This window comes from Aquarana catesbeiana, linkage group LG01 (genome assembly GCF_042186555.1).
Source record: "Aquarana catesbeiana isolate 2022-GZ linkage group LG01, ASM4218655v1, whole genome shotgun sequence".
In the NCBI taxonomy this organism is placed as follows: Eukaryota; Metazoa; Chordata; class Amphibia; order Anura; family Ranidae; genus Aquarana; species Aquarana catesbeiana.
The window spans coordinates 962,891,757-962,963,845 of record NC_133324.1 but is presented as its reverse complement, the minus strand read 5'-3'; the positions used below and the strand labels follow the sequence as shown (position 1 = coordinate 962,963,845).

At 40.3% G+C, this 72,089-nt stretch overlaps 4 protein-coding genes across 4 annotated transcripts; all 4 read left to right on the top strand.

The window, feature by feature from the left end:
• The first annotated feature begins 23,774 nt into the window (after positions 1–23,774).
• LOC141128782 (serine/threonine-protein kinase SBK1-like) lies at positions 23,775–25,578 on the top strand. Its single transcript, XM_073616276.1, has 3 exons — positions 23,775–23,949; positions 24,391–24,593; positions 25,021–25,578. Exons 1-3 carry the CDS (start codon positions 23,775–23,777, stop codon positions 25,576–25,578), a joined length of 936 nt encoding a protein of 311 aa, XP_073472377.1.
• Positions 25,579–47,287: 21,709 nt separating this feature from the next.
• LOC141128775 (serine/threonine-protein kinase SBK1-like) lies at positions 47,288–49,084 on the top strand. Its single transcript, XM_073616266.1, has 3 exons — positions 47,288–47,462; positions 47,904–48,106; positions 48,527–49,084. The coding sequence occupies exons 1-3, from the start codon at positions 47,288–47,290 to the stop codon at positions 49,082–49,084; spliced, it is 936 nt and encodes a 311-aa protein (XP_073472367.1).
• Positions 49,085–59,223: 10,139 nt separating this feature from the next.
• LOC141128767 (serine/threonine-protein kinase SBK1-like) lies at positions 59,224–61,010 on the top strand. The gene is made up of 3 exons (XM_073616253.1): positions 59,224–59,398; positions 59,830–60,032; positions 60,453–61,010. The coding sequence occupies exons 1-3, from the start codon at positions 59,224–59,226 to the stop codon at positions 61,008–61,010; spliced, it is 936 nt and encodes a 311-aa protein (XP_073472354.1).
• Positions 61,011–68,058: 7,048 nt separating this feature from the next.
• Positions 68,059–69,882, top strand: LOC141128762 (serine/threonine-protein kinase SBK1-like). Its single transcript, XM_073616240.1, has 3 exons — positions 68,059–68,233; positions 68,666–68,868; positions 69,289–69,882. The coding sequence occupies exons 1-3, from the start codon at positions 68,059–68,061 to the stop codon at positions 69,880–69,882; spliced, it is 972 nt and encodes a 323-aa protein (XP_073472341.1).
• The last annotated feature ends 2,207 nt before the right edge of the window (positions 69,883–72,089 follow it).

The window sequence follows — 72,089 nt, the reverse complement described above, 5'->3', positions numbered from 1 at the left end:
CTGTATGTTTGCAATCATATCAATATGTGCTGATACCATACCACTACGCTAGAATATGAGGGATGAGAATATGTCTTGGTATGTCGCCTGGCCTCGGCATTGTACCGCCTGAGTCCAGGCTTAAATTTTTTAATAATCGTTTCACTCGCCGGATACCGGCAGTCATATACCTGTTAACTCATGATGTATCCATCACCGTTTTGTACTTATTTGTTGATGTATATTTTTTCAATAAAACCTTTTTGTACAAGAAAATTTAAGATGGCCCTGGAAATTATATGGAACAAAAAAATCAGTGTGGACAAAACTCTACATCATAGGTATTATAGAGCCAAATGTTAGGTCCGAGCATAAGTTCAAACTGTAAACACTGTTTGACTGTTTAGAGATCTGAACTTTAGGGATGTTTCGTTGGAACTCCTCCCATTAAATGTCCAATGCATTGCTTGAGCCATCGTTGGCTCAAGCAATATTCATATATTTGACCTCTAGTCAGGTGTGAAATGTTGGGTCACAGTAAAGTTTCAGCCCACACACTATAAAAGACTGACTTCACAGCACCCTTTTGTCAGTGTTGGTGAATTTAGTGTGAGTGAAAGACAACTGACATTTGTTAAAGGGAAAGACGAGTTAGTGTAGTTTGCTTTCAGTATGGTGCTATAAACAGTATTCAGTGTTATATGCATTACTATATTGTATGCTGTATATATTTTTCTAATGATACTTTTGCAGTGTATTGCAGTATCCCTGGCTATGGAGAGTGGAGTATAAGCCTGGTTGTATTCACTGCAACATAAACAGGCCCCACAGTTCTTTTTAGTCCTGCTTTTTTTTTAATTTTGGGGTGTTTTTTTCAGCATTTTGTTAATAGTAGGTAGTTAGTTTTTTCTCTTTCATTAAGCCAAAAAAAGTTTTATTTTGGTTTAGTGTTTTTGGGTTGGGCGTTATATTTTTAGTATTTGACTTTCTTCTAGTTTTTAGCTTTATTTTATTTTCTTAGGGTCATTTATTTATATAAAACATTTTCTTTGGGGGCAACAGTGGCATTAAGGATGAGTTAAACTGCCATGGGTTATGTTCAAGCAGAGTTTGGAGAACTTCAAAGACTGGATGTGAACCTACTGAACCTGTCAAATCAATATTGCCATTTTTTAGGCTAATAGGCAAAGCGTTATAAAAAATAAAACCGCATGAGAGGCACTGTCCTGAGGATTTTTCAGGAGTTAAAGATTTTTAAAAAATATCAATTTGACCAAGAGCAGTCATTTTATATATGTATTTATTTATTTTTTTAGCACTGACATTTACAAAGAAAAATGTTTTTTTTTAAATGATAAAAATGTAATTTCCTTTCTAGATTCTGTTTAAAAAAAGTTTTGCAGACCCCCAAAAGGTCCCCCAAAATATTATCCCCTTCCATCATCTATCCTCTCCTTACTCAATACTCTCCTCCTCCATCTCTATAATAACATCTCCTCCTCCTCCTCCATCTTCACCCCCCACCTTTATCACTCCTCCCTCTTTTCTTCCTCCATATCCATTCTCACTCCTCCATCACCATTCTCACTTTTCCATCGCCATTCTCATTCCACCATCTCCATTCTCACTCCTCCATTCCCTTTCTTACCCCTTTAACTCCATTCTCTTTTCTCCATTCCTCCATCTCCATCTCCATTCACACTTCTCCATCTTTATTCTCACTTCTCCATATACATTCTCACTTCTCCATCCTCTTTCTCATTCCTTGATTTATACTTCTCCATCGACATTCTCATTTACCCATATCCAGTTTCACTTCATCTCCATTCTCATTCCACCATCTCTATTCTCACTCCTCCTTCTCTTCCCCCTCCATCTCCATTCCCATTCCTCCATCTCCATTCTCACTTTTCCATCTCCATTCTCACTCCTCCATCTCCATTCTCATTCTTCCTCTTACCTCCTCACTTATTGTCACCTGTTTCTAATTGATTGTCACAAACACCTGACTGATGACCAAAGACTGAATGGCCTGTGTTTTTTCAGTTTTTTATACTTATGTCACATCTGTAATAAATTGAGACCATTTCAGCATATACATGGTGATTTGTCTGATCTCTTATACTCCAGTATGTGTCTTCCAATTAGGCCTCACTGGCTGACTAGGAAAAATCCAAAGCACTACCCCTCCACCTCTATTATGCCTCATTCTCCATTCAACTTCTCCTCTTCCATTCTACCTTCTCCTCCTCTCAATTCTCATTTCTTATCCTCCTCCATTCTCGCTTTTTTACCTGATTGTAGACTGAATCACTAATACAAGAGGGAGAACCAACCAGATAATGTATCGAGGAAAAAAAACAATGTAACATTGGCTGTAGGTTCTTGAGGGTTTTTATGCCTTCTAGTAATATGTACAGCAATGAATTTAGTTTAAAAAGGACTTTTTGAAAAAAGAAATGAGAATAAAAATATTATCAGCATAAAATAGTTTGCAGGAGGATTAAAATTGCTTGTCAGGATAGGAATAATGGAGCTGCCATGTCTGGGCTTATTTCAAGAGATTCAGCTCCAAACATCATGATCATTTCTTCACTACTCAGTGAACACTCATGTGTATATTAAGTAATGGAAAATATCATACTAATATGATGTTCTGTGAAAATTGCAAACCAAATATTTAGACAAGGATACCAAACCTGTAGTTTGCACCTTCCAAAGCAAATCGCTTTCAAAACTGCTGCTTCTGAATAGGGATGGGCTTTATGTTCGGGTCGAACATGAGTTCGACTTGAACATTGGCTGTTTGCCCGTTTGCCGAATAGCGAACAATTTGGGGTGTTCGCGGCAAATTTGAAAGCCGCAATACACCCTTTAAAAGTATATGGGAGAAATCTAAAGTGCTAATTTTAAAAGCTTATAAAAATGGCGTGGAATTTCCCCAAAGGGAAACCCTGAACCAAAATAATAAGAAAAAATGCGTGGGAGTCTCCCTAAATTCCATACCAGGCCCTTCAGGTCTGGTATGGATATGGATATTAAGAGGAACCCCATGCCAAAATTAAAAAAAAATGGCATGGGTGTCCCCCTCCAAAATCCATACCAGACCTGAGGGTCTAGTATGGATTTTAAGGGGAACCCCGTGGCAATTTTTTTTTTTTTAAATGGCGTGGGGTCCCCCTCAAAATCAATACCAGACCCTTCGGGTCAGGATTTTAAGGGGAACCCCGCGCCAAAATTTGAAAAAAATGGCATGGGGTTCCCCCAAAAATCCATACCAGACCCTTACCTGAGCACGCAACCTGGCAGGCTGCAGGAAAAGAGGGGGGATGAGAGAGCGCCCCCCCTCCTGAACCATACCAGGCCACATGCCCTCAACATGGGGAGGGTGCTTTGGGGTAGCCCCCCAAAGCACCTTTTCCCCATGTTGATGGGGGAAAAGGGCTTCATCCCCACAACCCTTGCCCGGTGGTTGTGGGGGTCTGCAGGAAGGGGGCTTATCAGAATCTGGAAGCCCTCTTTAACAAGGGGACCCCCAGATCCCGGGCGCACCCTGTGTAAATTGGTAATGAGGTACAAATTGTACACCTACCATTTCACAAAAAAAGTGTCAAAAATGTTCAAAAAGACAAGAGACTGTTGTTGACCATTCCTTTATTAATTTCTTCTTCTTTCCCAGTTTCTTCTTCCATCTTTTTTCTTCTGGTCTTCCTTCGGATTTCTTCTTCTTCCTCCATTTTCTTCTTCCCCCTCGTCTTCCTCTGATTCCTTCTCCGGTCTTCTCATCCGGCATCTTCCTCTGGCTTCTCCGCCTTCGTCCTCCACACGAACCGCCTCAGTGGGAGTGTTCCACTTTGAGACGCTTCTGTTGAGGTGACAATTCTTATTTAATTGAGGGCGGGGCCACCCGGTGACCCTGAACCCCTCTGACGCACAAGGATATCCCTATGGCTTTCCCCGTGTTGTCAGAGGGGGTGGGTTCACCCATTTATGTAAACAGGGTGACCCAGCCCCCCTCTGACAACACGGGGAAACCCCTATGGAGATGCTGGACGAGAAGATCGTGGAAGAAAGCGGAGGAAGATGCGGGGGAAGAAGAAGATGGAGAAAGAAGAACAACACCGAAGGAAGACCAGAAGAAAGAAGATGGAAGAAGAAACAGGGAAAGAAGAAGAAATTAATTAAGGTTTTGTCAAAAACAGTCTTTTTGAACATTTTTGACACTTTTTTTGTGAAATGGTAGGGATACATTTGTACCCCATTACCATTTCACACGGGGGGGGGGAGATCTGGGGGCTTCCATATTCCGATAAGCCCCCCCGCCTACAGACCCCCACAACAACCGTAAAAAGGGTTGTGGAGATGAGGCCCTTTTCCCCCATCAACATGGAGACAAGGTGCTTTGGGGGCTACCTCTCTACACTCTCGTCATCCTCTCTTTTCCTGCGGCCTGCCAGGTTGTGTGCTCGGATAAGGGTCTGGTATGGATTTTGAGGGGGACCCAATGCCATTTTTTTTATTTTGGCGTGGGGTTCCCCTTAATATCCATACCAGACCTGAAGGGCCTGGTATGGAATTTAGGGAGACCCCCACATATATATTTTTTTTTTGGTTCGGGGTTCCCCTGTGGGGAAATTCCATGCCGTTTTTATCAGTGAACTTTTATGTGTATTGCCGGACGGACAATTCATTATAGCTGGTGCTAGTGATAGTAGTTTTACATGACTTTTTTTTCCTTTTAGAAATGTCATTTTGCTTTCAGACTTTTCTAAACATGGGAAACATGCGCCACTTTACAGGCATACTATAGACACCCCCCAGGTACGAAATTTAAAGGAATATTACATTGATGATATCAATATTGGAACACACAAAGATGGTAACATTAGTAACCTGTACAAGAGTTGCCATAAAAAATACTAACACCTGACCCTCACCAAGCAAGAATTCCTTCCAATGATACGAACATCTATGACCTCTCCATGTGGTGAAAGCAATATTTGGACAAGAATTAATAGAACCTGTCAGCAAAGGAATATTGGAGCTGCCATGTCTAAACTTATTTCTATAGATTTATCTCCAAACATCCTGATTGTTTCTTCACTACTTGTTGAAACACTGACTTAGAACAATCATGTGTATATCATGTAATGGAAAGTATCACACATATTGTTCTGGGTGAATGACAAACCAAGTATTGAGACAAGGATGTCATATCTGTAGCTTGTGCCTTCAAAAGCAAATACATTTCAAAACTGCTGCTGGTGAATACTGTACAATAAAACTGGGTTAGCTGTCGTACACGCGGTCCAAATGTTGGACGGTTTCTATCAAACTGCCCGATACCGCCGGATTTTTGGCTCGTGTGTACAGGGTTTTGCAGAAGCAGTTAGAGTAGTAATCAACAGAAAAACAGCTGTCCAAAAGTCCTAACGTTTCAGGCAACTCCACCAAGTATGAACCAGGTCGCCTGAGAAACTGCATAATCTCCTGCATTTAGGAGAGTAATTAGGGAAAAAAATAGCAAGCTGCCCTGGGTGTAATGAATCGTTAAATGTATATTTACATACAAATGAATTGCTCTTGTGCTTAAGAGTATGAGCTATAACGCTTTCCATACTAGACATGGCAGCCATTTCTAGCAGATGGTACACACTGTCTTCAAGTATTTACTGTCATACTTTTCAGAGTTACACAATAAATAACACAAAAAAAAAAAAAAAAATTTGATTAAGCCAATTGTCTGAGACTGGAATATTCAGTACAGCCAAGGTGCTGAGGCACATAAATTTACCATAACAATAAGATCTACCTTGAGTGGGTTCAGTCTACACCCAACAAACAATAGACAGAGGGGAAGCTGAGAACAATGGTGACAGGATTCAGTCATTACAGTAAACAATCAAACAATAGTAGAGGAGATCTAGGCAGACTTTTGACAATGACAATGGCTTCCAATCCAACACTTAAACAATAGTAGAGGTGACCACCTAGATAGTCAATAAAAACATTTGACAATGGCTTTCATATCCACCAACCAACAGTGTTTGCAGTATTGTATGCCTGCAAAGACACTGACTACTGATAATATTGTGTGTTAATTGCAATGAATATTTAAACTTTAGGCAAATACCCATGGGTATGCCAGAAGAAACTTAAAATACTCCATACTCTGCTCCATTGACCATACACAGCTTTATGCACTAGAACGTTTTTACATTGCACAGAAAAACAAGTACAACTATAATTTCTCTACAACTAAATTCACTTTAAGTATCTTCTATAAAGTTACATTTTTCAAAAAATAAGGATACTAAAAATGTGTACATTACCAAAAATCTTTACGCTACTTTTAGATTTAGTTTCATGCAAAAAAAAATAAGACTTTTCAAAAAAATGTAAACCTACCAACCCACAAAAACAATATTATCTTACCTTATTAATAAAACAAACAGACAATTAGGAAAATAAAACAAACAAAACACGTTTCCTGTTCAGTCTATCATCCCATGTGGTGCATTCTCCCTAGAGTTATTCTAATAACCCCCCCAAAAAAAGAAAACAAGGTACCCATTTCAAGTAAATAGTATTGCTGTGGCGGCAATCACCGCTTGTAATCTGAATATGATCAGCTTGAACCCCCCCGAACAATAACCTCACTTTCTCTAAGCAGATCGAAGTGGAAGTCCACTCACAGCAACATTTTTGGGTACAGTAAAATGACCTGAATATGAATATGACAATCCAGCAATCTATTATTGTTATACAAGGTCATTATCAGTCATGTGATATTATCCAACCTAATACAGAGTAGCTGGGTATTTCCTGCATTTCCTCCTCATTGGGTCTATAGTTCCCTATACCTTGTAATAAGATCTGGCAGCATGGGGTACACTGGTGAGGCCACCTCCTTACCTTTACCCCCAACAAACTTTGGATTTTACTAATGTGAAGAGATTTATGTTCTCTTCAGTTAAAATAATTTGGCCCCCAATGTGATCTGGGTCTGCCACAATGGCACACTCTCTGTTTTCTATTTTGCGATGTCAAGGTTAACATTTACAGTAATGTAGACAGATTGTGGAAACAAAATACAACAAATACAATGTGAGAGTAAAGATACAAATATCATAATTTCAAGGAAAGTTCCTTCAGATGTCTTCAATAAACACATAAATGTCGGAGCACATGGGGGATTCTTAGCAGTTCCATTCTACTAAAAATTACTAATAATGCAGCACCATAGCAGAAAAGTGTGTTTTCTCCTCAAATTTTATATATAAATCATCTGCTTGTATAAGATTAGTGTACACCCAAGAGTCTGAAAAGCATTTGTGAAGATTTTGGTGATCGGGAATTTTTGTTGTTTAAAGAATAACTTCAGATTCAGGGCCCATTCACAAAGTAGAGTTTAAAACTTTATATCAATTGATATTGGTTTTCCCCTTTTTATAGTTTCTCAGATAAATATAATTCTATGTTACTTTTAAGATTGTATACTGTATTTGTGATCTATATCTGGAAGAATGTATGTGTTTACTTATACAGATGTTTTATACATGATCTTAAAAATATAATGTACATGGTTAAAGTGTGCCTACATATTTGACTTTAGAATATTTGGAATGTAGTGGCTTGATTGTCTTAATTTTTCATTACATAATATTTTTCATTACATAATATTTATTAAAATCTCTCAGATTACTTAGTTTCAGGCTCAGGTTTCATCCCTCCACACACAAAAACAGAATAAACAAACCCCATTGATATGGACTTACCTGCTCCACCCTTCTAGATCTCTTTCCAAAGTCTCCAGTCATATGTTAATGAGCAGCTCCTGTGTTTTGGCCAATCAGATCCTCCCATCAATTAGCAAAAGCCATTCCCTTTCCCACATATATACCTCACATACAGTATATCCAGTCCATACTGATCTTACTTTTACTTGAAGTAAAAGTGAGTTTGTATTTCCATTGACTACTTTATCCGGAAACTATTTCAAGAAGAAGATTTACCACATTGGGAAGTCTACAAAGATTCCACTAGTGAAGACCCAGTGAGATACCACCTGCAGCTTCATTTTCTAAGGTTAGTCTTTAAAAATATTATAGTGTACAATGGAGGGGGAGTTGGGACTTTAAATGAGGCGCACTAGTCGCCTCCATCCCGGTATCAAGTATATATAGAGAAAGGGATTTGGGTCTTTAAAATGAAACAGTTGAAATGCGGAGAATTAAAATTGTAAATTTATTAATCATAGTAAATATAGTAAAAGAATTTCATATATATATATATATATATACACATACACAAATAATTGGCACAAAAATATAGGCATGATCGATGGACAAGTATACACAATTGAATACATGGTTCCACAGAGTAAATGTTGGTCAAGGTGGTATTGGTACAAAATAACATATAGCCTATAGGTGTCAGGGGTGGCATGTCCGGTAACTGACCATAAAGTTACATGGAGAAATACTGTAGTCAAAATATTATTGAAAAAATGATGGCATCAAGGTACAATGGATAAAGCAAGGCATCAAGTATAGCTCAACGCGTTTCGTGGGTGATTTTGTCCACTCATCAGGAGCTGATGCATAATAATCCTGTAAAAAATATATACATATAATAATAAACCTCAATCCATATAGAGAGGAATCGAATAAAAAAATGTTGGAAAAGTTTGGCTAAAAATACACTTACCAACCCTGACACTGAGCGCGGCGCATGGCAGATGGCATGGAGTAGGCCGGGGGCAACAAACCTCGCGGCGGGAGCTGAGGCAGTACTTTTATATACGAGTATCTCTGGGTATACTATCTACATACTACTCAACATAACATAACTTAATTTACCCTATTTTAAATAATATATACTGATATATTACTTTTTAATATCCATTCCCAGATATCCTCTCTTTCTGATAATTTATGTTCCACCATGGTTGCCATATGGAGACCACTTCACTACTTAGATACTGTTACTTCATTACCTGATGCCATTCAGACACCACATGCTGCCTCAGCTCTCGCCCAGAGGTTTGTTGCCCCCGGCCAACTCCATGCCATCTGCCATGCGCCGCGCTCAGTGTCAGGGTTGGTAAGTGTATTTTTGGCCAAACTTTTCCAACATTTTTTATTCAATTCCTCTCTATATGGATTGAGGTTTATTATTATATGTATATATTTTTTACAGGATTATTACGCATCAGCTCCCGATGAGTGAACAAAATCCCCCACGAAACGCGTCGCGCTATACTTGATGCCTTGCTTTATCCATTGTACCTTGATGCCATAATTTTTTCCTTGTCAAAAGAAGTTTATTGAGTATACAATGTTATAAAGATACATAAAGTAAGTTTACAAGGATCTATAAAGTAAGCTCATTGTTTTACAGTAGGGTTTATATAGGTAAATATCATGAAATTTCAAATATTAAACATTGGGTTCACGTAAACCTAAATTAAAGATATATATCATTTCCTTAGTTACTTTTGTAGGTATTTAAATGATTTATACCTACTATACATATTGTTTACAAGTAGAATGTATATAGGTCAAATAAATTCTGATAATGAGCTTTAATCGTAAGGTGGAGAAAAGGAAAGAGAAAGAAGAAAAAGGGTTGAAAGGTAGAGGTATGGTCCACAAGGTTGTCCCGCTCGTCAGTTTATTATTCTTTTTTGTTCTCTTTGAAGCCTTAGAATGGGTGTCTCTGTAAGTCATTTAATCTGTTACCATGGCAACAGGACAGAGTCATTGAAGTTTGACAGGAACTGTTGTTTTATCCAAGGATGCCAAAGTTTTTCAAATTTTGGAATTTGATTTTGATCGATGGCTACTATCTTAGCATGGGACATTGTATTATTCATTCTGTGAATTGTTTCTGCTAGTACCAATGTAGGAGATTTCCATGCCTTGGCCACTGTTTGTTTTGCAGCCGTTATTAGTTGGATCATAAGTTTGAATTGAGAGAGTGTTAACCATTCCGGTTTTAGATTAAGTAAAGTTAAATATGGATCTGGTTGTATTATTTTTTAAAATATTTTAGATGCAATCACGAAGACTTCCTTCCAGAAGGTTTGGATTACTGGGCACGTCCACCATATGTGTAAATATGTGCCTATTTCTGGGCATCCTCGAAAACAAAGAGTTGAGGTATTAGGTGAATATTTTGCCACTCTAGCGGGTACAAGGTACCAGCGAGTTAGGACTTTATAATTTGTCTCCAGTGCTAAGATGTTGGGTGAAGATGACTTAGATGTGAGCCATATGTTAGACCAGTCCGTGTCTTCTAAAGTTCGTCCCAGGTCCTCCTCCCACCTCTGAACGTAAGAGGGTCTATTAAGATTTGCTACTCCATATAATTGATTATAAAGTGATGAAATTGTACCTTTAGCAAATGGATCTTTTGTACAGATTGATTCAAAAATGGATAATTGGAATATTGGTGTATCCCCCTTTAGGAATGGTGTATAGAAATTTTTGATTTGGAGATATCTAAATATCTCAGAGTTTGGTAGATCATATTTTTCTCTAAGCGATGGGAATGAAAGGAATGATTTAGATGCTATGAAGTCATTTAGTGTCTGAATGCCTGCTGTTGTCCAAGCTTTAAAAGAATTTGGGTAGATCCATGCCGGATAAAAGGCCGGATTTCTGATAAAAGAAAGGAGAGGATTGTGTGGAGATTGTAACTGATATTTGGTTTTTAGTTTATCCCAGAGAGATAAGAAGTGTTTAGTTATGGGATTATGAATTTTAAAGCGGTCTTTAGGATCAAGCCATAATAAATTTGATATTAATAGAGGGTCATTTTCTGAAGCCTCTATAAATACCCATAATGGGATTTCCTGTTTCCTGCATGGTATTTGGACAGACTGGCCAAATGTGCTGCTCTGTAGTAGTTAGTAAAATTAGGGTATCCCAGACCTCCTTTATTTTTGGGAAGATGTAGTGTGTGTATAGGTATACGTGGTTTAGAAGAGCCCCATATAAACGAAGTTGCTCTTTTTTGTACTATTCTCAAAAAATAGGAAGGAATTGGAATAGGGAGGACTCTGAATAGATAAAGAAATTTGGGTAGAATAGTCATTTTTGATTGCATTAATCTTATCCAGGATAAAGGAAGTTGCGACCATTGTTTTATTAGATTTGTGATCTGTCTTAATACAGGAGGATAATTGGTTGAGAATAAGTCAGAATGAGATGCTGTTAAATGAATTCCAAGATATGGGATTGATTTTTCTGCCCATGTGAATGGGAGTGCAGCCCTAGCCGGGATCAATTCCATGTTTGTGAGTGAAATATTAAGCACTAGGCATTTCTTAGGATTAATCATAAGGCCGGATAGGGCTGCAAATCCATCAAGAGCTGGTATTAAGTTAGGACCAGAGACCTGTGGTGATGATAGAAAAAGTAATATATCGTCTGCAAATATACATAATTTGTGTGTAATACCTCCTACTTCAATGCCAGTTATAGTTTGGTTTGTTCTGATGTATTGGGCCATGGGTTCGAGTATAAGGGCAAATAATAAGGGAGATAATGGGCAACCCTGTCGGGTACCTCTTTCGATATTAAAGGCTTCAGATTTGTATCCAGCATATTTTATATAGGCTTTGGGTTTATTATATAATGCTTTGATCCATGTTAAAAAGTGGGGTCCAAAACCCCATTTTTGTAATGAATATTGCATATATTGCCAGGATACTGTGTCAAATGCCCTCTTAATATCGAGAGATAGAAAACATAAAGGGATTTTCCGTTTTTTAGCAATATGTGCCAATAACACTGCCCTGCGTATATTATCGCCTGCCTGTCTATTTGGCATGAAGCCTACTTGATCTCTATTAGGGATGAGCCGAACACCCCCCCGGTTCGGTTCGCACCAGAACCTGCGAACGGACCGAAAGTTCGCACGAACGTTAGAACCCCATTGACGTCTATGGGACTCGAACATTCGAAATCAAAAGTGCTCATTTTAAAGGCTAATTTGCATGGTATTGTCCTAAAAAGGGTTTGGGGACCCGGGTCCTACCCCAGGGGACATGTATCAATGCAAAAAAAACTTTTAAAAACGGCCGTTTTTTTGGGAGCAGTGGTTTTAATGATGCTTAAAGTAAAAAAAAAAAAAGTGAAATATTCCTTTAAATATCGTACCTGAGGGGTGTCTATAGTATGCCTGTAAAGTGACGCATGTTTCCCGTGTTTAGAACAGTCCCTGCACCAAATGTCATTTTTAAAGGAAAAAAATCTCATTTAAAACTGCTTGCGGGGTTAATGTAATGTCGAGTCCTGGCAATATGGATGAAAATCAGTGAGACAAACGGCATGGGTACCCCCCAGTCCATTACCAGGCCCTTTGGGTCTTGTATGGATATTAAGGGGAACCCCGCACCCAAATTAAAATAAGGAAAGGTGTGGGGCCACCAGGCCCTATATACTCTGAACAGCAGTATACAGGCTGTAGATTTGTTGTTAAGTAGAATCTCTTTGTAATTTTGAACGGGTACATTTTTAACGTGTTTAGCTCCAGCCAAAAAATCTTTTTTAAGCTTTTTGGAAAACATAGGGAAGGATTATCACCCCTGTGACATTTGTTTTGCTGTCTTTCCTCCTCTTCAGAAGATTTCACCTCACTTTTTGTCCCAGTGGATTGGAAAGCATCAGTGGAAAGGAGAAATGTTTTTCCCATATTAACTCTTACAGGAGAGAATTTCCCTTCCTAGGGGTAGATTTATTCTCACTTCCTGTTGTCTCCTTCCGTTTGCAAGTAGGATTCGTTTGTAAGTTAGTTGTTTGAAAGTAGGGTCCTGCCCTATATACTCAGCAGAAATTTGGGCCTTAGGTGTTGCTGTGGCCACAACACTGTAAGCCCTCACAGGGCTCTGCTGTGAAATATTAGATCAAGAATTGTAATTACATGCCCCTGTTGAACAGGAGCTGAAAAATTAGGCCTTAGGCACTGGTGCTGGTGCCACAACACTGCAACCCCTCACAGACACTCTAGTTGGAATGCAGGAACGAGCCCTGCTGCAAAGTATTGCATCAAAAATTGTAATTACACGCCCCTGTTAAACAAGGGCTGAAAAATTGGGCCTTAGGCACTGGTGCTGGTGCCACAACACTGCAACCCCTCACAGACACTCTAGTTGGAATGCAGGAACGAGCCCTGCTGCAAAGTATTACATCAAAAATTGTAATTACACGCCCCTGTTAAACAGGGGCTGAAAAATTGTGCCTTAGGCACTGGTGATGGCGCCCAGAACCAAAAATGTTCTTACAAGCTATCAGCGTGATGATTGAGGAGGAAGAGGATAATTACTCAGGGATAGTCACTCAGCATCAGCATAGGCAGTCTTTGAAGGGATCTGAGATTTCAAAAAAAATTATTCGGTTACATCAGCATCAGGTGCTTGGTAGCTGGTGGTGATCCAAGACTCATTCATTTTTATGAAGGTCAGTCGATCGACCGAGTCAGTGGACAGACGCACCCTGTGATCGGTTACCACGCCTCCAGCAGCACTGAATGTGCGTTCTGAAAGAATGCTGGATGCAGGACAGGCCAGTAGCTCAATTGCATACTGTGCAAGCTCTGGCCAGTGATCCATCCTCAAGACCCAGTAACCCAGAGGATTTTCGGTGGGAAAGGTGTCCAAGTCTGATCTTGCCCCTAGGTATTCCTGCACCATGTAAAACAGACGCTGGCGATGGTTGCTGGAACCGATCATACCTTGGGGCTGCGGACCAAAAAATGAACGCATCGGTCAGACGGCCACCTTCTCCACCGCTCCTTCTTTGACTGACCGAAGCCTCAGCAACGTGTTGTCCAGAAACAGGAGTTTGTAACCTCCCAGTCTCTGGGAACGCGTTGCACAGACCTTTCTGCAAGGCCTCCCGAAGATGTTTCATCCTCTGCTCCCTCTGCGATGGCAAGATAAGGTCCACAACCTTACCCTTGTAACGTGGATCAAGGAGGGTTGCCAGCCAGTATTGGTCCTTCTCCTTGATACCACGAATACGAGGATCCTTACGCAGGCTTTGCAGGATCAGGGAGGCCATGCAGCGTAGGTTTGCTGAGGCATTCGGTCCGGAGTCCTCTGGGTCACTAAGGACGACATGGTCCGCAGCCACCTCCTCCCAGCCACGTACAAGTCCATGTGTTTCTTGGGACTGATCCCTTAAAGACTGCTGCTGATGCTGAGTGCCAGGCTCCACCTCCATACTGACACAATCTTCCTCCTCCTCCTCCTCCTCTTCCTCCTCGTCCTCTTCCTGTGTGATCGGCGGGCACGCAGGAACACTGTCTGGATAAAGGGGGCCTTGAGAGCTAAGGAAGTCCTCCTCTTCCTGCCTCTTTTCTGCCTCAAGTGCCCTGTCCATTATTCCACGCAGCGTGTGCTCCAACAGGTGGACAAGGGGGACAGTGTCACTGATGCATGCACTGTCACTGCTCTCCATCCTCGTGGCCTCCTCAAATGGTGACAGGACAGTGCATGCATCCCTGATCATGGCCCACTGGCGTGGGGAAAAAAAACCAAGCTCCCCTGACCCTGTCCTGGTGCCATAGTCACACAGGTACTCATTGATGGCCCTCTGCTGCATGTGCAGCCGCTGCAGCATGGCCAACGTTGAGTTCCACCTGGTGGGCATGTCACAGATTAGGCGGTTCTTGGGCAGGTTAAACTCCTTTTGGAGGTCCGTCAGCCGAGCACTGGCATTATATGACCGTCGGAAATGCACACAGACTTTCCTGGCCTGCCTCAGGACATCCTGTAAGCCCGGGTACCTGCCCAAGAACCGCTGCACCACCAAGTTAAGGACGTGAGCCAAACATTGCACATGGGTCATTTGTCCCTGTCGGAGGGCAGAGAGGAGGTTGGTGCCATTGTCGCAAACCACCATTCCTGCCTTAAGTTGGCGTGGCGTCAACCACCTCTGAACCTGCCCCTGCAGAGCTGACAGAACCTCTGCCCCAGTGTGGCTCCTGTCCCCCAAGCACACCAGCTCAAGCACCGCATGGCATCTTTTGGCCTGCGTACTTGCGTAGCCCCTTGAACAACTACGGAGCACCGCTGGTTCCGAGGAAGAGGCCATGGAGGAAGAAGAAGAGGAGGGGGTGGAGGAGAGAGGTGTGTCACAATCATTAGCATTTTGGAGGCGTGGTGGCAGAACAACCTCCAACACTACTGCACCTTGTCCTGCATCCTTCCCAGCTGCCAGCAGAGTCACCCAATGCGCCGTGAAACTTAGGTAATGTCCCTGTCCATGCCTGCTGGACCATGAGTCAGCGGTAATATGCACCTTACCGCTGACCGCCCTGTCCAGCGAGGCATGGACATTGCCTTCCACATGCTGGTAGAGAGCCGGAATCGCCTTCCATGAGAAAAAGTGGCGTTTGGGTACCTGCCACTGAGGAACCGCACATTCCACAAACTCACGGAAGGGGGCAGAGTCTACCAACTGAAAAGGCAGCAGTTGAAGTGCTAGCAATTTTGCCAAGCTAGCATTCAACCGCTGGGCATGTGGATGGCTGGGAGCAAACTTCTTTCGGTGGTGCAGCAGCTGGGGCAGGGAAATTTGCCTGGTACAATCTGACATCGGTGTACCAAAATCAGATTGCCCACAAGTACGTGGCTGTGACACACCTAATTCTACACCTTCATTCCTCTCAGTGCAGGTCTCAGAGAGGACTGAAGGTCTAGTGGGGTTGGAAATCTCAGCTGATGAGGAGCAAGCAGAGGTCCTCTTTGTTCTTTGGTGTGGGTCTTTTAGATACACTTGCCAACGAACTGCATGGCAGGTCAACATATGTCTGGTCAAGCATGTGGTACCCAAGCGGGAGATGTTTTGGCCACGCGAGATACGCTTGAGACATATGTTGCGAAAAGCAGCGGTGCGATCTGATGCACTCGTCTCAAAAAAGGCCCACACCAAAGAACTTTTTGAATAACGCGCAGAGACTGCAGCGCCCTGCACATGTGGAGCTTTGGGGTGTGATGCAGTCAATGTGCTGCCCTTAGGCTGGCCCCTGGAGGGCATCCTGCCTCGTTGGTGATGTGCCGCCTCCTCCTCCTCTCTCCTATCAGGCACCCACGTTGAGTCAGTGACCTCATCATCCCCTCCCTCCTCATCACTGGAGCAAACCTGGCAGTATGCTGCAGCAGGGGGAGCATGACTGCCAGATTGCTGTCCTTCTTGGGCACCCCCTCTGTCCATGCTCGTGTTACTGCCTTCATCGAGCTCAGTATCATCATCAGAGCCTTCCAAACGCTGGGCATCCTCCTGGAGCATGTACCCAACACTGTGGTCAAACAGTTCGAGGGACTCCTCAGGAGGACATGGTGGGGCTAGGGAAGGAGTCACTGATGACATTGAGCCGAGGGAAGAGGCCGCTGCTTTGCCAGACAAAGTACCCTGGGCATGGGTGAGAGAGGATGAGGAGGATGAGGACGGCTTGGTCATCCACTCGACCAAGTCTTCCGCATGTTGCGGCTCAACATGGCCAGCTGCCGAAAAAAAGGCCAAGCGTGTGCCATGGCCACGTGCTGATGAGGATGCACCGTCTCCACGACCAGCACTAGACACAGAGCCTGCTTGCCCTCTCTTATTGGCTTGTGACTGTCTGCCTCTCCTTCTTGGCCTTCCAGACATACTAATGGCCTGTAGCTGCACTAAGCTGGGATATATATATATATATATATATATATATATATATATATATATATATATGTACTGATACTGCAGCTAGCAAAATCAACTGCCTGCCTGTAGTATGAGAACACCACCAACCTTCTACAGGTAGCTTTAGCTGAACACTGTGAGGTGGACGCACCCCACTAACTTGTAGGTTTAGCAGAACACTGTGAGCAGGACGCACTGCACTAACTGTAAATAGTCTAGCTGCCTGACTGTGGTACTAATAGGATCAAAAGAACACCAGCAATTTTCTTCAGGTAGCTGTATTTACTGTAACAAGACAAGCCTGCCTGTCAGTAAGAAGATAACAGAAACGGATCTAGCTGAACACTGTGAGCAGGACGCACCCCACTATCTTGTAGGTTTAGCTGAACACTGTGAGCAGGACGCACCCCACTAACTTGTAGGTTTAGCAGAACACTGTGAGCAGGACGCACTGCACTAACTGTAAATAGTCTAGCTGCCTGACTGTGGTACTAATAGGATCAAAAGAACACCAGCAATTTTCTTCAGGTAGCTGTATTTACTATAACAAGACAAGCCTGCCTGTCAGTAAGAAGATAACAGAAACGGATCTAGCTGAACACTGTGAGCAGGACGCACCCCACTATCTTGTAGGTTTAGCTGAACACTGTGAGCAGGACGCACCCCACTAACTTGTAGGTTTAGCAGAACACTGTGAGCAGGACGCACTGCACTAACTGTAAATAGTCTAGCTGCCTAACTGTGGTACTAATAGGATCAAAAGAACATCAGTAATTTTCTTTAAAATACTGTAACAAGACAAGCCTTCCTGTCAGTAAGAAGATAACAGGAACGGTTCTAGCTGAACACTGTGAGCAGGATGCACCCCACTAGCTTGTAGGTTTAGCTGAACACTGTGAGGTGGACGCACCCCACTAACTTGTAGGTTTAGCAGAACACTGTGAGCAGGACGCACTGCACTAACTGTAAATAGTCTAGCCGCCTGACTGTGGTACTAATAGGATCAAAAGAACACCAGCAATTTTCTTCAGGTAGCTGTATTTACTGTAACAAGACAAGCCTGCCTGTCAGTAAGAAGATAACAGAAACGGATCTAGCTGAACACTGTGAGCAGGACGCACCCCACTAGCTTGTAGGTTTAGCTGAACACTGTGAGGTGGACGCACCCCACTAACTTGTAGGTTTAGCTGAACACTGTGAGCAGGACGCACCCCACTTACTTGAAGGTTTAGCAGAACACTGTGGGCAGGACGCACTGCACTAACTGTAAATAGTCTAGCTGCCTGACTGTGGTACTAATAGGATCAAAAGAACACCAGTAATTTTCTTTAAAATACTGTAACAAGACAAGCCTGCCTGTCAGTAAGAAGATAACAGGAACAGATCTAGCTGAACACTGTGAGCAGGACGCACTGCACTAAATGTAAATAGTCTAGCTGCCTGACTGTGGTACTAATAGGATCAAAAGAACACCAGTAATTTTCTTCAAAATACTGTAACAAGACAAGCCTGCCTGTCAGTAGGAATATAACAGGAACGGATCTAGCTGAACACTGTGAGCAGGACGCACTGCACTAAATGTAAATGGTCTAGAAGATAACAGGAACGGATCTAGCTAAACTGAATACAGTGTATATATATATATATATATATATATATATATATATATATATATATATATACACACACAACACCTGGGATGCATATATATACACAATACACTTTAAGTGCAGCTAACTGACTGACTGTCCTGCCTAATCTAGCTAACTCAAATGAAATGACACTGTCTCTCTCTCTCTCTAAGCACACCGGAACACACTGCACAGGGCCGCCGTGCAGGCGGCCTTATATAGTGTGGGGCGTGTACTAAATCCCCTGAGCCATAATTGGCCAAAGCCTCCTTGGCTTTGGCCAATTATGGCTCTCTGTTAAGGCGGCGCTGTGATTGGCCAAGCATGTGGGTCATAGTGCATGCTTGGCCAATCATCAGCAAGCAATGCACTGTGATGCCGCAGTGAATTATGGGCCGTGACGCGCCACATGAATTTGGCGCGAACGGCCCATATCGTTCGCAATTCGGTGAACGATCGAACAGCCGATGTTCGAGTCGAACATGGGTTCGACTCGAACACGAAGCTCATCCCTAATCTCTATGTATTAATCTTCCTATAATGCTATTGAGGCGTTTTGCTATTATTTTTGCTAATAATTTAATATCGAGGTTTAACAGAGAGATAGGCCGATTCACACAGGAAGTATCATCAGAAAGGGGTTTTGGGATCATACAAACAATTGCCATTAGTGTTTCTTGCCGAAAAGAATGTCCATCTAGAAGTTTGTTAAAAGTTTCAGTGAGAATGGGAGAGAGTATTTCTGAGAATGTTTTATAGTATAAAGCCGAGTAGCCGTCTGGGCCTGGTCTTTTGTTAAGTTTTAGGTCTTTTATGGCGTTAGCAACTTCATCTATAGTTATAGGCTCATCCAAACTGCTTTTTTGATTCTGAGATAACTCAGGTAAGGTTATTTTTGAGAAGAAGGATTCAGCTTCTGTAGGATTAAATTCATTGTTTGTCTTGTATAAAGTTGCGAGATGTGAGTGAAATTTATGGACTATTTTAACTGGATTACAAGTATAAACATTTTTTGATAATTTCAAACGTATTGGTTTGAAAGATTTGTTAGTTGAATTTAATGCCCAAGCCAAATATGTACCTGGTTTGTTTGTATTCATGTAGAAATTGTGTTTGGAGCGTTTGAGGGATTTATCAACTGACTCAGTGAGAAATAGATCGTAATCCAATCTAGATTTTTCCAGATGAGATTTTGTACTCTGAGATGGATTATCTTGAAATGATATGTAGGCTGCATTAAAAATGAGTTCTAGTTTTTTTGCTAGATTTTTGCGTTCCCGTTTAAATAGTGCCATTTGTCTTTGTATTGTACCACGCAAGACAGGCTTATGAGCTTCCCACAGTGTTATTGGGGAGATGTCTGTTGTATTATTAATTGATATGTATTCCTTTAAAGCTTGTTCAATGGCCATCTGATGTAGTGGGTGTTTGAGCATTATGTCCAGTAAGTACCACGTTGGGTCATGCGCTTTTGGTATGGCTGAGGCTATAGTAGTGTATACTGCATTATGGTCAGACCATGGAATCGGAATTATATCTGATGCAATAATTTCTGGTATCATTCCTATTGTTAGAAAAATATGATCTATTCTGGTGAAGGTTTGATGAGGGTGCGAGAAATAAGTGAATTTCTTTTTCATTGGGTTACTTTCTCTCCATGAATCTACCAGATTGTATTTGGAAAGAAGTTGAGAAAAAGGTAATCTAGAGGTTATTTTGGATGGTGTAAAAGGTGATTTATCTAGAAATGGGAGGAGGACCTGGTTCGAATCCCCACACATTATCACTGTTCCTATTTTGTGTGTATTAATCACTTGTAATATATGTGAGAGGAATGGTGTAGGTTGTTTGTTAGGAGCGTAGTAGGAAATCACCGTGATTGCTGTATCCATTATATAACCCATGAGTATCAGGTATCTACCTTCTGGGTCTTTAATTTCTGATGATAAGGTGAATGGTGTGGATCGGTGAAATGCAATTAGAGTTCCCCTTTGCTTGGTACAGGCAGAAGCCGTGTAAATTTGTTGATAAAAAGGAGAAATATATTTTGGAGTAGAATCTTTGGTGAAGTGTGTTTCTTGGAGGCATACTATGTGAGCCTTCTTGTTATGGAAAGTACGGAAGGCTTTGGTCCTTTTTTGAGGGACATTTATTCCCTGAACATTCAGGGAAAGTATATTCAGTGGTGCCATGGCAATAGATCAAATAGTTTTGACTTACTTTTTGTTATGCAGAGCTGACTGCGCAGATCAACCTGTGTGGACTGAAGAGATGAATAGATAGAAAAGAATTTATACAATGTATCATCTAATCTCATATGTTTTTTGTTTACTCTTTACTCCAGAATTCACTGGTTTATTTTTTGCAAGTAATCACAATTTACCCGTGAAAGAGAATAAATATTTCTCTCAGGGGAATAAGTGCCATCGTCACACTCCCACATAATATGGTTGGGAGAATGAGGAGGGCTAATGGGGGTACACGGATCTTCCGCTTACAGGAGAGAAGTGCTATGTCAAAAGACATCAAAATGATGTTTCATTAATTGGAGTGCAGAATATAGTTTTTGTTGAAATTATTTATTCCAGGGTGGTTGTATATGGTTAGTCTTGCCCTAGGCTAAATAATTCAGTTAGAAAGGTACTGTTAATAACTTTGGTATTGATGAAGATAGTTTGAATTATTTTGGGATTTTAACCCTTTTAGAGTAAACAATTACATATTTTATTCATATGTAACTGTTTAGATATGTTAACTCATAAAATTGAGGTTGTATTGCTTCAGATTAGAATAAACGAAAACATAATTCTAGGAACTAGTTAGGTAATAATATATTTGTTTTAAGAAAAGAAAGAAAAAGCTTCCATTACTTCTGGCTTATTGAACATATTTGTCCTAAAAAGTAATAAATCTATTGTTATTACCTGATAATATATAACTGAACAAGAATTTCCTTATTTCACTTATATATTCTAAGGCTATATGAATCAGAAGTAATAAGAAATATAACTGGAATGTAACATGATCCCACACAGTGTGTGACTATCAGAATGCAGTTACATTCAGTTATAAATATAGGTTTTTTATAGAGAACCATCTTTTAGTATAATAAATGAAGAGATATCAGGAATTAGGATGTCAGTCCATTGAATCTTCTTGGTCCATGGATGATGTGGCATAACGGCCTCTTTTGTGAGAATGATGATTCCCATTTTGTTCTGAAATTTTCTGGGTGCTGCCTGAAGGTGAAGATGATGCCATTCTTCTGCATGTGGGAGTGTTGCTGCTTGTGGGTTCTGTCAGATTTAATTTTAAAAGGGTTTGTTGTAGTTCATCTGCTGATCTGCTTCTGTAAATTGTACCTTGGTAGTTAAATCTGACTGAAAAGGGGAAGCCCCATTGATACATAATGTTGTGGCATTGCAGTTCTATTAGTTGGGGTTTCATGGATCGTCTTTTAGTAATAGTAAGTTGGGATAGGTCAGCAAAAATTTGATAATTGTGTTCTTGAAAATTAAGTTCCTTTTTTTTCTCTTGCAGCAATTAGTATTTGTTCTTTCGTTCTGTAATAATGAAATTTTGTGATTATATCACGTGAGGGTCCATCTTTCTTTTTGGCTGTGAGGGCTCTGTGTACTCTGTCCAGTTCTAAACGTTCAATAGGGATATCTGGCTTTAGTTCTTGTAATAGAGCAGTAATAGTAGATTGCAGGTCTGTCACAGTTTCAGGTATTCCCCTTATGCGCAAGTTTGAACATCTGGCTCTATTTTCGTAATCTTCGAGCTTAGTTTGAAGTATTAAATTCTCTTTTTTTAATTGTTCCAATTCTGTTATATTTTCTTGGGTTGTAATTTCAATTTCATCCATTTTTATTTCTAAGGCTGCGGTGCGGTTTCCCAGCTCTCTTATTTCTTTGGTTAGGCTTTTTGTTATTTGGTCTGAGGTTTGTTTTAAAGCCTTATGAAGCATCTTTTCAAATTGTAATAATATTACTGGGGATACTGAGGAGGCTTGTGGAGAAGTTTGTGAGAGGATTTGTTCTGTATCTGACTCAAATGGAGAGTCTTGCTGTGACATTTTCTGTCTGTGAGAGCGCCCTGATGCTGTATATTGTGAGGTGACTGGAGCTGCTTCAGCTGCAGTGAGTGCCTGTGAGCTCTTTGTGAGGTGATTTTTATTTCTGCCACGGTTTCCTCCCAGTACCATATTTCCTGCCCAAACTTTCACAGTTTGTTCCCTGGGGCAAAAAGGTTCAAATGGATACCTTTTGAGCCTTCAGGCTCCACTTTGTCCTTCTCTTCTCTCCTCAGCGGTGTGGAGCTCTAACAATGCATGTCTGCTCCGCCTCCTGCATTTGATGCCATCATTTTTTCAATAATATTATGACTACAGTATTTCTCCATGTAACTTTATTGTCAGTTACCGGACATGCCACCCCTGACACCTATAAGCTATATGTTATTTTGTACCAATACCACCTTGACCACCATTTACTCTGTGGAACCATGTACTCAATTGTGTATACTTGTCCATCGATCATGCCTATATTTTTGTGCCAATTATTTCTGTATGTGTATATATATATATATGAAATTCTTTTACTATATTTACTATGATTAATAAATTTACAATTTTAATCCTCCGCATTTCAACTGCTTCATTTTAAAGTCCCAAATCCCTTTCTCTATATATTAAAAATATTATAGTTTCCTCTAAAATATCAGGATCTTTCTTTTAGAACCTGTTGTCTACTCTTTGTAACAGATAACTTAGCAGTGAGTTAAATAGGTAAACTCTTTAATTTTCTTTAAATTTTGATTTTTTTTCTCCTCCCATTTATGGTCAGAGTAGAGATCCACACATGGATTGGAAATCCATATTATCTTGCAATACTTAATTCTTTTTTAAATATAACCAACCTCATACATGGATATGTTATGTCTTCATATATCTATGAAGTAAATTTGAAGTGTGAAATCTTAGGTTATTTGATCATTTCCATGATCCAACAGTTGGGTGTGAAAGCACAATCCATTTTTTTTGTTTAGTGATTGTTTTAAATAGTAGTTTGGGTTCCAAATTCCACCATTCCAATTTGTTTTTAGTTTTCATGGAAGTGTTTGTTAATTTCTCTTATTCTCTTGTTACAATACCAGTGACATTTGAACCTCTATTAACTAGAATGTTGATAATTTTCACCAGCCACTCTCTACTAGTGCTGCAGTTTAGAGATCAGCTTCAACCAAAACCCATTTCTTGGTTTGTAATCTCTGTCAGCTTTTAACTGTCATATGTATCCATCACTGGAGACGACACAGATTATGATATCTCCCCAACTGGGATACATATGGTTGTAAAAACCTGACCATATATGCTGGGCAATATTCAGAGGGATGTTTAATGCTGTTTGATATCATAATTACAATGTCAAGGGAAACTAATCTGTATTTTCTTTTTTGTCGTGACTTCAGAATGGCTTCTAACATCAAGGAGGTGACCAAGAACACCGCAAGGCAAGTCCTTCAACTCATCACCCAGACCTCCGAAAACCTGAAGATGATGGAGGTATCAGGACACTTTGACCCGATCCAAGAACTTGGGACGGGTTCATATGGAAAGGTCCTCCTGGCCAAACATCGGGGTTCAGGTAAATGTTATAGATTAATTCATGTCAGGAAAATAATTTCTTAGTATTAGTCATGCTTCTGAATCAAATTAAATGAATGGAACTAGAATTGCTCATCTGTAGACAATCAGTAGGTCAACCTTGAAGCCACGTGTACACATAAATTGTTTAACTTTAGCTTGTAAATATTATCCTGAACATTGTGTATATGAAGCATTTACAAAGCATTAACCTTGCTTTGAGCAGCGCTCTTTTAAGTTACTTCCAAGTATCTTTCAAAGTAAGTTCTTAAAGCAGCCATCATTTCCAGTTTTGGAGGGATGATTATGCATCTTAACGAGTCACTGCTGTAGATTTACTCAAGCTTCTGGCACACTTCAATGGGCTTTTAGCAAGCTTCTGCATTTGGTTTATGTTACTAATTCTCTTTTCTCTCTCTCTCTCTCTCTCTCTGTTTGACAGGTCAGTTAGTGGCCGTGAAGCTGCTTAGCAAGGCAAAAGTTTCAATGGACAACTTTCTGGTGGAATATGGGATGTCTATCAGCCTCAGTGGCCATCCCAACATCATTAGGAGCCATGAAGTTGCCTTTCACACAAGTAGAGACTATGCATTTATCCAGGAGGTGGCGACAGCTGGAACTCTTTATTCTCTAATAAAACCAAATGTAAGTTTGTATGAAAACAATAATAATCTTTAAATTAATTTATTTTATTCCCCGTCTTTAATTTCTTTAAAGTATTTAAAGTAGAGGTTTAAGAACTCCCCACTCATTACAGTGAGTTAGTGGGATACTGTATCATTTCATTATTAACCTTGATTTTAGGTATGTAACTTTCTCAGCTGTGAAGCAAGGTGAAGAATGATGGTCCTGGATCTTTCACCAGCAATGGTGAATCTCATATATCTCATATATGTATACCAACAGGTTTCCTTTAAGTATCATTTCAAGTGAATTTAGCTAATATTTTATGTTGCTGTATAATGGATAATATAGTCTTCTTATTTGATTACATTTTTTTCAATGTTGGTGTCTATATTTTGCCATGTTGGTGTCTAGTGGCTAATTTTGTCCTGTATTATTTTTTTCATAGGTTGGTTTAAATGAAGATACAGTAAAGCGATGTGTTCCTCAGATAGCCAGTGCTTTGGAATACATGCACACCAAAGGGATAGTCCACCGTGACATCAAGCCGGACAATATTCTGCTAATGGACTTTGAATGTAATATTATTAAATTGGCAGATTTTGGACTGACACGGTTCCAGGGTACTGAAGTACCAGCTATATCCCGCTTCACACCGTATAGGGCTCCAGAACTGTATAGCCGTAAACAAGGAGATCAGTTGCTTCTACTCCCGAGCATTGATATCTGGGCCTTTGGTGTCATCATTTACTTTACTATGACTGGATCATACCTTTGGAAAGGAGCAGAGAGACATGACCCAATGTACAGAGACTTTGCTTGGTGGCAAGTCAGAAAGGATGTTACCTTAGCATCAGAAAAGTGGAAGAAGTTCTCTCTTGAAGCCAGGCAAATGTTCTGGGATCTTTTGGCACTCAATGCTACTGAGAGGTGCTCAGCAATGGACATTATAAAATATCTTCATGTGCCATGGAAAGCAGAAATACCTTCAGAAAACCATATGTAGTGCTTACCCCCGAAGGAGTGACTGATTTTATTTGGGTCTTTGCCATCACCCCCTTACCTGTATTTCCACCAGACACGGGACTTAGAGTCTATATTAGGCCTTATGCCCACCAATGTATGCACCAGTCACTTCGTTACATTTCCAATGCTTTATTGTAAAACGTTTGAAGAGGTAGCAGTAAAGAGGTAGAAAGGGAGTTGCAGGAGGGTTCAGATACCTTATGCAGATCACTGAGGAATTTGAGAACCTGAAGACAAACACACCTTGAGTCAACAGATCTTTGCCCACCCGGATAGGCCTCTCTCACTTGCCTAGCAGCCGGAATGGCTCACGGACAAAAAAGTCTCTGCCACAGACTTGAGAAGAACAAAATGGCCTCATCCCTACAACCTTTGCCTGGTGGTTGTGGGGGTCTGCAGTTGGGGGGCTTATCATAATCTGGAAGCCCCCTTTAACAAGGGGACCCCCAGATCCCAGGCTCCCCCGTGTGAATTGGTAATGGGGTACAAATTGTACCCCTACCATTTCACAAAAGTGTCAAAAATGTTAAAAAAAAACAAGAGACGGTTTTTGACAATTCCTTTATTAATTTCTTCTTCTTTCCCCATTTCTTCTTCCATCTTTTTTCTTCTGGTCCTCCTTCGGTTTTCTTCTTCTTCCTCCATTTTCTTCTTACCCCGTGTCTTCCTCCGCTTCCTTCTCCTGTCTTCTCGTCTGGCATCTTCCTCTGGCTTCTCCGCCTTCGTCCCCCACATGAGCCACCTCAGTGGGAGTGTTTCGCTGTGTGACGCTTCTGTTGAGGTGACAGTTCTTATATAATTGAGGGCGGGGCCACCCGGTGACCCTGAACTCCTCTGACCCACAAGGATATCCCTATGGATTTCCCTGTGTTGTCAGAAGGGGCAGGTTCACCCATTTACGTAAGCAGGGTGACCCCGCCCCCTCTGACAACACGGGGAAATCCCAATGGAGATGCCGGATGAGAAGACCGGAGAAGAAAGCGGAGGAAGATGCGGGGGAAGAAGAAGACAGAGGAAGAAGAAGAACGCCGAAGGAAGACCAGAAGAAAGAAGAATAAATTATTAAAGGAATAGTCAAAAACCGTCTCTTGTCTTTTTTAACATTTTTGACACTTTTTTTGTGAAATGGTAAGGGTATATTTGTACCCCATTACCAATTCACACAGGGGGGGGCAGGATCTGGGGGTCCCCTTGTTAAAGGGGGCTTCAAGATTCCGATAAGCCCCCCGCCCGCAGACCCCCACAACCATCATAAAAAGGGTTGTGGAGATGAGGCCCTTCTCCCCATCAACATGGAGACAAGGTGCTTTGGGGGGCTACCTCAAAGCATCTTCCCAATGTTGAGGGCCTGGTACGGTTCAGGGGGAGCGCTCTCTCATCCACCCCTCTTTTCCTGCGGCCTGCCAGGTTGAGTGCTTGGATAAGGTTCTGATAAGGATTTTTGGGGGGACCCAATGCCATTTTTTTATTTTGGCGTGGGGTTCCCATTAAAATCCATATCCTGCATGGTCTGGTATGGATTTGGATATTATGGATCTTATGGATATTTTTTTTTTTGGTTCGGGGTTCCCCTGTGGGGAAATTCCATGCCGTTTTTGTCAATGACCTTTTATGTGTATTGCCGGATTGACAATTCATTATAGCTGGTGCTAGTGATGGTAGTTTTTCATGACTTTTTTTTTCCTTTAGAAATGTCATTTTGCTGATAGACTTTTCTAAACATGGGAAACATGCGCCACTTTACAGGCATACTATAGACACCCCCCAGGTACGAAATTTAAAGGAATATTACACTGCTGATATCAATATTGGAACACACAAAGATGGTAACATTAGTAACCTGTACAAGAGTTGCCATAAAAAAAAATAAAAAACATTAACACCTGACCCTCACCAAGCAAGAATTCCTTCCAACGATAAGAACACCTATCACCGGAGTGCGCATGCACGGGACCTCCGGGGCGACACGCTTACTGAGAGCTCCGCACCGCTCCGGCCCTCCAGAGCTCAGCATAAGCGCTATATTTAGCGGATCTTGGCAGGAGGACCAGGTATCAGACCCTCTTACATCTGGGCACCAGCCTAAATGTCCGGATCCCAGCAGAAGAAAGACGTTAATAGGCAGCTGAACTTTGGCCTAGCTCCCCCCGGGACCTTCCAAGATGGCGGCTGCAACTACTCCATGCGGAGACACTGCTAACATACAAGGCCCGGTGTATCCTCCAGCGTTATCCACACCATCCACGGCACAAGTGAGTAACATTATGGGGGCCCAAAGCTACTTGGCATCACCTGCGTCCACCGAATCTCTCCTCAGCAGAATGCAGAACGGCAACCCTTATTCTCCCCTTCTTAATTCCCCTGACACCATTGCAGACTCCCCACAGGCCTCCCCCATCACCAATAATCATCCCCCAGAGATGGCACAACTGCTTAACTGCTTCTCGGACATGCTTGCTACAGGGCTAGCACAAAACGCCATGCAAATCACTACATCGATTAAAGCAGATCTCCAGAGTCTAGGGGCAAGAATGGACGCTATTGAACAGGCTGTAGATGATTCTGCAGCACGCACCAACCAACATGCCACCTGTATCCATTCTCTACAGGATCAACTTGAGAATGCTCTGGCCAAAATTGAAGACCTGGAGAACAGAAGCAGACGCTATAACTTTAGAGTGTGAGGTATCCCTGAAGCCAACATGGATATCCCTAACACAGTTAAAGCCCTAATCAAAGAAATCATCCCTGACATTGCAGATGACAAGCTCGAATTGGACAGGGCCCACAGAGTGCTTCAACCCCCCCGCCAAGATGGACTCCCCAGGGATATAGTGGTCAAGACACACTTTTACGGGGTAAAAGAAGAGGTCATGAAAATATCCCGCTACAAAGATGACATCACCCTGTTTAGCAATAAAATCCAGATTTTCGCTGACATCTCACCGACCACGATTCAAAAAAGAAGATCACTTAGACCACTCTTAGAAGTGCTCTCACAGAAAATGATCAACTATAGATGGACATTTCCTTTCCGGCTGCAATTCAACTACAAAGAGAAATCCTACGGCTTTTCGAATTTCCAAATGGACGAGCAATTGCTCCTTCGCCTCGGGCTAATACCTCAAGATATACCTCCACACAACGTAGAAAATCGATCAGCTTCGTCTAAACGGCCCCCTCCAAGCAGCCCCCTTACCCCACTGTGGGTGAAACAACAAACAAAGAAACAACGGGAATCCATGCCCCCCAGATGAACTCTGCTATCATCTTCTCACGTAGCTCAAATCATCCCACAGTAAATGTGTAGAGGCTTCTCCTACACACTCCTGGTCTTTTTCAAGACCTGACCTCCTTTAGCTGTTTTTTGCCAATCTCTTCTGAAGCACTGGATGCAGAATTTCCCTTCATCTTAGGAGGACTGCCAAAAACTTTCTAACTTTTATTTTTTCCTTTTAGGTCTCAGGCTTGGGCCTTATCTTGGAACACCTCAAACCCCCATAAGACTCACCCCCCCTCATTTTCCTTACCTCCCACCCTTCACCTTTCCCCCTCCCTTCCCTGCCCCCCCATACTGTGTTATTTTGAGTAACAGATTTATCCAACATGATATGACGCCGGTCATTCTCTTGATTACAGTGTATACAAGTGGTGCTAGTTTTTCTTTGTCCAGTTTACAAAGGGGAGTTTGCCCTTTTATTTAGAGATAGTAATTGGAAAACACTCTAGTTCGCTCATGCTATGTTAATATTAGCTCCTGCTATAGGGAGATTTCTCCATTAGCTTTTTTACTTTTTTTTTAATATCTTTTTCATTGTTTCTAACAAATGCTCTGACGCCGGAGCGGCTCCACATGCCACTCCACCTATTGTAACCGAGAGGAAATTTCTGCCCCTTGGTCACAATAGACGTACGACCCTATTTTGGGCCGTCCATATTTTACTGAGCTCTTTAATTTAGGGGCTCAGCGCAGGATTCTGACCCTGCAATTAAAGGATCCAGGGTTCCTTTTTACACACTGGACTCCTTCTCTTTCAGTTGGTTCTATTCTTTTCTCCCGTTATTCTCTGTCCTGCTCTTTTCCCCACCCTTTCTTCCTCCCACCTAGGTGCCTTCGAGGAGAGCTGACCAAGCAAAATATCCGAGATTCCATGGCCGAGATCACAATCCAAGGACGGATGATACCCCAACCCTAGATTGGGTAAGAACCCGTATCTTATTGATGAATACCTCACACAATGTCCATGGCTAACGAACCTACCCCACAGTCATCTCTTAAAATAGCAACCCACAACGCTCAGGGACTAAACTCCCCAGTAAAAAGGCGCAAAGCCTTCCATAGCTACCACTCCAGAGGGTTAGATGTTATACTCATCCAAGAAACTCACTTCCCGAAATCTTTCAACCCATCTTTCCTGCACCGTAATTATCCCAACTTTTACTTGGCCAATGCAGATGACAAAAAAAGAGGAGTAGCTGTACTTATTTCCAAACGCACACCATTTTCCTTGACCAAAATCATTAAGGACGAAGAGGGAAGATACATACTTGTGAAAGGTCAAATAAACAGTGCAACTCTCTCCATGGTATCATATTATGCTCCTAATAGGGGACAGGCTTCTTTCTTCTCATCTATGCTCAACTCGCTCTCCCCACATTTGGAGGGCAAGGTGATCATGGGAGGGGACTCAAATATTGCCTTTGATCATATGCTTGACAAATCAACAAAAAGCCACTCGAAGCTCAAAAGGCCCCCCAATCAGAGCCTTCGTATTGCTCAACTTCTGCACTCTTTGGGTCTGATTGATGTATGGAGAGAGTTAAACCCTAGTGCCAAAGACTATACTCACTTCTCAGCCCCCCACAGAACATATGCACGTATAGATCATATTTTTATACACACCACTGACATTCACCTAGCATCTCGGGCAGTAATTAACGAAGTCCCCTGGTCTGACCATTCACTGGTCTCCACCAAGCTATGCAGGTTCCTACACACAAGAAGCCCACCACAGTGGCGCCTCAATGAAGCTCTCCTATCCAACCCTGTACACAGCACCATGATAGAAAAAGACATCTTAGAATACTTCCGCCTTAATGACACACCGGAGATTTCTCCAGGCTCTTTATGGGAAGCACATAAAACAGTAATAAGGGGTAACCTTATACAACTTGCAGCGAAACTAAAAAGAGAAAAAAAAATTGACATAAAAAAATTGCAAAAAGAATTCCAATTCATCTGTAAACAGCACAAGCAACACCCCACACCCGCGTCTCTGGCCAAAATGGATGCTTCTAGGATTGCATTAAACACTGCTCTCACATCTACTGCAGAAAAACACCTCAAATGGGTTAGTGGAAGATTTTATCTTAATGCCGATAAGTTTGGCCCCCAACTGGCCTCAAAACTTTCTTCCAGATATAGACACCAAGCTCTACCCAAAATTAAATCCATTTCAGGTTCTCTAACACAAAACCCCAAGACAATACTAGAAACATTCCACTCATTCTACTCCAAGCTATATTCCTATCCTAGTCAGGATAATGCCCAGAAACTCAACAAATTTTTTGATAGTATCCCCCTCCCCAAAATATCTGATTCTCATCACGCCCTAATGGAAGCCCCTATTTCTATAGAGGAGGTTATGGAAGTTATAAAAGAAACTAGAATGGGCTCAGCCCCAGGCCCAGACGGGTTCTCGTCATTGTACTACAAAAAATTTGGAGCCTCTCTAGCTCCTTATCTGGTCCGGCTCTTTAATTCCCTTAACAAAGAATCACCTGTAGACTCAGCGACAAACCTAGCCTATATCTCAGTCATACCCAAACCGGGAAAAGATCAGAGCTTGGTCAGCAATTACAGACCTATATCCCTCATGAACAATGACCTGAAAATAATAACCAAAATCCTTTCCAACAGACTAGGCTCCTTTATAGGAACATACGTTCATAGAGACCAAGTGGGTTTTATACCAGGGAGGCAGGGTCCGGACCAGATAAGGAGAGCAATAGATGTCATATCTATACTGCAGTCAAAATGGGATGGTAATCCACCCCAAGAAGGCTACCTCTTATCTATAGACCTCCAAAAAGCTTTTGACTCCATTACATGGCCTTATCTTTTCGGAACATTAGAGCGATGGGGTTTCGGCTCCCATTTCTTAAATCTCCTTGCAGCTCTCTATTCCCAACCCAGAGCCCAGATTAGGATCCAAGGCCATTTATCTGAACCCTTCCCCATAACCAAAGGGACTAGACAAGGTTGCCCTTTATCACCCTTGCTCTTTGCCATTGGCATAGAAAATTTAGCTATTGCAATAAGGAATCACCACGACATCCATGGCTTTAACTGTGGCCAGTCAACGCACAAATGTGCCCTATTCGCGGACGATGTCCTACTCTTCATCACTTCCCCCCTCGTCTCTACCCCCAATATTTTCTCCCTTCTTAATAAATTTGGACGGATCTCGGGATTACAAGTGAATATGTCCAAATCCATAGCACTTAACATATCCACCCCATCACGCATCTTGGAAAGCCTAAAGGAACACTTCCCAATTGTATGGAGCTCAAATTCCATCACATATTTAGGTATTCAGTTAAACCCTCTAATAGAGCAACTATACAGCTTTAACTACCCCCCCATGTTCAAAAAACTCAACTCTGATCTTGATCAATGGTCACTACATAAATTATCTTGGCTAGGAAGATTAAACGCAGTCAAAATGACACTATTACCGCAAATCCTGTACCTGTTCCGCTCCCTTCCCATTCCTGTCCCCAAATTTCATATCTCCAAGTTACAATCCTCGATCATCCAATTTATTTGGAATAAATCGAATCACAGGCTCCCTAAAAAAACTCTTTTTAGACCAAGGAAAAAAGGAGGTCTTGGACTGCCCAATCTCTGGTGGTACTACCAGGCAGCACATCTTAGTCAGATTTCAGCCATCTACTACAGAGGCCCCAAACCTGAATGGATAGAGATGGAAAGACAAGCTATACCCAATTTCACTATAGATTACCTTTTATGGCGTCCCCATAAAACTAGACCGTCGATCCTCTCCCCCTCCCTCTCACATTCATTCACATTGTGTGACACCATGCACAAACTACACAATCTAATATCTTCATGGAAACCCTTGGCATACATCTTTAATAATCCCCTCTTCCCTCCAGGCACAAACACAATGGTGGCTTGATAAGGGAATGTACAGAATAGTTTATTTCTGTAACTCTAGTGGTCCCCTCACTTTGGCACAATGCACATCCAAACTCAAAATGCCCCAATCAGAAAAATTTCGCCTTCACCAACTGAGACATTTCCTACTCTCCACCCTATCCCAGGAATCGCTTCCACTTCATATCACTCCCTATGAACAGTGGTGCTCCTCAGCCATGGACATGAAAGGGGGAATTTCTCTCATATACTCAGCTTTAGCCGAACCTCAGGAGAAAGCTACCTATATGACAACCTGGGAGCGTGAAGTCGGATTTGAATGGGATCTCGATACATGGCATTCCCATGTCGCGTCCGCTTTTAAGGGGATCCTAAATGTCTCTCTTACTGAAGCAGATCTCAAAATCATAACACGGTGGTATCTAGTCCCCACTAGGTTAGCTAAGTTCTACCCACAATCCTCCCCTACATGTTTTAGGGGATGTGGACATATGGGTACCCTCTTACATATCTTTTGGGAATGCCCACATATCAGAGGCTACTGGAACAAAATATTCAATCTAATTTGCAAAGTCACTGACTTGGCGATCCCACAAAACCCAACTGTAGCCCTATTAAACCAAAAAGTCCCCAAAACGCCTAAATATGACCAGATTCTAATCCACTATATTCTTATCGGAGCCAAAATTACAATAGCCAGGGCATGGAAACTTCCTAAAGTTTCATTCCATATAGCCAAACAGAAAATCTCCTGGATTATGTACCAAGAGAAAATTTCTAACATCATTCTTGACAAGACTGAGAGATTCAAACGTATATGGGATCCGTGGGCTCGCCATATGGGAGTGACCCTCTAATCCCTAAATTTGTTTCTTAATCGGCTAAATAAGTTCCCCTGCCCGGCTGCTTGACACTCTAACACAGCTCTCCTCGAGGGCCCTGGCAACCCCCCCCACTCAATCCTCTCATCTCTCTCTCTTTCTCTCTTTCTTACTATATCTCTCTCTTTTTTTATTTTTCATAGTAAAATAAAATTTTCTTCGTGCTTTCTCTCCCACCGAATCAGAATGGTGGGGTGTGAAGTTGAGGATACAGGATTATACACATGCCTATTATGATCCTTTAGAATATTACTTTAAAGATGTTATTTTTCACCCACGCTTGTATAAGTTTAAAACCTAGCAGAATAGACACTGGTTCTGAGATCTCGACTCTTAAACTGTAGTATCATTTTCAAGAACTTAAATGTTTGGCATTGCACCAATTTTCATGAACTGTTGGGAATTTACTTATTAACGGAGAACCGGGGCCCATGGTGCCCTGACACAGCATGATCCCGTTTTGGGGTGTATGGTCGCTGGGGCAGTCGGCTTTTTGTTGCGAATACCCAACTGGGTCATATAGAAGCTCTCTTTCATTATTTCTGAATTGAAATTCCAGATGTCAATAACTACAGTGCAGAGATTTTCATGTTAAATCCGTTTATATTTGTATCTACATGTTCAAAATATTATATCTGCTCTTCTCCCCTGTGTGGGTAAAGAATTGTTGATGTTTAACATTTTGCCTCAATAAACAATTTAAAACCTAAAAAAAAAAAAAAAAAAAAAAAGAGAACATCTATGACCTCTCCATGTGGTGAAAGCAATATTTGGACAAGAATTAGTAGAGCCTGTTGGGAAAGGAATATTGGAGCTGCCATGCTTATTTCTATAGATTTATCTCCAAACATTCTGATTGTTTCTTCACTACTTGTTGAGACACTGACCTAGAACAATCATGTGTATGTCATGTAATTGAAAATATCACACAGACATATTGTTCTGGGTGAATGACAAACCAAGTATTGAGACAAGGATGTCATATCTGTAGCTTGTGCCTTCAAAAGCAAATACATTTCAAAACTGCTGCTGGTGAATGCTGTACAATAAAACTGGGTTAGTTGTCGTACACACGCTCTGAATGTTGGACGGTTTCTATTGAACTGCCCAATACCGCCGGATATTTGGCCCGTGTGTACGGGGTTTTGCAGTTAGAGTAGTAATTTACTGAAAAACAGCTGTCCAAAAGTCCTAATGTTTCGGGCAACTCCACCAAGTATGAACCAGGTCACCTGAGAAACTGCATCTCCTGCATTTAGGAGAGTAATTAGGGGAAAAAATTAGCAAGCTGCCCTGGGTATAATGCATCTTTAAATTTAGCTTTACATACAAATGAATTGCTCTTATGCTTAAGAATATGAGCTATAACGCTTTCCATATTAGACATGGCAGCCATTTCTAGCAGATGGTACACAATGTCTTCAAGTATTTACTGTGATACTTTTCAGAGTAAAACTATCAAGTTGAGTTAATGCAAGAAAAGGAGTTATAAGAAAAATAAATAACACAAAAAAAAAATCAAAAATTTGATTAAGCCAATTGTCTGAGACTGGAATATTCAGTACAGCCAAGGTGCTGAGGCACATAAATTTACCATAACAATAAGATCTACCCTGAGTGGTTTCAGTCTACACCCAACAAACAATAGACAGAGGGGAAGCTGAGAACAATGGTGACAGGATTCAGTCATTACAGTAAACAATCAAACAATAGTAGAGGAGATCTCCTAGGCAGACTTTTGACAATGACAATGGCTTCCAATCCAACACTTAAACAATAGTAGAGGTGACCACCTAGATAGTCAATAAAAACATTTGACAATGACAATGGCTTTCATTTCCACCAACCAACAGTGTTTGTAGTATTGTATGCCTGCAAAGACACTGACTACTGATAATATTGCGTGTTAATTGCAAGGAATATTTAAACTTTAGACAAATACCCATGGGTATGCCAGAAGAAACTTAAAATACTCCATACTCTGGTCCATTGACCATACACAGCTTTATGCACTAGAACGTTTTTACATTGCACAGAAAAACAAGTACAACTATAATTTCTCTACAACTAAATTCACTTTAAGTATCTTCTATAAAGTTACATTTTTCAAAAAATAAGGATTCTAAAAATGTGTACATTACCAAAAATCTTTACGCTACTTTTAGATTTAGTTTCATGCAAAAAAAATAAGGCTTTTCAAAAAAATGTAAACCTACCAACCCACAAAAACAATATTATCTTACCTTATTAATAAAACAAACAGACAATTAGGAAAATAAAACAAACAAAACACGTTTCCTGTTCAGTCTATCATACCATGTGGTACATTCTCCCTATAGTTATTCTAATAACCCCCCCCCCAAAAAAAAAAACAAGGTACGCATTTCAAGTAAATAGTATTGCTATGGCGGCAATCACTGCTGGTAATCTGAATCTGATCAGCTTGAACCCCCCCGAACAATAACCTCACTTTCTCTAAGCAGATCTAAGTGGAAGTACATCCACAACAACATTTTTGGGTACAGTAAAATGACCTGAATATGAATATGACAATCCAGCAATCTATTATTGTTATACAAGGTCATTATCAGTCATGTTATATTATTCAACCTAATACAGAGTAGCTGGGTATTTCCTGCATTTCCTCCTCATTGGGTCTATAGTTCCCTATGCCTTGTAATAAGATCTGGCAGCATGGGGTACACTGGTGAGGCCACCTCCTTACCTTTACCCCCAACACACTTTGGATTTTACTCATGTGAAGAGATTTATGTTCTCTTTAGTTAAAATAATTTAGCGCCCAATGTGATCTGGGTCTGCCACAATGGCACACTCTCTGTTTTCAATTTTGTGATGTCAAGGTGAACATTGAGAGTAACATAGACAGATTGTGGAAACAAAATAAAACAAATACATTGTGACAGTAAAGATACAAATATCATAATTTCAAGGAAAGTTCCTTCAGATCTCTTCAATAAACACATAAATGTTGGAGCACATGGGGGATTCTTAGCAGTTCCATTCTACTAAAAATTACTAGTAATGCAGCACCATAGCAGAAAAGTGTGTTTTCTCCTCAAATTTTATATATAAATCCTCTGCTTGTATAAGATTAGTGTACACCCAAGAGTCTGAAAAGCATTTGTGAAGATTTTGGTGATCGGGAATTTTTGTTGTTTAAAGAAGTTTAAAGAATAGAATGTACATGGTTAAAGTGTGCCTATATATTTGACTTAGAATATTTGGAATGTAGTGGCTTGATTGTCTTAATTTTTCATTACATAATATTTTTCATTACATAATATTTATTAAAATCTCTCAGATTACTTAGTTTCAGGCTCAGGTTTCAACCCTCTACACATAAAAACAGAATAAACAAACCCCATTGATATGGACTTACCTGCTCCACCCTTCTAGATCTCTTTCCAAAGTCTCCAGTCATATGTTAATGAGCAGCTCCTGTGTTTTGGCCAATCAGATCCTCCCATCAATTAGCAAAAGCCATTCCCTTTCCCACATATATACCCCACATACAGAATATCCAGTCCATACTGATCTTACTTTTACTTGAAGCAAAAGTGAGTTTGTATTTCCATTAACTACTTCATCCGGAAACTATTTCAAGAAAAAGATTTACCACATTGGGAAGTCTACAAAGATTCCACGAGTGAAGACCCAGTGAGATAACACCTGCAGCTTCATTTTCTAAGGTTAGTCATTAAAAACATTATAGTTTCCTCTAAAATATCAGGATCTCTCTTTTAGAACCTGTTGTCTACTCTTTGTAACAGATAACTTAGCAATGAGTTAAATAGGTAAACTCTTTCATTTTCTTTAAATTTTGATTTTTTTTTTCTCTTCCCATTTATGGTCAGAGTAGAGATCCACACATGGATTGGAAATCCATATTATCTTGCAATACTTAATTATTTTTTAAATATAACCAACCTCATACATGGATATGTTCTGTCTTCATATATCTATGAAGTAAATTTGAAGTGTGAAATCTTAGGTTATTTGATCATTTCCATGATCCAACAGTTGGGTGTGAAAGCACAATCCATTTTTTTGTTTAGTAATTGTTTTAAATATTAGTTTGGGTTCCAAATTCCACCATTCCAATTTGTTTTTAGTCTTCATGGAAGTGTTTGTTAATTTCTCTTATGCCTTATTGTTACAATACCAGTGACATTTGAACTTCTATTAACTAGAATGTTGATAATTTTGACCTGCCACTCTCTACTAGTGCTGTAGTTTAGAGATCAGCTTCAACCAAAACTCATTTCTTGGTTTGTAATCTCTGTCAGCTTTTAACTGTCATATGTATCCATCACTGGAGACGACACAGACTATGATATCTACCCAACTGGGATACATATGGTTGTAAAAACCTGACCATATATGCTGGGCAATATTCAGAGGGATGTTTAATGCTGTTTGATATCATAATTACAATGTCAAGAGAAACTAATCTGTATTTTCTTTTTTGTCGTGACTTCAGAATGGCTTCTAACATCAAGGAGGTGACCAAGAACACCGCAAGGCAAGTCCTTCAACTCATCACCCAGACCTCTGAAAACCTGAAGATGATGGAGGTATCAGGACACTTTGACCCGATCCAAGAACTTGGGACGGGTTCATATGGAAAGGTCCTCCTGGCCAAACATCGGGGTTCAGGTAAATGTTATAGATTAATTCATGTCAGGAAAATAATTTCTTAGTATTAGTCATGCTTCTGAATCATATTAATTGAATGGAACTAAAAATTGCTCATCTGTAGACAATCAGTAGGTCAACTTTGAAGCCATGTGTGCACATAAATTGTTTAAATTTAGCCTGTAAATATTATACTGAACATTGTGTATATGAAGCATTTACAAAGCATTAACCTTGCTTTGAGCAGTGCTCTTTTAAGTTACTTACAAGTATCTTTCAAAGTAAGTTCTTAAAGCAGCCATCATTTCCAGTTTTGGAGGGATGATTATTCATCTTAACGAGTCACTGCTGTAGATTTAATCAAGCTTCTTTCACACTTCAATGGGCTTTTAGCAAGCTTCTGCATTTGGTTTATGTTACTAAGTCTCTTTTCTCTCTCTCTCTCTCTCTCTCTGTTTGACAGGTCAGTTAGTGGCCGTGAAGCTGCTTAGCAAGGCGAAAGTTTCAATGGACAACTTTCTGGTGGAATATGGGATGTCTATCTGCCTCAGCGGCCATCCCAACATCATTAGGACCCATGAAGTTGCCTTTCACACAAGTAGAGACTATGCGTTTGTCCAGGAGGTGGCGACGGCTGGAACTCTTTATTCCCTAATAAAACCAAATGTAAGTTTGTATGAAAACAATAATAATCTTTAAATTAAGAAAATATTTATTCCCCGTCTTTAATTTCTTTAAAGTATTTAAAGTAGAGGTTTAAGGACTCCCCACTCATTACAGTGAGTTGGTGGGATACTGTATCATTTCATTATTAACCTTGATTTTAGGTATGTAACTTTCTCAGCTGTGAAGCAAGGTGAAGAATGATGGTCCTGGATCTTGCACCATCAATGGTGAATCTCATATATGTATACCAACAGGTTTCCTTTAAGTATCATTTCAAGTGAATTTAGCTAATATTTTATGTTGCTGTATAATGGATAATATAGTCTTCTTATTTGATTACATTTTTTTCAATGTTGGTGTCTATATTTTGCCATGTTGGTGTCTAGTGGCTAATTTTGTCCTTTATTATTTTTTTCATAGGTTGGTTTAAATGAAGATACAGTAAAGCGATGTGTTCCTCAGATAGCCAGTGCTTTGGAATACATGCACACCAAAGGGATAGTCCACCGTGACATCAAGCCAGACAATATTCTGCTAATGGACTTTGAATGTAATATTATTAAATTGGCAGATTTTGGACTGACACGGTTCCAGGGTACTGAAGTACCAGCTATATCCCGCTTCACACCGTATAGGGCTCCGGAACTGTATAGCCGTAAACAAGGAGATCAGTTGCTTCTACTCCCGAGCATTGATATCTGGGCCTTTGGTGTCATCATTTACTTTACTATGACTGGATCATACCCTTGGAAAGGAGCAGAGAGACGTGACCCAATGTACAGAGACTTTGCTTGGTGGCAAGTCAGAAAGGATGTTACCTTAGCATCAGAAAAGTGGAAGAAGTTCTCTCTTGAAGCCAGGCAAATGTTCTGGGATCTTTTGGCACTCAATGCTACTGAGAGGTGCTCAGCAATGGACATTATAAAATATCTTCATGTGCCATGGAAAGCAGAAATACCTTCAGAAAACCATATGTAGTGCTTACCCCCGAAGGAGTGATTGATTTTATTTTGGTCTTTGCCATCACCCCCTTACCTGTATTTCCACCAGACACGGGACTTAGAGTCTATATTAGGCCTTATGCCCACCAATGTATGCACCAGTCACTTCGTTACATTTCCATGCTTTATTGTAAAACGTTTGAAGAGGTAGCAGTAAAGAGGTAGAAAGGGAGTTGCAGGAGGGTTCAGATACCTTATGCAGATCACTGAGGAATTTGAGATCCTGAAGACAAACACACCTTGAGTCAACAGATCTTTGCCCACCCAGATAGCCTCTCTCACTTGCCTAGCAGCCGGAATGGCTCACGGACAAAAAAGTCTCTGCCACAGACTTGAGAAGAACAAAATGGTTGCACGATCCTCTGCCATATATATTATAAAAAATAAAATAGCCTGGGGAATTTAAAGATTCCCCAGTGAGTTAAAGATTAAAAACAAAATCTATTTGACCAAGAACAGTAATTTTATATATGTATGTATTTTTTTTTTTAGCACTGACATTTACAAAGAAATATGTTTTTAAATTAATAAAAATGTAATTTCCTTTCTAGATTCTGTTTAAAAAAAGGTTTGCAGACCCCTCCAAAAGGTCCCCTAAAATATTATCCTCTTCCATCATCTATCCTCTCCATTCTCAATACTCTCCTCCTCCATCTCTATAATAAAATCTCCTCCTTCTCCATCTTCACCCTCCACCTTTATCTCCTTTCTCACTCCTCTCTCTTTTCTTCCTCCATATCCATTCTCACTCCATCGCCATTCTCATTCCACCATCTCCATTCTCACTCCTCCATTCCCTTTCTTACTCCTTTAACTCCATTCTCATTTCTCCATCTTTATTCTCACTTCTCCATATACATTCTCACTTCTCCATTCTCACTCCATCATCTTTCTCATTCCTTGATTCCCATTTATACTCCTCTATCGACATTCTCATTTACCCATCTCCAGTTTCACTTCATCACCATTCTCATTCCACCATCTCTATTCTCACTCCTCCTTCTCTTCCTCCTCCATCTGCATTCTCACTTTTCCATCTCCATTCCCATTCTTCCTCTTCCCTCCTCACTTATTGTCACCTGTTTCTAATTGATTGTCAGAAACATCTGACTGATGGCCAAAGACTGAATGGCCTGTGTTTTTTCTGTTATTTTATACTTATGTCACATCTGTAATAAATTGAGTCCATTTCAGCATACACGTGGTGATTTGCCTGCTCTCTTATACTCCAGTATGTATCTTCCAATTAGGCCTCACTGGATGACTAGGGAAAATCCAAAGCACGACCCCTCCACCTCTATTATGCCTCATTCTCTATTCAACTTATCCTCTTCCATTCTACCTTCTCCTCCTCTCCATTCTCATTTCTTATCCTCCTCCTCCATTCTCAGTGCTCTTCATCCTCTATTCTCACTTTTTTACCTGATTGTAGACTGAATCACTAATACAAGTGGGAGAACCAACCAGATAATGTATTGAGGAAAAAATACCCCCAAAGCTCCTTGTCCCCATGTTGATGGGGACAAGGGCCTCATCCCCACAACCTTTGCCTGGTGGTTGTGGGGGTCTGCAGTTGGGGGGCTTATCATAATCTGGAAGCCCCCTTTAACAAGGGCACCCCCAGATCCAAGGCCCCCCCATGTGAATTGGTAATGGGGTACAAATTGTACCCCTACCATTTCACAAAAAAGTGTCAAAAATGTTAAAAAAGACAAGAGATGGTTTTTGACAATTCCTTTATTAATTTCTTCTTCTTTCCCCATTTCTTCTTCCATCTTTTTTCTTCTGGTCTTCCTTCGGTTTTCTTCTTCTTCCTCCATTTTCTTCTTACCCCGTGTCTTCCTCTGCTTCCTTCTCCTGTCTTCTCATCCGGCATCTTCCTCTTGCTTCTCCGCCTTCGTCCTCCACATGAGCCACCTCAGTGGGAGTGTTTTGCTGTGTGATGCTTCTGTTGAGGTGACAGTTCTTATATAATTGAGGGCGGGGCCACCCGGTGACCCTGAACCCCTCTGACGCACAAGGATATCCCTATGGATTTCCCCATGTTGTCAGAGGGGGCGGGTTCACCCATTTACGTAAGCAGGGTGACCCTGCCCTCTCTGACAACACGGGGAAATCCCTATGGAGATGCTGGATGAGAAGACCGGAGAAGAAAGTGGAGGAAGATGCGGGGGAAGAAGAAGACAGAGGAAGAAGAAGAACACTGAAGGAAGACCAGAAGAAAGAAGATGGAAGAAGAAACAGGGAAAGAAGAATACATTAATAAAGGAATTGTAAAAACCGTCTCTTGTCTTTTTTAACATTTTTGACACTTTTTTTGTGAAATGGTAGGGGTACATTTGTACCCCATTACCAATTCACACAGGGGGGGTGGGATCTGGGGGTCCCCTTGTTAAAGGGGGCTTCAAGATTCCGATAAGCCCCCTGCCCGCAGACCCCCACAACCATCATAAAAAGGGTTGTGGAGATGCAACCACTATTCGGGCGCCAAAAATGTTAGGTTCAACTCTTAAATAAGTTGCTTTAAGTTTATATTGCTTTGTCAAATCTTAGCTCTATGAGAAATAGACACAGAGTCAGATATCCGTGTATCAGTCTCGAGCACTGAATGTCCCGAACTGATCTGAACTGTCTTGTTTTATTGGATCTTTTATAAGGTGGGTTATATAAACACAAGTATCAAAGCGCAACATAGATATCAGATAATAAAAGCAGTTTCAACAGATACGGATGTATCAGCAGCCAAAGGTTACAATAAAAGCAATTTCATTGAAAGAATAATGTGTCAGCAGACAAAGGTTAATTTCATAAGAGACTGCAACGCAGGCATTATATTTTATAACAGATTTACACGTAGACATTCAGATTAAGCGAGAACTCTAAATCAAATCCCTAACCCTATCAAGGCCCTTCTCCCCATCAACATGGAGACAAGGTGCTTTGGGGGGCTACCTCAAAGCATCTTCCCAATGTTGAGGGCCTGGTATGGTTCAGGGGGAGCGCTCTCTCATCCACCCCTCTTTTCCTGCAGCCTGCCAGGTTGAGTGCTCGGATAAGGTTCTGATAAGGATTTTTGGGGGGACCCAATGCCATTTTTTTATTTTGGCGTGGGGTTCCCATTAAAATCCATATCCTGAAGGGTCTGGTATGGATTTGGATATGGATATTATTCATATTTTTTTTTTTGGTTCGGGGTTCCCCTGTGGGGAAATTCCATGCCGTTTTTGTCAATGGCCTTTTATGTGTATTGCCGGATCGACAATTCGTTATAGCTGGTGCTAGTGATAGTAGTTTTACATGACTTTTTTTCCTTTAGAAATGTCATTTTTCTGATAGACTTTTCTAAACATGGGAAACATGCGCCACTTTACAGGCATACTATGGACACCCCCCAGGTACGAAATTTAAAGGAATATTACACTGCTGATATCACTATTGGAACACACAAAGACCCTCACCAAGCAAGAATTCCTTCCAACGATAAGAACATCTATGACCTCTCCATGTGGTGAAAGCAATATTTGGACAAGAATTAGTAGAACCTGTCAGGAAAGGAATATTGGAGCTGCCATGTCTGAGCTTATTTCTATAGATTTATCTCCAAACATTCTGATTGTTTCTTCACTACTTGTTGAGACACTTACCTAGAACAATCATGTGTATATCATGTAATGGAAAATATCACACAGACATATTGTTCTGAGTGAATGACAAACCAAGTATTGAGACAAGGATGTTATATCTGTAGCTTGTGCCTTCAAAAGCAAATACATTTCAAAACTGCTGCTGGTGAATGCTGTACAATAAAACTGGGTTAGTTGTCGTACACACGCTCTGAATGTTGGACGGTTTCTATTGAACTGCCCAATACTGCCGGATATTTGGCCCGTGTGTACAGGGTTTTGCAGTTAGAGTAGTAATCTACAGAAAAACAGCTGTCCAAAATTCCTAATGTTTCGGGCAACTCCACCAAGTATGAACCAGGTCACCTGAGAAACTGCATCTCCTGCATTTAGGAGAGTAATTAGGGGAAAAAATTAGCAAGCTGCCCTGGGTATAATGCATCTTTAAATTTAGCTTTACATACAAATGAATTGCTCTTATGCCTAAGAGTATGAGCTATAACGCTTTCCATATTAGACATGGCAGCCATTTCTAGCAGATGGTACACAATGTCTTCAAGTATTTACTGTGATACTTTTCAGAGTAAAACTATCAAGTTGAGTTAATGCAAGAAAAGGAGTTATAAGAAAAATAAATAACACAAAAAAAATCAAAAATTTGATTAAGCCAATTATTTGAGACTGGAATATTCAGTACAGCCAAGGTGCTGAGGCACATAAATTTACCATAACAATAAGATCTACCCTGAGTGGTTTCAGTCTACACCCAACAAACAATAGACAGACAGGGAGCTGAGAACAATGGTGACAGGATTCAGTCGTTACAGTAAACAATCAAACAATAGTAGAAGAGATCTCCTAGACAAACTTTTGACAATGACAATTGCTTCCAATCCAACACGTAAACAATAGTAGAGGTGACCACCTAGATAGTCAATAAAAACTTTTGACAATGGCTTTCATTTCCACCAACTAACAGAGTTTGCAGTATTATATGCCTGCAAAGACACTGACTACTCATAATATTGCGTGTTAATTGCAATGAATTTTTAAACTTTAGACAAATACCCATGGGTATGCCAGAAGAAACTTAAAATACTCCATACTCTGGTCCATTGACCATACACAGCTTTATGCACTAGAACGTTTTTACATTGCACAGAAAAACAAGTACAACTATAATTTCTCTACAACTAAATTCACTTTAAGTATCTTCTATAAAGTTACATTTTTCAAAAAATAAGGATACAAAAAATGTGTACATTACCAAAAATCTTTACGCTACTTTTAGATTTAGTTTCATACAAATACAAAAAAATAAGGCTTTTCAAAAAATGTAAAACTACCAACCCACAAAAACAATATTATCTTACGTTATTAATAAAACAAACAGACAAATGGGAAAAATAAAAAAACCAAAACACGTTTCCTGTTCAGTCTATCATCCCATGTGGTGCATTCTCAATAGAGTTATTCTAATACACCCCCCCCCCCGAAAAAAAAAAGAAAGCAAGGTACCCATTTCAAGTAAATAGTATTGCTGTGGCGGCAATCATTGCTGGTAATCTGAATCTGATCAGCTTGACCCCCCCCCCGAACAACAATAACCTCACTTTCTCTAAGCAGATCTAAGTGGAAGTACATCCACAACAACATTTTTGGGTACAGTAAAATGACCTGAATATGGATATGGCAATCCAGCAATCTATTATTGTTATACAAGGTCATTATCAGTCATGTGATATTATCCAACCTAATACAGAGTAGCTGGGTGTTTCCTGCATTTCCTCCTCATTGGGTCTATAGTTCCCTATGCCTTGTAATAAGATCTGGCAGCATGGTGTACACTGGTGAGGCCACCTCCTTACCTTTACCCCCAACAAACTTTGGATTTTACTCATGTGAAGAGATTTATGTTCTCTTCAGTTAAAATAATTTGACCACCAATGCGATCGGGTCTGCCACAATGGCACACTCTCTGTTTTCTATTTTGTGATGTCAAAGTGAACATTTAGAGTAACGTAGACAGATTGTGGAAACAAAATGCAACAAATACATTGTGACAGTAAAGATACAAATATCATAATTTGAAGGAAAGTTCCTTCAGATCTCTTCAATAAACACATAAATGTCGGAGCACATGCTTATAAGATTAGTGTACACCCAAGAGTCTGCAAAGCATTTGTGAAGATTTTGGAGATCGGGAATTTTTGTTGTTTAAAGAATAACTTCAGATTCAAGACCCATTCACAAAGTAGAGTTTAAAACTTTATATCAATTGATATTGGTTTTCCCCTTTTTATAATTTCTCAGATAAATATAATTCTATGTTACTTTTAAGATTGTATACTGTATTTGTGATCTATATCTGGAAGAATGTATGTGTTTACTTATACAGATGTTTTATACATGATCTTAAAAATAGAATGTACATGGTTAAACTGTGCCTACATATTTGACTTTAGAATATTTGGAATGTAGTGGCTTGATTGTCCTAATTTTTCATTACATAATATTTTTCATTACATAATATTTATTAGAAATCTCTCAGATTACTTAGTTACAGGATATGGACTTACCTGCTCCACCCTTCTAGATCTCTTTCCAAAGTCTCCAGTCATATGTTAATGAGCAGCTCCTGTGTTTTGGCCAATCAGATCCTCCCATCAATTAGCAAAAGCCATTCCCCTTCCCACATATATACCCCACATACAGTATATCCAGTCCATACTGATCTTACTTTTACTTGAAGCAAAAGTGAGTTTGTATTTCCATTGACTACTTTATCCGGAAACTATTTCAAGAAGAAGATTTACCACATTGGGAAGTCTACAAAGATTCCACGAGTGAAGACCCAGTGGGATACCACCTGCAGCTTCATTTTCTAAGGTTAGTCATTAAAAACATTATAGTTTCCTCTAAAATATCAGGATCTTTCTTTTAGAACCTGTTGTCTACTCTTTGTAACAGATAACTTAGCAGTGAGTTAAATAGGTAAACTCTTTAATTTTCTTTTAAATTTTGATTTTTTTTCTCTTCCCATTTATGGTCAGTGTAGAGATCCACACATGGATTGGAAATCCATATTATCTTGCAATCCTTAATTCTTTTTTAAATATAACCAACCTCATACATGGATATGTTCTGTCTTCATATATCTATGAAGTAAATTTGAACTGTGAAATCTTAGGTTATTTGATCATTTCCATGATCCAACAGTTGGGTGTGAAAGCACAATGCATTTTTTTTTGTTTAGTAATTGTTTTAAATAGTAGTTTGGGTTCCAAATTCCACCATTCCAATTTGTTTTTAGTTTTCATGGAAGTGTTTGTTAATTTCTCTTATGCCTTATTGTTACAATACCAGTGACATTTGAACCTCTATTAACTAGAATGTTGATAATTTTCACCAGCCACTCTCTACTAGTGCTGTAGTTTAGAGATCAGCTTCAACCAAAACCCATTTCTTGGTTTGTAATCTCTGTCAGCTTTTAACTGTCATATGTATCCATCACTGGAGACGACACAGACTATGATATCTCCCCAACTGGGATACATATGGTTGTAAAAACCTGACCAAATATGCTGGGCAATATTCAGAGGGATGTTTAATGCTGTTTGATATCATAATTACAATGCCAAGAGAAACTAATCTGTATTTTCTTTTTTGTCGTAACTTCAGAATGGCTTATAACATCAAGGAGGTGACCAAGAACACCGCAAGGCAAGTCCTTCAACTCATCACCCAGACCTCCGAAAACCTGAAGATGATGGAGATATCAGAACACTTTGACCCGATCCAAGAACTTGGGACGGGTTCATATGGAAAGGTCCTCCTGGCCAAACATCGGGGTTCAGGTAAATGTTATAGATTAATTCATGTAAGGAAAATCATTTCTTAGTATTAGTCATGCTTCTGAATCAAATTAAATGAATGGAACTAGAATTGCTCATCTGTAGACAATCAGTAGGTCAACTTTGAAGCCACGTGTACACATAAATTGTTTAACTTTAGCTTGTAAATATTATACTGAACATTGTGTATATGAAGCATTTACAAAGCATTAACCTTGCTTTGAGCAGCGCTCTTTTAAGTTACATCCAAGTATCTTTCAAAGTAAGTTCTTAAAGTAGCCATCATTTCCAGTTTTGGAGGGATGATTATGCATCTTAACGAGTCACTGCTGTAGATTTAATCAAGCTTCTGGCACACTTCAATGGGCTTTTAGCAAGCTTCTGCATTTGGTTTATGTTACTAATTCTCTTTTCTCTCTCTCTCTCTCTCTCTCTGTTTGACAGGTCAGTTAGTGGCCGTGAAGCTGCTTAGCAAGGCGAAAGTTTCAATGGACAACTTTCTGGTGGAATATGGGATGTCTATCAGCCTCAGCGGCCATCCCAACATCATTAGGACCCATGAAGTTGCCTTTCACACAAGTAGAGACTATGCATTTGTCCAGGAGGTGGCGACGGCTGGAACTCTTTATTCCCTAATAAAACCAAATGTAAGTTTGTATGAAAACAATAATAATCTTTAAATTAAGAAAATATTTATTCCCCATCTTTAATTTCTTTAAAGTATTTAAAGTAGAGGTTTAAGGACTCCCCACTCATTACAGTGAGTTGGTGGGATACTGTATCATTTCATTAATAACCTTGATTTTAGGTATGTAACTTTCTCAGCTGTGAAGCAAGGTGACAAATGATGGTCCTGGATCTTGCACCATCAATGGTGAATCTCATATATGTATACCAACAGGTTTCCTTTAAGTGTCATTTCAAGTGAAATTAGCTAATATTTTATGTTGCTGTTTAATGGATAATATAGTCTTCTTATTTGATTACATTTTTTTCAATGTTGGTGTCTATATTTTGCCATGTTGGTGTCTAGTGGCTAATTTTGTCCTGTATTATTTTTTTCATAGGTTGGTTTAAATGAAGATACAGTAAAGCGATGTGTTCCTCAGATAGCCAGTGCTTTGGAATACATGCACACCAAAGGGATAGTCCACCGTGACATCAAGCCGGACAATATTCTGTTAATGGACTTTGAATGTAATATTATTAAATTGGCAGATTTTGGACTGACACGGTTCCAGGGTACTGAAGTACCAGCCATATCCCGCTTCACACCATATAGGGCTCCGGAACTGTGTAGCCGTAAACAAGGAGATCAGTTGCTTCTACTCCCGAGCATTGATATCTGGGCCTTTGGTGTCATCATTTACTTTACTATGACTGGATCATACCCTTGGAAAGGAGCAGAGAGACGTGACCCAATGTACAGAGACTTTGCTTGGTGGCAAGTCAGAAAGGATGTTACCTTAGCATCAGAAAAGTGGAAGAAGTTCTCTCTTGAAGCCAGGCAAATGTTCTGGGATCTTTTGGCACTGAATGCTACTGAGAGGTGCTCAGCAATGGACATTATAAAATATCTTCATGTGCCATGGAAAGCAGAAATACCTTCAGAAAACCATATTTAGTGCTTACCCCCGAAGGAGTGACTGATTTTATTTGGGTCTTTGCCATCACCCCCTTACCTATATTTCCACCAGACACTGGACTTAGAGTCTATATTAGGCCTTATGCCCACCAATGTATGCACCAGTCACTTTGTTACATTTCCAATGCTTTATTGTAAAACGTTTGAAGAGGTAGCTGTAAAGAAGTAGAAAGGGAGTTGCAGGAGGGTTCAGATACCTTATGCAGATGACTGAGGAATTTGAGATCCTGAAGACAAACACACCTTGAGTCAACAGATCTTTGCCCACCCGGATAGGCCTCTCTCTCACTTGCCTAGCAGCTGGAATGGCTCACGGACGAAAAAGTCTCTGAGACAGACTTGAGAAGAACAAAATGGTTGCACGATCCTCTGCCATATATATTATAAAAAATAAAATAGCCTGAGAGGTCCTGTCCTGGGGAATTTAAAGATTCCCCAGTGAGTTAAAGATTAAAAACAAAATCTATTTGACCAAGAACAGTAATTTTATATATGTATGTATTTTTTTTTTTTTTTAGCACTGACATTTACAAAGAAATATGTTTTTAAATTGATAAAAATGTAATTTCCTTTCTAGATTCTGTTTAAAAAAAAAGGTTTGCAGACCCCTCCAAAAGCTCCCCCAAAATATTATCCTCTTCCATCATCTATCCTCTCCATTCTCAATACTCTCCTCCTCCATCTCTAGAATAACATCTCCTCCTTCTCCATCTTCACCCCCACCTTTATCTCCTTTCTCACTCCTCCCTCTTTTCTTCCTCCATATCCATTCTCACTCCATCGCCATTCTCATTCCACCATCTCTATTCTCACTCCTCCATTCCCTTGCTTAGTCCTTTAACTCCATTCTCATTTCTCCATCTTTATTCTCACTTCTCCATATACATTCTCACTTCTCCTTTCTCACTCCATCATCTTTCTCATTCCTTGATTCCCATTTATACTCCTCTATCGACATTCTCATTTACCCATCTCCAGTTTCACTTCATCACCATTCTCATTCCACCATCTCTATTCTCACTCCTCCTTCTCTTCCTCCTCCATCTCCATTCTCACTTTTCCATCTCCATTCCCATTCTTCCTCTTCCCTCCTCACTTATTGTCACCTGTTTCTAATTGATTGTCACAAACATCTGACTGATGGCCTGTGTTTTTTTCTGTTTTTTTATACTTATGTCACATCTGTAATAAATTGAGACCATTTCAGCATACACGTGGTGATTTGCTTGATCTCTTATACTCCAGTAGGGATGAGCCGAACACCCCCCTGTTCGGTTCGCACCAGAACATGCGAGCAGGAAAAAAATTTGTTCGAACACGCGAACACCGTTAAAGTCTATGGGACACGAACATGAATAATCAAAAGTGCTAATTTTAAAGGCTAATATGCAAGTTATTGTCAATAAAAGTGTTTGGGGACCTGGGTCCTGCCCCAGGGGACATGGATCAATGCAAAAAAAAGTTTTAAAAACGGCCGTTTTTTCAGGAGCAGTGATTTTAATAATGCTTAAAGTCAAACAATAAAAGTGTAATATCCCTTTAAATTTCATACCTGGGGGGTGTCTATAGTATGCCTGTAAAGGGGCGCATGTTTCCCGTGTTTAGAACAGTCTGACAGCAAAATGACATTTTGAAGGAAAAAACTCATTTAAAACTACCGCGGCTATTGCATTGCCGACAATACACATAGAAGTTCATTGATAAAAACGGCATGGGAATTCCCCACAGGGCAACCCCGAACCAAAATTAAAAAAAAAAAATGATGTGGGAGTCCCCCTAAATTCCATACAAGGCCCTTCAGGTCTGGTATGGATATTAAGGGGAACCCCAGCCAAAATTAAAAAAAAAAATTGACGTGGGGTTCCCCCTAAATTCCATACCAGACCCTTCAGGTCTGGTATGGATTTTAAGGGGAACCCCGCGCCAAAAAAAAAACAAAAAAACGGCGTGGGGTCCCCCTAAAAATCCATACCAGACCCTTATCCGAGCACGCAACCTGGCAGGCCGCAGGAAAAGAGGGGGGGACGAGAGTGCGGCCCCCCCCCCTCCTGAACCGTACCAGGCCACATGCCCTCAACATTGGGAGGGTGCTTTGGGGTAGCCCCCCAAAACACCTTGTCCCCATGTTGATGAAGACAAGGGCCTCATCCCCACAACCGTGGCCGGTGGTTGTGGGGGTCTGCGGGCGGGGGGCTTATCGGAATCTGGAAGCCCCCTTTACCAAGGGGACCCCCAGATCCCGGCCCCCCCCCTGTGTGAAATGGTAAGGGGTTACTTACCCCTACCATTTCACTAAAAAACTGTCAAAAATGTTAAAAATGACAAGAGACAGTTTTTGACAATTCCTTTATTTAAATGCTTCTTCTTTCTTCCTTCATCTTCTTCTTCTTCTGGTTCTTCTGGCTCTTCTGGTTCTTCCTCCGGCGTTCTCGTCCAGCATCTCCTCCGCGGCGTCTTCTATCTTCTTCTCCTCGGGCCGCTCCGCACCCATGGCATGAGGGGGGAGGCTCCCGCTCTTCTCTTCATCTTCTTCTTCATCTTCTTCTTCTTCTTCTCTTCTTCATCTCTTCTTCCTTCTTCATTTCTTCTGCGGGCCGCTCCGCATCCATGCATGGAGGGAGGCTCCCGCTGTGTGACGGCGTCTCTTCGTCTGACGGTTCTTAAATAACGGGGGGCGGGGCCACCCGGTGACCCCGCCCCCCTCTGACGCACGGGACATGACGGGACTTCCCTGTGGCATTCCCCGTGACGTCACAGGGAAGTCCCGTCAATTCACCGTGCGTCAGAGGGGGGCGGGGTCACCGGATGGCCCCGCCCCCCGTTATTTAAGAACAGTCAGACGAAGAGACGCCGTCACACAGCGGGAGCCTCCCTCCATGCATGGATGCGGAGCGGCCCGCAGAAGAAATGAAGAAGGAAGAAGAGATGAAGAAGAGAAGAAGAAGAAGAAGAAGAAGATGAAGAAGAAGATGAAGATGAAGAAGAAGATGAAGAGAAGAGCGGGAGCCTCCCCCCTCATGCCATGGGTGCGGAGCGGCCCGAGGAGAAGAAGATAGAAGACGCCGCGGAGGAGATGCTGGACGAGAACGCCGGAGGAAGAACCAGAAGAGCCAGAAGAACCAGAAGAAGAAGATGAAGGAAGAAAGAAGAAGCATTTAAATAAAGGAATTGTCAAAAACTGTCTCTTGTCATTTTTAACATTTTTGACAGTTTTTTAGTGAAATGGTAGGGGTAAGTAACCCCTTACCATTTCACACAGGGGGGGGGCCGGGATCTGGGGGTCCCCTTGGTAAAGGGGGCTTCCAGATTCCGATAAGCCCCCCGCCCGCAGACCCCCACAACCACCGGCCACGGTTGTGGGGATGAGGCCCTTGTCTTCATCAACATGGGGACAAGGTGCTTTGGGGGGCTACCCCAAAGCACCCTCCCAATGTTGAGGGCATGTGGCCTGGTACGGTTCAGGAGGGGGGGGGCCGCACTCTCGTCCCCCCCTCTTTTCCTGCGGCCTGCCAGGTTGCGTGCTCGGATAAGGGTCTGGTATGGATTTTTAGGGGGACCCCACGCCGTTTTTTTTTTTTTTTTTGGCGCGGGGTTCCCCTTAAAATCCATACCAGACCTGAAGGGTCTGGTATGGAATTTAGGGGGAACCCCACGTCAATTTTTTTTTTAAATTTTGGCTGGGGTTCCCCTTAATATCCATACCAGACCCGAAGGGCCTTGTATGGAATTTAGGGGGACCCCCACATCATTTTTTTTTTTTTTATTTTGGTTCGGGGTTGCCCTGTGGGGAATTCCCATGCCGTTTTTATCAATGAACTTCTATGTGTATTGTCGGCAATGCAATAGCCGCGGGTAGTTTTAAATGAGTTTTTTCCTTCCAAATGTCATTTTGCTGTCAGACTGTTCTAAACACAGGAAACATGCGCCCCTTTACAGGCATACTATAGACACCCCCCAGGTACGAAATTTAAAGGGATATTACACTTTTATTGTTTGACTTTAAGCATTAATAAAATCACTGCTCCTGAAAAAACGTCCGTTTTTAAAACTTTTTTTTGCATTGATCCATGTCCCCTGGGGCAGGACCCGGGTCCCCAAACACTTTTTATGACAATAACTTGCATATAAGCCTTTAAAATTAGCACTTTTGATTTCTCCCATAGACTTTTAAAGGGTGTTCCGCGGCATTCGAATTTGCCGCGAACACCCCAAATTGTTCGCTGTTCGGCGAACTTGCGAACAGCCAATGTTCGAGTAGAACATGAGTTCGACTCGAACTCGAAGCTCATCCCTATACTCCAGTATGTGTCTTCCAATTAGGCCTCACTGGATGACTAGGGAAAATCCAAAGCACGACCCCTCCACCTCTATTATGCCTCATTCTCCATTCAACTTCTCCTCTTCCATTCTCATTTCTTATCCTCCTCCTCCATTCTCAGTGCTCTTCATCCTCTATTCTCACTTTTTTACCTGATTGTAGACTGAATCACTAATACAAGAGGGAGAACCAACCAGATAATGTATTGAGGAAAAAATACCCCCAAAGCACCTTGTCCCCATGTTGATGGGGACAAGGGCCTCATCCCCACAACCCTTGCCTTGTGGTTGTGGGGGTCTGCAGTTGGGGGGCTTATCAGAATCTGGAAGCCCCCTTTAACAAGGGCACCCCCAGATCCCAGGCCCCCCCATGTGAATTGGTAATGGGGTACAAATTGTACCCCTACCATTTCACAAAAAAGTGTCAAAAATGTTAAAAAAGACAATAGATTGTTTTTGACAATTCCTTTATTAATTTCTTCTTCTTTCCCCATTTCTTCTTCCATCTTTTTTCTTCTGGTCTTCCTTCGGTTTTCTTCTTCTTCCTCCATTTTCTTCTTACCCCGTGTCTTCCTCTGCTTCCTTCTCCTGTCTTCTTGTCCGGCATCTTCCTCTTGCTTCTCCGCCTTCGTCCTCCACATGAGCCACCTCAGTGGGAGTGTTTCGCTGTGTGACGCTTCTGTTGGGGTGACAGTTCTTATATAATTGAGGGCGGGGCCACCCGGTGACCCTGAACCCCTCTGGCACACAAGGATATCCCTATGGATTTCCCCGTGTTGTCAGAGGGGGCGGGTTCACCCATTTATGTAAGCAGGGTGACCCTGCCCCCTCTGACAACACGGGGAAATCCCTATGGAGATGCTGGATGAGAAGACCGGAGAAGAAAGTGGAGGAAGATGCGGGGGAAGAAGAAGACAGAGGAAGAAGAAGAACACTGAAGGAAGACCAGAAGAAAGAAGATGGAAGAAGAAACAGGGAAAGAAGAATAAATTAATAAAGAAATTGTCAAAAACCGTCTCTTGTCTTTTTTAACATTTTTGACACTTTTTTTGTGAAATGGTAGGGGTACATTTGTACCCCATTACCAATTCACACAGGGGGGGGCGGGATCTGGGGGTCCCCTTGTTAAAGGGGGCTTCAAGATTCTGATAAGCCCCCCGCCCGCAGACCCCCACAACCATCATAAAAAGGGTTGTGGAGATGAGGCCCTTCTCCACATCAACATGGAGACAAGGTGCTTTGGGGGGCTACCTCAAAGCATCTTCCCAATGTTGAGGGCCTGGTATGGTTCAGGGGGAGCGCTCTCTCATCCACCCCTCTTTTCCTGCGGCCTGCCAGGTTGAGTGCTCGGATAAGGTTCTGATAAGGATTTTTGGGGGGACCCAATGCCATTTTTTTATTTTGACGTGGGGTTCCCATTAAAATCCATATCCTGAAGGGTCTGGTATGGATTTGGATATTATGGATATTTTTTTTTTTGGTTCAGGGTTCCCCTGTGGGGAAATTCCATGCCGTTTTTGTCAATGACCTTTTATGTGTATTGCCAGATCGACAATTCATTATAACTTGTGCTAGTGATAGTAGTTTTACATGACTTTTTTTTCCTTTAGAAATGTCATTTTGCTGATAGACTTTTCTAAACATGGGAAACATGCGCCACTTTACAGGCATACTATGGACACCCCCCGGGTACGAAATTTAAAGGAATATTACACTGCTGATATCAATATTGGAACACACAAAGATGGTAACATTAGTAACCTGTACAAGAGTTGCCATAAAAAAAAAATAGAAAACACTAACACCTGACCCTCACCAAGCAAGAATTCCTTCCAACGATAAGAACATCTATGACCTCTCCATGTGGTGAAAGAAATATTTGGACAAGAATTAGTAGAACCTGTCGGGAAAGGAATATTGGAGCTGCCGTGTCTGAGCTTATTTCTATAGATTTATCTCCAAACATTCTGATTGTTTCTTCACTACTTGTTGAGACACTGACCTAGAACAATCATGTGTATATCATGTAATGGAAAATATCACACAGACATATTGTTCTGGGTGAATGACAAACCAAGTATTGAGACAAGGATGTCATATCTGTAGCTTGTGCCTTCAAAAGCAAATACATTTCAAAACTGCTGCTGGTGAATACTGTACAATAAAACTGGGTTAGTTGTCGTACACACGCTCTGAATGTTGGACGGTTTCTATTGAACTGCCCAATACCGCCGGATATTTGGCCCGTGTGTACATGGTTTGGTAATTAGAGTAGTAATCTACAGAAAAACAGCTGTCCAAAAGTCCTAATGTTTCTGGCAACTCCACCAAGTATGAACCAGGTCACCTGAAAAACTGCATCTCCTGCATTTAGGAGAGTAATTAGGGGAAAAAGTTAGCAAGCTGCCCTGGGTATAATGCATCTTTAAATTTAGCTTTACATACAAATTAATTGCTCTTATGCTTAAGATGAATGAGCTATAACGCTTTCCATACTAGACATAGCAGCCATTTCTAGCAGATGGTACACAATGTCTTCAAGTATTTACTGTGATACTTTTCAGAGTAAAACTATCAAGTTGAGTTAATGCAAGAAAAGGAGTTATAAGAAAAATAAATAACACAAAAAAAATCAAAAATTTGATCAAGCCAATTATTTCAGACTGGAATATTCAGTACAGCCAAGGTGCTGAGGCACATAAATTTACCATAACAATAAGATGTACCCTGAGTGGTTTCAGTCTACACCCAACAAACAATAGACAGACGGGGAGCTGATGACAGGATTCAGTGGTTACAGTAAACAATCAAACAATAGTAGAGGTGATCTCCTAGACAAACTTTTGACAATGCAATTGCTTCCAATCCAACACTTAAATAATAGTAGAGGTGACCAACTAGATAGTCAATAAAAAAATTTGACAATGACAATGGCTTTCATTTCCACCAACTAACAGTGTTTGCAGTATTATATGCCTGCAAAGACACTGACTACTCATAATATTGCGTGTTAATTGCAATGAATTTTTAAACTTTAGACAAACACCCATGGGTATACCAGAAGAAACTTAAAATACTCCATACTCTGGTCCATTGACCATACACAGCTTTATGCACTAGAACCTTTTTACATTGCACAGAAAATCAAGTACAACTATAATTTCTCTACAACTAAATTCACTTTAAGTATCTTCTATAAAGTTACATTTTTCAAAAAATAAGGATAATAAAAATGTGTACATTACCAAAAATCTTTATGCTACTTTTAGATTTAGTTTCATACAAATACAAAAAAATAAGGCTTTTCAAAAAATGTAAACCTACCAACCCACAAAAACAATATTATCTTACCTTATTAATAAAACAAACAGACAATTAGGAAAAATAAAACAAACAAAACACGTTTCCTGTTCAGTCTATCATCCCATGTGGAGCATTCTCCCTAGAGTTATTCTAATAACCACCCCCCCCCCCCCCGAAAAAAAAAAGAAAGCAAGGTACCCATTTCAAGTAAATAGTATTGCTGTGGCGGCAATCACTGCTGGTAATCGGAATCTGATCAGCTTGACCCCCCCGAACAATAACCTCACTTTCTCTAAGCAGATCTAAGTGGAAGTACATCCACAACAACATATTTGGGTACAGTAAAATGACCTGAATATGGATATGGCAATCCAGCAATCTATTATTGTTATACAAGGTCATTATCAGTCATGTTATGTTATCCAACCTAATACAGAGTAGCTGGGTATTTCCTGCATTTCCTCCTCATTGGGTCTATAGTTCCCTATGCCTTGTAATAAGATCTGGCAGCATGGTGTACACTGGTGAGGCCACCTCCTTACCTTTACCCCCAACAAACTTTGGATTTTACTCATGTGAAGAGATTTATGTTCTCTTCAGTTAAAATAATTTGGCGCCCAATGTGATCTGGGTCTGCCACAATGGCACACTCTCTGTTTTCTATTTTGTGATGTCAAGGTGAACATTTAGAGTAACGTAGACAGATTGTGGAAACAAAATACAACAAATACAATGTGACAGTAAAGATACAAATATCATAATTTCAAGGAAAGTTCCTTCAGATCTCTTCAATAAACACATAAATGTCGGAGCACATGGGGGATTCTTAGCAGTTCCATTCTACTAAAAATTACTAGTAATGCAGCACCATAGCAGAAAAGTGTGTTTTCTCCTCAAATTTTATAAATCCTCTGCTTGTATAAGATTAGTGTACACCCAAGAGTCTGAAAAGCATTTGTGAAGATTTTGGTGATCGGGAATTTTTGTTGTTTAAAGAATAACTTCAGATTCAGGGCCCATTCACAAAGTAGAGTTTAAAACTTTATATCAATTGATATTGGTTTTCCCCTTTTTATAGTTTCTCAGATAAATATAATTCTATGTTACTTTTAAGATTGTATACTGTATTTGTGTCTATATCTGGAAGAATGTATGCGTTTACTTATACAGATGTTTTATACATGATCTTAAAAATAGAATGTACATGGTTAACGTGTGCCTACATATTTGACTTTAGAATATTTGGAATGTAGTGGCTTGATTATCTTAATTTTTCATTACATATTTTTCATTACATAATATTTATTAAAATCTCTCAGATTACTTAGTTTCAGGCTCAGGTTTCAACCCTCCACACACAAAAACAGAATAAACAAACCCCATTGATATGGACTTACCTGCTCCACCCTTCTAGATTTCTTTCCAAAGTCTCCAGTAATATGTTAATGAGCAGCTCCTGTGTTTTGGCCAATCAGATCCTCCCATCAATTAGCAAAAGCCATTCCCTTTCCCACATATATACCCCACATACAGTATATCCAGTCCATACTGATCTTACTTTTACTTGAAGCAAAAGTGAGTTTGTATTCCCATTGACTACTTCATCCGGAAACTATTTCAAGAAGAAGATTTACCACATTGGGAAGTCTACAAAGATTCCACGAGTGAAGACCCACTGAGATATCACCCGCAGCTTCATTTTCTAAGGTTAGTCATTAAAAACATTATAGTTTCCTCTAAAATATCAGGATCTTTCTTTTAGAACCTGTTGTCTACTCTTTGTAACAGATAACTTAGCAGTGAGTTAAATAGGTAAACTCATTAATTTTCTTTAAATTTTGATTTTTTTTCTCTTCCCATTCATGGTCAGAGTAGAGATCCACACATGGATTGGAAATCCATATTATCTTGCAATACTTAATTCTTTTTTAAATATAACCAACCTCATACATGGATATGTTCTGTCTTCATATATCTATGAAGTAAATTTGAACTGTGAAATCTTAGATTATTTGATCATTTCCTTGATCCAACAGTTTGGGTGTGAAAGCACAATCCATTTTTTTTGTTTAGTAATTGTTTTAAATAGTAGTTTGGGTTCCAAATTCCACCATTCCAATTTGTTTTTAGTTTTCATGGAAGTGTTTGTTAATTTCTCTTATGCCTTATTGTTACAATACCAGTGACATTTGAACCTCTATTAACTAGAATGTTGATAATTTTCACCAGCCACTCTCTACTAGTGCTGTAGTTTAGAGATCAGCTTCAACCAAAACCCATTTCTTGGTTTGTAATCTCTGTCAGCTTTTAACTGTCATATGTATCCATCACTGGAGACGACACAGACTATGATATCTCCCCAACTGGGATACATATGGTTGTAAAAACCTGACCAAATATGCTGGGCAATATTCAGAGGGATGTTTAATGCTGTTTGATATCATAATTACAATGTCAAGAGAAACTAATCTGTATTTTCTTTTTTGTCGTAACTTCAGAATGGCTTCTAACATCAAGGAGGTGACCAAGAACACCGCAAGGCAAGTCCTTCAACTCATCACCCAGACCTCCGAAAACCTGAAGATGATGGAGGTATCAGGACACTTTGACCTGATCCAAGAACTTGGGACGGGTTCATATGGAAAGGTCCTCCTGGCCAAACATCGGGGTTCCGGTAAATGTTATAGATTAATTCATGTCAGAAAAATAATTTCTTAGTATTAGTCATGCTTCTGAATCATATTAATTGAATGAAACTAGAATTGCTCATCTGTAGACAATCAGTAGGTCAACTTTGAAGCCATGTGTACACATAAATTGTTTAACTTTAGCTTGTAAATATTATCCTGAACATTGTGTATATGAAGCATTTACAAAGCATTAACCTTGCTTTGAGCAGCGCTCTTTTAAGTTACTTCCAAGTATCTTTCAAAGTAAGTTCTTAAAGCAGCCATCATTTCCAGTTTTGGAGGGATGATTATGCATCTTAACGAGTCACTGCTGTAGATTTAATCAAGCTTCTGGCACACTTCAATGGGCTTTTAGCAAGCTTCTGCATTTGGTTTATGTTACTAATTCTCTTTTCTCTCTCTCTCTGTTTGACAGGTCAGTTAGTGGCCGTGAAGCTGCTTAGCAAGGCGAAAGTTTCAATGGACAACTTTCTGGTGGAATATGGGATGTCTATCAGCCTCAGCGGCCATCCCAACATCATTAGGACCCATGAAGTTGCCTTTCACACAAGTAGAGACTATGCATTTGTCCAGGAGGTGGCGACGGCTGGAACTCTTTATTCCCTAATAAAACCAAATGTAAGTTTGTATGAAAACAATAATCATCTTTAAATTAAGAAAATATTTATTCCCCGTCTTTAATTTCTTTAAAGTATTTAAAGTAGAGGTTTAAGGACTCCCCACTCATTACAGTGAGTTGGTGGTATACTGTATCATTTCATTATTAACCTTGATTTTAGGTATGTAACTTTCTCAGCTGTGAAGCAAGGTGACAAATGATGGTCCTGGATCTTGCACCATCAATGGTGAATCTCATATATGTATACCAACAGGTTTCCTTTAAGTATAATTTCAAGTGAAATTAGCTAATATTTTATGTTGCTGTTTAATGGATAATATAGTCTTCTTATTTGATTACATTTTTTTCAGTGTTGGTGTCTATATTTTGCCATGTTGGTGTCTAGTGGCTAATTTTGTCCTGTATTTTTTTTTTCATAGGTTGGTTTAAATGAAGATACAGTAAAGCGATGTGTTCCTCAGATAGCCAGTGCTTTGGAATACATGCACACCAAAGGGATAGTCCACCGTGACATCAAGCCGGACAATATTCTGCTAATGGACTTTGAATGTAATATTATTAAATTGGCCGATTTTGGACTGACACGGTTCCAGGGTACTGAAGTACCAGCTATATCCCGATTCACACCATATAGGGCTCCGGAACTGTGTAGCCGTAAACAAGGAGATCAGTTGCTTCTACTCCCGAGCATTGATATCTGGGCCTTTGGTGTCATCATTTACTTTACTATGACTGGATCATACCCTTGGAAAGGAGCAGAGAGACGTGACCCAATGTACAGAGACTTTGCTTGGTGGCAAGTCAGAAAGGATGTTACCTTAGCATCAGAAAAGTGGAAGAAGTTCTCTCTTGAAGCCAGGCAAATGTTCTGGGATCTTTTGGCACTGAATGCTACTGAGAGGTGCTCAGCAATGGACATTATAAAATATCTTCATGTGCCATGGAAAGCAGAAATACCTTCAGAAAACCATATTTAGTGCTTACCCCCGAAGGAGTGACTGATTTTATTTGGGTCTTTGCCATCACCCCCTTACCTATATTTCCACCAGACACTGGACTTAGAGTCTATATTAGGCCTTATGCCCACCAATGTATGCACCAGTCACTTTGTTACATTTCCAATGCTTTATTGTAAAACGTTTAAAGAGGTAGCTGTAAAGAAGTAGAAAGGGAGTTGCAGGAGGGTTCAGATACCTTATGCAGATCACTGAGGAATTTGAGATCCTGAAGACAAACACACCTTGAGTCAACAGATCTTTGCCCACCCGGATAGGCCTCTCTCACTTGCCTAGCAGCCGGAATGGCTCACGGACGAAAAAGTCTCTGAGACAGACTTGAGAAGAACAAAATGGTTGCACGATCCTCTGTTATATATATTATAAAAAATAAAATAGCCTGAGAGGTCCTGTCCTGGGGAATTTAAAGATTCCCCAGTGAGTTAAAGATTAAAAACAAAATCTATTTGACCAAGAACAGTAATTTTATATATGTATGTATTTTTTTTTTTTTTAGCACTGACATTTACAAAGAAATATGTTTTTAAATTGATAAAAATGTAATTTCCGTTCTAGATTCTGTTTAAAAAAAAGGTTTGCAGACCCCTCCAAAAGCTCCCCCAAAATATTATCCTCTTCCATCATCTATCCTCTCCATTCTCAATACTCTCCTCCTCCATCTCTAGAATAACATCTCCTCCTTCTCCATCTTCACCCCCACCTTTATCTCCTTTCTCACTCCTCCCTCTTTTCTTCCTCCATATCCATTCTCACTCCATCGCCATTCTCATTCCACCATCTCCATTCTCACTCCTCCATTCCCTTTCTTACTCCTTTAACTCCATTCTCATTTCTCCATCTTTATTCTCACTTCTCCATATACATTCTCACTTCTCCTTTCTCACTCCATCATCTTTCTCATTCCTTGATTCCCATTTATACTCCTCTATCGACATTCTCATTTACCCATCTCCAGTTTCACTTCATCACCATTCTCATTCCACCATCTCTATTCTCACTCCTCCTTCTCTTCCTCCTCCATCTCCATTCTCACTTTTCCATCTCCATTCCCATTCTTCCTCTTCCCTCCTCACTTATTGTCACCTGTTTCTAATTGATTGTCACAAACATCTGACTGATGGCCTGTGTTTTTTTCTGTTTTTTAATACTTATGTCACATCTGTAATAAATTGAGACCATTTCAGCATACACGTGGTGATTTGCTTGATCTCTTATACTCCAGTATGTGTCTTCCAATTAGGCCTCACTTGATGACTAGGGAAAATCCAAAGCACGACCCCTCCACCTCTATTATGCCTCATTCTCCATTCAACTTCTCCTCTTCCATTCTCATTTCTTATCCTCCTCCTCCATTCTCAGTGCTCTTCATCCTCTATTCTCACTTTTTTACCTGATTGTAGACTGAATCACTAATACAAGAGGGAGAAACAACCAGATAATGTATTGAGGAAAAAATACCCCCAAAGCACCTTGTCCCCATGTTGATGGGGACAAGGGCCTCATCCCCACAACCCTTGCCTGGTGGTTGTGGGGGTCTGCAGTTGGGGGACTTATCAGAATCTGGAAGCCCCCTTTAACAAGGGCATCCCCAGATCCCAGGCCCCCCCATGTGAATTGGTAATGGGATACAAATTGTACCCCTACCATTTCACAAAAAAGTGTCAAAAATGTTAAAAAAGACAAGAGACGGTTTTTGACAATTCCTTTATTAATTTCTTCTTCTTTCCCCATTTCTTCTTCCATCTTTTTTCTTCTGGTCTTCCTTCGGTTTTCTTCTTCTTCCTCCATTTTCTTCTTACCCCGTGTCTTCCTCTGCTTCCTTCTCCTGTCTTCTTGTCCGGCATCTTCCTCTTGCTTCTCCGCCTTCATCCTCCACATGAGCCACCTCAGTGGGAGTGTTTCGCTGTGTGACGCTTCTGTTGGGGTGACAGTTCTTATATAATTGAGGGCGGGGCCACCCGGTGACCCTGAACCCCTCTGACGCACAAGGATATCCCTATGGATTTCCCCGTGTTGTCAGAGGGGGCGGGTTCACCCATTTACGTAAGCAGGGTGACCCTGCCCCCTCTGACAACACGGGGAAATCCCTATGGAGATGCTGGATGAGAAGACCGGAGAAGAAAGTGGAGGAAGATGCGGGGGAAGAAGAAGAACACTGAAGGAGGACCAGAAGAAAGAAGATGGAAGAAGAAACAGGGAAAGAAGAATAAATTAATAAAGAAATTGTCAAAAACCGTCTCTTGTCTTTTTTAACATTTTTGACACTTTTTTTGTGAAATGGTAGGGGTACATTTGTACCCCATTACCAATTCACACAGGGGGGGCGGGATCTGGGGGTCCCCTTGTTAAAGGGGGCTTCAAGATTCTGATAAGCCCCCCGCCCGCAGACCCCCACAACCATCATAAAAAGGGTTCTGGAGATGAGGCCCTTCTCCCCATCAACATGGAGACAAGGTGCTTTGGGGGGCTACCTCAAAGCATCTTCCCAATGTTGAGGGCCTGGTATGGTTCAGGGGGAGCGCTCTCTCATCCACCCCTCTTTTCCTGCGGCCTGCCAGGTTGAGTGCTCGGATAAGGTTCTGATAAGGATTTTTGGGGGGACCCAATGCCATTTTTTTATTTTAACGTGGGGTTCCCATTAAAATCCATATCCTGAAGGGTCTGGTATGGATTTGGATATTATGGATATTTTTTTTTGGTTCAGGGTTCCCCTGTGGGGAAATTCCATGCCGTTTTTGTCAATGACCTTTTATGTGTATTTCCAGATCGACAATTCATTATAACTTGTGCTAGTGATAGTAGTTTTACATGACTTTTTTTTCCTTTAGAAATGTCATTTTGCTGATAGACTTTTCTAAACATGGGAAACATGCGCCACTTTACAGGCATACTATAGACACCCCCCGGGTACGAAATTTAAAGGAATATTACACTGCTGATATCAATATTGGAACACACAAAGATGGTAACATTAGTAACCTGTACAAGAGTTGCCATAAAAAAAAATAAAAAACACTAACACCTGACCCTCACCAAGCAAGAATTCCTTCGAACAATAAGAACATCTATGACCTCTCCATGTGGTGAAAGCAATATTTGGACAAGAATTAGTAGAACCTGTCGGGAAAGGAATATTGGAGCTGCCGTGTCTGAGCTTATTTCTATAGATTTATCTCCAAACATTCTGATTGTTTCTTCACTACTTGTTGAGACACTGACCTAGAACAATCATGTGTATATCATGTAATGGAAAATATCACACAGACATATTGTTCTGGGTGAATGACAAACCAAGTATTGAGACAAGGATGTCATATCTGTAGCTTGTGCCTTCAAAAGCAAATACATTTCAAAACTGCTGCTGGTGAATACTGTACAATAAAACTGGGTTAGTTGTCGTACACACGCTCTGAATGTTGGACGGTTTCTATTGAACTGCCCAATACCGCCGGATATTTGGCCCGTGTGTACAGGGATTGGCAGTTAGAGTAGTAATCTACAGAAAAACAGCTGTCCAAAAGTCCTAATGTTTCGGGCAACTCCACCAAGTATGAACCAGATCACCTGAGAAACTGCATCTCCTGCATTTAGGAGAGTAATTAGGGGAAAAAAATAGCAAGCTGCCCTGGGTATAATGCATCTTTAAATTTAGTTTTACATACAAATTAATTGCTCTTATGCTTAAGAGTATGAGCTATAACGCTTTCCATACTAGACATGGCAGCCATTTCTAGCAGATGGTACACAATGTCTTCAAGTATTTACTGTGATACTTTTCAGAGTAAAACTATCAAGTTGAGTTAATGCAAGAAAAGGAGTTATAAGAAAAATAAATAACACAAAAAAAATCAAAAATTTGATTAAGCCAATTGTCTGAGACTGGAATATTCAGTACAGCCAAGGTGCTGAGGCACATAAATTTACCATAACAATAAAATGTACCCTGAGTGGTTTCAGTCTACACCCAACAAACAATAGACAGAGGGGAAGCTGAGAACAATGGTGACAGGATTCAGTCATTACAGTAAACAATCAAACAATAGTAGAGGAGATCTCCTAGGCAGACTTTTGACAATGACAATGGCTTCCAATCCAACACTTAAACAATAGTAGAGGTGACCACCTAGATAGTCAATAAAAACATTTGACAATGACAATGGCTTTCATTTCCACCAACCAACAGTGTTTGTAGTATTGTATGCCTGCAAAGACACTGACTACTGATAATATTGTGTGTTAATTGCAATGAATATTTAAACTTTAGGCAAATACCCATGGGTATGCCAGAAGAAACTTAAAATACTCCATACTCTGGTCCATTGACCATACACAGCTTTATGCACTAGAACGTTTTTACATTGCACAGAAAAACAAGTACAACTATAATTTCTCTACAACTAAATTCACTTTAAGTATCTTCTATAAAGTTACATTTTTCAAAAATAAGGATACTAAAAATGTGTACATTACCAAAAATCTTTACGCTACTTTTAGATTTAGTTTCATGCAAAAAAATAAGGCTTTTCAAAAAAATGTAAACCTACCAACCCACAAAAACAATATTATCTTACCTTATTAATAAAACAAACAGACAATTAGGAAAATAAAACAAACAAAACACGTTTCCTGTTCAGTCTATCATACCATGTGGTACATTCTCCCTATGGTTATTCAAATAACCCCTCCCCCAAAAAAAGAAAACAAGGTATCCATTTCAAGTAAATAGTATTGCTGTGGCGGCAATCACTGCTGGTAATCTGAATCTGATCAGCTTGAACCCCCCGAACAATAACCTCACTTTCTCTAAGCAGATCTAAGTGGACGTCCATCCACAGCAACATTTTTGGGTACAGTAAAATGACCTGAATATGAATATGACAATCCAGCAATCTATTATTGTCATACAAGGTCATTATCAGTCATGTTATATTATCCAACCTAATACAGAGTAGCTGGGTATTTCCTGCATTTCCTCCTCATTGGGTCTATAGTTCCCTATGCCTTGTAATAAGATCTGGAAGCATGGTGTACACTGGTGAGGCCACCTCCTTACCTTTACCCCCAACAAACTTTGGATTTTACTCAAGTGAAGAGATTTATGTTCTCTTCAGTTAAAATAATTTGGCGCCCAATGTGATCTGGGTCTGCCACAATGGCACACTCTCTGTTTTCTATTTTGTGATGTCAAGGTGAACATTTAGAGTAACATAGACAGATTGTGGAAACAAAATACAACAAATACAATGTGACAGTAAAGATACAAATATCATAATTTCAAGGAAAGTTCCTTCAGATCTCTTCAATAAACACATAAATGTCGGAGCACATGGGGGATTCTTAGCAGTTCCATTCTACTAAAAATTACTAGTAATGCAGCACCATAGCAGAAAAGTGTGATTTCTCCTCAAATTTTATAAATTCTTTGCTTGTATAAGATTAGTGTACACCCAAGAGTCTGAAAAGCATTTGTGAAGATTTTGGTGATCGGGAATTTTTGTTGTTTAAAGAATAACTTCAGATTCAGGGCCCATTCACAAAGTAGAGTTTAAAACTTTATATCAATTGATATTGGTTTTCCCCTTTTTATAGTTTCTCAGATAAATATAATTCTATGTTACTTTTAAGATTGTATACTGTATTTGTGTCTATATCTGGAAGAATGTATGCGTTTACTTATACAGATGTTTTATACATGATCTTAAAAATAGAATGTACATAGTTAACGTGTGCCTACATATTTGACTTTAGAATATTTGGAATGTAGTGGCTTGATTGTCTTAATTTTTCATTACATAATATTTTTCATTACATAATATTTATTAAAATCTCTCAGATTACTTAGTTTCAGGCTCAGGTTTCATCCCTCCACACACAAAAACAGAATAAACAAACCCCATTGATATGGACTTAATTGCTCCACCCTTCTAGATCTCTTTCCAAAGTCTCCAGTAATATGTTAATGAGCAGCTCCTGTGTTTTGGCCAATCAGATCCCCCCATCAATTAGCAAAAACCATTCCCTTTCCCACATATATAGCCCACATACAAGTATATCCAGTCCATACTGATCTTACTTTTACTTGAAGCAAAAGTGAGTTTGTATTCCCATTGACTACTTCATCCGGAAACTATTTCAAGAAGAAGATTTACCACATTGGGAAGTCTACAAAGATTCCACGAGTGAAGACCCACTGAGATACCACCTGCAGCTTCATTTTCTAAGGTTAGTCATTAAAAACATTATAGTTTCCTCTAAAATATCATGATCTTTCTTTTAGAACCTGTTGTCTACTCTTTGTAACTGATAACTTAGCAGTGAGTTAAATAGGTAAACTCTTTAATTTTCTTTACATTTTGATTTCTCTTCCCATTCATGATCAGAGTAGAGATCCACACATTGATTGGAAATCCATATTATCTTGCAATACTTAATTCTTTTTTAAATATAACCAACCTCATACATGGATATGTTCTGTCTTCATATATCTATGAAGTAAATTTGAACTGTGAAATCTTAGATTATTTGATCATTTCCATGATCCAACAGTTTTGGTGTGAAAGCACAATCCATTTTTTTTGTTTAGTAATTGTTTTAAATAGTAGTTTGGGTTCCAAATTCCACCATTCCAATTTGTTTTTAGTTTTCATGGAAGTGTTTGTTAATTTCTCTTTTGCCTTATTGTTACAATACCAGTGACATTTGAACCTCTATTAACTAGAATGTTGATAATTTTCACCGGCCACTCTCTACTAGTGCTGTAGTTTAGAGATCAGCTTCAACCAAAACCCATTTCTTGGTTTGTAATCTCTGTCAGCTTTTAACTGTCATATGTATCCATCACTGGAGATGACACAGACTATGATATCTACCCAACTGGGATACATATGGTTGTAAAAACCTGACCATATATGCTGGGCAATATTCAGAGGGATGTTTAATGCTGTTTGATATCATAATTACAATGTCAAGAGAAACTAATCTGTATTTTCTTTTTTGTCGTGACTTCAGAATGGCTTCTAACATCAAGGAGGTGACCAAGAACACCGCAAGGCAAGTCCTTCAACTCATCACCCAGACCTCCGAAAACCTGAAGATAATGGAGGTATCAAGACACTTTGACCTGATCCAAGAACTTGGGACGGGTTCATATGGAAAGGTCCTCCTGGCCAAACATCGGGGTTCAGGTAAATGTTATAGATTAATTCATGTCAGGAAAATAATTTCTTAGTATTATTCATGCTTCTGAATCATATTAATTGAATGGAACTAGAATTGCTCATCTGTAGACAATCAGTAGGTCAACTTTGAAGCCATGTGTACACATAAATTGTTTAACTTTAGCTTGTAAATATTATCCTGAACATTGTGTATATGAAGCATTTACAAAGCATTAACCTTGCTATGAGCAGCGCTCTTTTAAGTTACTTCCAAGTATCTTTCAAAGTAAGTTCTTAAAGCAGCCATCATTTCCAGTTTTGGAGGGATGATTATTCATCTTAACGAGTCACTGCTGTAGATTTAATCAAGCTTCTGGCACACTTCAATGGGCTTTTAGCAAGCTTCTGCATTTGGTTTATGTTACTAATTCTTTTTCTCTCTCTCTCTCTGTTTGACAGGTCAGTTAGTGGCCGTGAAGCTGCTTAGCAAGGCGAAAGTTTCAATGGACAACTTTCTGGTGGAATATGGGATGTCTATCAGCCTCAGCGGCCATCCCAACATCATTAAGACCCATGAAGTTGCCTTTCACACAAGTAGAGACTATGCGTTTGTCCAGGAGGTGGCGACGGCTGGAACTCTTTATTCCCTAATAAAACCAAATGTAAGTTTGTATGAAAACAATAATAATCTTTAAATTAAGAAAATATTTATTTCCTGTCTTTAATTTCTTTAAAATATTTAAAGTAGAGGTTTAAGGACTCCCCACTTATTACAGTGAGTTGGTGGGATACTGTATCATTTCATTATTAACCTTGATTTTAGGTATGTAACTTTCTCAGCTGTGAAGCAAGGTGAAGAATGATGGTCCTTGCTCTTGCACCATCAATGGTGAATCTCATATATTTATACCAACAGGTTTCCTTTAAGTATCATTTCAAGTGAATTTAGCTAATATTTTTTGTTGCTGTATAATGGATAATATAGTCTTCTTATTTGATTACATTTTGTTCAATGTTGGTGTCTATATTTTGCCATGTTGGTGTCTAGTGGCTAATTTTGTCCTGTATTATTTTTTTCATAGGTTGGTTTAAATGAAGATACAGTAAAGCGATGTGTTCCTCAGATAGCCAGTGCTTTGGAATACATGCACACCAAAGGGATAGTCCACCGTGACATCAAGCCGGACAATATTCTGCTAATGGACTTTGAATGTAATATTATTAAAGTGGCAGATTTTGGACTGACACAGTTCCAGGGTACTGAAGTACCAGCTATATCCCGCTTCACACCGTATAGGGCTCCGGAACTGTGTAGCCGGAAACAAGGAGATCAGTTGCTTCTACTCCCGAGCATTGATATCTGGGCCTTTGGTGTAATCATTTACTTTACTATGACTGGATCATACCCTTGGAAAGGAGCAGAGAGACGTGACCCAATGTACAGAGACTTTGCTTGGTGGCAAGTCAGAAAGGATGTTACCTTAGCATCAGAAAAGTGGAAGAAGTTCTCTCTTGAAGCCAGGCAAATGTTCTGGGATCTTTTGGCACTGAATGCTACTGAGAGGTGCTCAGCAATGGACATTATAAAATATCTTCATGTGCCATGGAAAGCAGAAATACCTTCAGAAAAACCATGTGTAGCGCTTACCCCCGAAGGAGTGACTGATTTTATTTGAGTCTTTGCCATCACCCCCTTACCTATATTTCCACCAGACATGGGACTTAGAATCTATATTAGGCCGTATGCCCACCAATGTATGCACCAGTCACTTTGTTACATTTCCAATGCTTTATTGTAAAACGTTTGAAGAGGTAGCAGTAAAGAGGTAGAAAGGGAGTTGCAGGAGGGTTCAGATACCTTATGCAGATCACTGAGGAATTTGAGATCCTGAAGACAAACACACCTTGAGTCACAGATTTTTGCCCACCCAGGTAGGCCTCTCTCACTTGCCTAGCAGCCGGAATGGCTCACGGACGAAAACGTCTCTGCCACAGACTTGAGAAGAACAAAATGGTTGCACGAACCTCTGCCACAGGATTTAGTATTAGTTGAGCAGCAAACACAGTACCAGAACCTTTAAGCCGACCCGGCAGTACTGTGCTGTAGGTTAGTTAAGTATAGGTGCGTCCTCCAAGTAAGTTACCAGGCCCTCCCGAGAGACCAGCCTTCATCCTGGCTCTCTCCAGCAAGGGTCCTCCCCTTGATCTCCTCAGCTTGGCTCAGCTTCTTCCTAACAGGAAAGACAGCCTAAGGACCACCTCTGCAGTAGTAGGCCCCAGACAGGCTTCTGAGCCTACTTTTAGTCACATAGCCTTAGGCCAGCGTGGCCCAGAGTCAGGAGAAAAGTCACCACATACCTTAGGCTAGGAGGTAAGAGAGAAACAAAAATGGCGTCTTCCCCTTAAGTACCCTCTCCCAAAATGCACAGCGGTAGACCACCCCCACTGGGTTACTTCTGAGAAAGAAGAGCACTCAATACACTTCAGCCTGTTGCTCTTCCAACACTGGCCTGTGGTGACAACGACACCTACAGACAACAGTGTGGAACTACATGCAACACAGCCAATGCTGGAACAGAAGCTAAATTTAGCCACATCTTAAATCTGAACTATATACAGAACAGATAACCCCCTAAATTTACATGCAAGCACCTGATCAACAGGAGCAGGGCACTACACATACAGTACAAGGAGTAATGTAATGCATATGTCATACAGAGGAAATTATGTCAATTCCAGAGCAACCGCAAGTGCCGCTACTACACTTACTATAGGAGCTTAGGTGGAAATTGCATAAGTCCTTTTGATCACCTGATAATCGAGAGACAGACTTGACAAATGCTCTCTGGGGAATTGTACAAGACTTGTGTCCTTGTTGAATGTAATAATGTAGACATCTTAGAACACTGTTGATTTTTTTTTTCACGTGATTGCTTATCTACAGTATTTTTAAAGATTATGGATCAAATCATGATGAAAATTTAAGATGGCCATGGAAATTATATGCTTCAGGAACAAAAAAAATCATAGTGTGGACAATACTCTACTTGATAGGTATTATAGAGCCAAATGCTAGGTCGGAGCATAAGTTCAAACTGTAAACACTGTTTGACTGTTTAGAGAAAATCTGAACTTTAAGGATGTTTAGTTGGAACTCCTCCTATCAAATGTCCCCCAATGCATTGCTTAAGCTATCGTTGGCTCAAGCAATGTTCATATATTTAACCTCTAGTCAGGTGTGAAATGTTGGGTCACAGTAAAGTTTCAGCCCACACACTATAAAAGACTGACTTCACAGCACCCTTTTGTCAGTGTTGGTGAATTTAGTGTGAGTGAAGGACAACTGACATTTGTTAAAGGGAAAGACCAGTTAGTGCAGTTAGCTTTCAGTATGATGCTATAAACAGTATTCAGTGTTATATGTATTACTATATTATATGCTGTATATATTTTTCTAATGATACTTTTGCAGTGTTTTGCAGTATCTCTGGCTATGGAGAGAGGAGTATAAGCCTGGTTGTATTCACTGCAACATAAACAGGCCCCACAGTTCTTTTTAGTCCTGCTTTTTTTTTTAATTTTGGGGTGTTTTTTTAGCATTTTGTTATTAGTAGGTGATTAATTTTTTCTCTTTCTTTAAGCAGAAAAAAAAGTTTTATTTTGGTTTAGTGTTTTTGGGTTGGGCGTTATATTTTTAGTATTTGACTTTCTTGTAGTTTTTAGCTTTAATTTATTTTCTTAGGGTCATTTATTTATATAAAACATTTTTTAGGGGACAACAGCAGCATTAAGGATGAGTTAAACTGCCATGGGTTATGTTCAAGCAGAGTTTGGAGAACTTCAAAGAAGACTGGATGTGAACCTACTGAACCTGTCAAATCAA

Excerpts from the sequence above, each read along its gene's own strand:
- LOC141128762 (XM_073616240.1), top strand. The coding sequence starts at position 68,059 with ATGGCTTCTAACATCAAGGAGGTGACCAAGAACACCGCAAGGCAAGTC. Across the intron at positions 68,234-68,665 it reads GGCCAAACATCGGGGTTCAG|GTCAGTTAGTGGCCGTGAAG; the intron begins GTAAATGTTATA and ends TCTGTTTGACAG. Across the intron at positions 68,869-69,288 it reads ATTCCCTAATAAAACCAAAT|GTTGGTTTAAATGAAGATAC; the intron begins GTAAGTTTGTAT and ends TTTTTTTCATAG.
- LOC141128775 (XM_073616266.1), top strand. The coding sequence starts at position 47,288 with ATGGCTTATAACATCAAGGAGGTGACCAAGAACACCGCAAGGCAAGTC. Across the intron at positions 47,463-47,903 it reads GGCCAAACATCGGGGTTCAG|GTCAGTTAGTGGCCGTGAAG; the intron begins GTAAATGTTATA and ends TCTGTTTGACAG. Across the intron at positions 48,107-48,526 it reads ATTCCCTAATAAAACCAAAT|GTTGGTTTAAATGAAGATAC; the intron begins GTAAGTTTGTAT and ends TTTTTTTCATAG.
- LOC141128782 (XM_073616276.1), top strand. The coding sequence starts at position 23,775 with ATGGCTTCTAACATCAAGGAGGTGACCAAGAACACCGCAAGGCAAGTC. Across the intron at positions 23,950-24,390 it reads GGCCAAACATCGGGGTTCAG|GTCAGTTAGTGGCCGTGAAG; the intron begins GTAAATGTTATA and ends TCTGTTTGACAG. Across the intron at positions 24,594-25,020 it reads ATTCTCTAATAAAACCAAAT|GTTGGTTTAAATGAAGATAC; the intron begins GTAAGTTTGTAT and ends TTTTTTTCATAG.
- LOC141128767 (XM_073616253.1), top strand. The coding sequence starts at position 59,224 with ATGGCTTCTAACATCAAGGAGGTGACCAAGAACACCGCAAGGCAAGTC. Across the intron at positions 59,399-59,829 it reads GGCCAAACATCGGGGTTCCG|GTCAGTTAGTGGCCGTGAAG; the intron begins GTAAATGTTATA and ends TCTGTTTGACAG. Across the intron at positions 60,033-60,452 it reads ATTCCCTAATAAAACCAAAT|GTTGGTTTAAATGAAGATAC; the intron begins GTAAGTTTGTAT and ends TTTTTTTCATAG.